The sequence below is a fragment of the Triturus cristatus genome, chromosome 5_1 (assembly GCF_964204655.1).
Source record: "Triturus cristatus chromosome 5_1, aTriCri1.1, whole genome shotgun sequence".
Taxonomy (NCBI): domain Eukaryota; kingdom Metazoa; phylum Chordata; class Amphibia; order Caudata; family Salamandridae; genus Triturus; species Triturus cristatus.
Window position 1 is genome coordinate 16,890,959 of NC_140587.1, and position 72,089 is coordinate 16,963,047.

The following is a 72,089-nucleotide window of genomic DNA, read 5'->3' on the forward strand; positions in this document are numbered from 1 at the left end:
ATCTACTGGCGGTCGCCAGTGGATAGTTATAGTTAGGACCTATTTTCCATAGGAAATCTGCAACATTCTATTGGGAATATCTTTGGCGCTGGTTGACGAATCTTCGCGAAATTCTCCAAACTTTTGGCCAGCTCCGCTCCGCTCTTACCCTGAAAGTTTTGTTGTGATTCATCAAGCGGGGGCCGAGAAAAAAGGGGGGTCCCAAAACACGTTTTCCCCTTGCAATTTCCCATAGGATCTGTTGTCGCAGCTACAGCCCGAACTGCTGAACGGAATTACACCAAATTTGGCACAGAGGTCGTCCTCAGTTCAGACTCGTGCCTTTTGCATAAATGGTGTAAATCTGTTCAGTAGTTCCTGAGAAAATTAGGGTAAAAAAGTTAGTGATATCTATAGGATCCGCGGACCCTTCAAGCACCGTAAGCGCACCCTCCCCGAACCGAGCCCGCACCCTCCAGATCGTGCGCTGAATGCTAATTGGCTGTCGAGCGAGTCTCTACATTCGAAACCATGAACTGTTGGTGGCCATTTTCTGCCTCGGTAGAAGCGAGGCTGAAGAAGCAAGGGGAATAAGTGTATAAAACATATAAAGGGGTCAGAGTGGAAATGCTCTGACCCTCTAGAGGGGCTTAGGGGATCCCAGAAGGACCCCCTGGGGCCCCCTTTTTAAAAAAAAAAAACGGCGATCCTATCGCGTTGGGTGCACGGATTCTCACGCGTTGGTTGCGCAGATCCACTGAATTTTTTTTAAAAAAAACAAGAAATCATTGGTTGTATGACTACTTTGTACACTGAAAGGTAGGGTGTATATTTTTGTTTTTTAAAGGTATGATTCTTATTGGTTAACAAATACAGATTGTAAGGAACATTATGGGGCCGATTCCGATCCTGGAAAAACCGGGTACAAACCGTCGGTCGGAGCGTTTTCTCCGTCCGACTCGTACCTGGGAAAAAAACCCTACAAACTTGCAAGTACGATTCGTACGGAAACACCATTTCCGTACGAATCGGAAAAAGACAGACCGACAGAAAAATACATACAAATGTGATCCGGGACACCGCGGACGTGACGTCCGGTCGGAGTTAGGCATGTTTTTACGTACCAGCAAGTACGATTCGTACCGACTGCAGTCTGGATGGGAATATTTTTACGGCACCCAAAAAGTGCCGGAAAAGCTAAGTACGCGGCGATGCGAGTTAATTAGGGGGCCCGGTACGTGCCGTACCCCCCCGCCCCTGTATATACAGAGCGTACCCCCCAGCCCCCTGTATGTACGGAGCGTACCACCCAGCACCCTGTATGTATGGAGCGTACCCCCCAGCACCCCGTATGTACGGAGCGTACCCCCCAGCACCCCGTATGTACGGAGCGTACCCCCCAGCCCCCCGTATGTACGGAGCGTACCCCCCAGCACCCCGTATGTACGGAGCATACCCCCCGCCCCCGTATGTACGGAGCATACCCCCCAGCACCCCGTATGTACGGAGCGTACCCCCCAGCCCCTGTATGTATGGAGCGTACCCCCCAGCCCCCCATATGTACGGAGCATACCCCCCAGCACCCCGTATGTACGGAGCGTACCCCCCAGCCCCCGTATGTACAGAGCGTACCCCCCAGCCCCTGTATGTATGGAGCGTACCCCCAGCACCCCATATGTACAGAGCATACCCCCACCCCCGTATGTACGGTGCGGCCCCCCAGCGTGTACGGGGGGGCTGGGGGGGTGTTCGGCGCGTACTGGCCACCTGTTTGGACATCTCCATGGTTGCTATGGGAGTTCGCTCCGGACGGTCTTTTTTCCATACAGTTGTACAATCGGACAGATGGGACGGATCGTACTTGCGCATTAGGACTTCAGTTTTCCCATTTGTACGTAAAAATGTCCGGGGACGTGTCGGAGACTTTTCCCGACCCGAGGACGTGTGGGGGAATTTTCCCAATGCGATTCGTATGGACTTTTTCCCATACGAATTGTACTTGCCAGTTTGTACGGGACTTGTACGATTCGGTCGGAAAAAAATCCAGAAACGATTCGTACGGGGAATATTTTTCCAGGATCGAAATTTGCCCCTATATATGATTAGCTGATATGTTGAAAAGTGAAGCACACTTCCTCTCTTGTGTAGGAACATTGTGTGCTGAACTTCTGACCTGTGTGCTCTGTGCAGTGTTCCATGACCTGTTTCTATGGTAACAGGCAGAAGGCAGATTGGGGGAAGGGTTGAAATGTATTTCAGTTGGGGATCTCTGACATATTATCGAAAGTCACATTATCAAACTACAAAAATTTCGCTACAAATATATCGACATCACAATTATCGAAATTGTATACTTAATTAAAAAACTACACTAATATCGACACAACAATATCGTAATACAACTATATCGATCACACAAAAATCGCACACATCAATATCGTAATATGTTATGCCTAGCAATGCTTGTTAGATGGGGTGAATGTTCTGTATGTAGTCATAATGTTCTGATGTCACGGGGTTCTGGAGAAGGACAGTTGGGACCTCGATGGCACTGGATGTGTGGAGCGGTGGCTCGTTGAACCTACAATTAAACTTGTTTTTTTTATAACAAGTCTTTGGACAATCCTATTATTCCAATAGGTTACAACATATTTTTTGCGACGAGCGGGCGAGCCATCGCAAGGGACAATACATCGTGAACTGTTTTTGGATCCGATCCGGTGTTCTGACACACGACAAGTCACGACGCGCTGCATGGTTGCAAGGCTGTGGTGTTATTGGACTAACGAATCAGAGTTGTCCTTCTCTAGAACAGCCGCGAAAAACTAACGCTGTCTTGAAGACACTCCAACGACACTGTTTCCAAAGTGGGGAGTTTTAACTCTTAGCGGGACAGTTGAGCGCAAGTAAGGACAACCGACGTGGCAGCTCCCGTGCCGGCGATTTCTAGAAAAAAGGAAGGAATACCTGGCTGTGAGGAGTTGACGCAGATCGGACAGTCAGAGAGCCGTTGGTGTGCCAGAGGTTGTTTCCCCGATGAGCGCTGAGGAGGAATGATGACGTACTAGATTTGTACGCAACGTATTGGTGGAAGCTTGGTGGGCAACAGCCTATCACGGGTGAAGACATTTCCGCAGCGACGTAGCAAACACGTCAGTTTCCTATGAGGAAGTCAAAGCATCTGTGAGGCGCCGAGTCCGCTTCTTTTTATTTCGTCTACGCCAAGACCGGATCAGCTGTCTAGGAGTATCGGCTGGTGACTGTGAACTCTTCCCTACTACACGCGAAGAGCGGATCACTCGTCTAGGAGGCAGTGGATGTCGTGCCTTCGAGGAGTTTGAAGGTCAAATGACTTTGGTACACTTCCGTTTTGGTCGTTCTTCACGAGTGTTTTGATCCATCCAGTTTTTTTACTTTGGTTTAATCTCTGGACTCCGTTTTGATTATTGACAAGTCTACTTGGCATGAACTGTTGAGCTGAATTCGCTAGGGGTACAGTGTATTTTCGTGACATTTTGTTTGGTGGGTTGGCTTTTCTTTTTGATTTGTGCACTACGTTGACGAGGAGTAGTTTTGAGTGGGTTGTCCAGTTTATTATAACTAGGATTGCAAGGGAGGAAGTTTGTGGATAGCACGATGCAAGCTGTAAATCCACCTCCCCCGTTCCTAGAAAGTCCGGGTGCGCCACCAATACAGTGGAGGCAATGGTTTGATGCGTTTGAGACTTATGTGGGGGCCATTGGAGCTTCGCGTTACAGAGCGGAAAGGAAAAAGTTTCTGCTATTAAATTCATTAGGTTTTGAGGGAAGAGAAGTTTACAAACATCTTAGTGTGTTGGTATTAGCTGAAGGTGAGGTTCTTGATGAATATCAAGAAGCTGTTAAGAAGCTAATTATTAAGTTTGACGTTGAGCCAAGTCTGGTTGTGTTAAGACACAAATTCTTTAAAAGAGCACAAGTACAAGGAGAAAATGTAGATACCTATTTAAGTGCGCTGAGAAAGTTGTGTGCTGAGTGTGATTTTGGTGAATACAAAGACCAGTTGGTAAGAGATCAATTCATCGCGCACTGTGCAGATAAACAGATACAACAAAAATTACTCACTATGGGGAACCCTAGTCTGGAGGAAATTATAAAAGTGGCAAAAAGTTTGGAGTTGGCACAAAACTCTATTAAAGAGTTGAGTAGTGGGTTGGTCACAAAAGATACTGTCAGAAGCTGTGTCGGAATTCCCACGGAGGCAGAACGCTGCTAGCTCCCAATGCCCACCTCCCGGAACGCACCGTAGAATACAATGGCTCCAGGCAGGGGGAAAGGGGAATGGGACAAGAAGAGACACTCAAGCTTTTCTGGACTCCTTTTTTTATTCTTGATATTGTTGTCTGGAGTACCTAATGCACAGAGGGAGAAATCACTTAACTCTTATTTACTCTAAATACCTGACTGCTTCGGTTCTCTCTTGTTGTTACCTTCCCTACCCAGGTTTGCTGGAGTTTGAGCTCCTCTTTGGATTCAGCTGACTACTTCTGGCATGTGTTTCTATCAACCTAATGCACAAAGAGATATTATTCAGTCAGGTGATTACCTATTCTCTCCTCAGGTCTCTTTACTCCTTCGCCTCCCCTTCTATTCTCTTACCTTGTGTAGTCTGACTGAATGATTATCAAGTGGGTTCTACTGCTAGCGAGGACTGCACTGCTCTTGGTGAATGGTGGGATGACCACTGAGTCTTAATGGACTATAGTTCTGCTTCTGGTGATGTGATCCACAGGCAATTCTTGGCTTTCAACGGGAAGCGCGCAAAAAGGTAAGTAAAAGGAAAGTTAGGAAGGAGAGAATAGGGAAGAACGCAAGCGGGGAGATTCGAAGGGGGGGAATACGCCAGGCAGCGTGGTCTCTTTACATTCAGCAAATGAGTACAAGAAGTTCTAGTCTTTAACGGTTGATCTTACTTGTTTCTGGAAGTCTGGACACGAATTCTTAAGCTCCCTAAAACTCGACGATTTCCCACCGGAGCAGGAAGGCTGCTAAGTTCTTCTTGGAGTATTACTGCTCCTATCACTCCTGGAAATTATTTATCTCTTCTCTCACTGAAGGCTCTCAGACGGACTGTGAAGGAATATTCCCATAATACTAGAACTCGGAATTTCACTCTTCACAATCCCTCTTCCTCAGCTTACGGAAGAATTCGCCACCGCATGTGACGCACACTTGAATTACTCAAATTCTACGGAGTGCACCCAAAACACAACTTCTCTCACAAAGCACAAAATTGAAGTGCGCATTAGAACGCTCTTCGCTGACGCACGAAACCTCGTATCTCGCGAGATCCCGTGCGTCAAACAGTACTTAGATAGTTCTGATGAGTCAAGCGGCCATCTTGAAATGGTGCGCTTAATCTCTAATAGGCATTTGTCCAAACGTTACAGCAGGAGGGTTTAACCGTCACTCGAGATCTTTTCTGATGCAAATTGAGGGTAGCGACGGTTTTTGCTTCCCTGACAGTACCCCCTCTCAAAGACCGATTTATCGGTCCTGGCTTTAGTGGGTAACGCAAATGAAATTGTTTGATTAGTCTTGGGGCATGCACATCTTCAGCAGGTACCCAGGTTCAATCTTCTGGCCCATAACCCTTCCAGTCAATTAAGTAGACTAACTTGCCTCTTTCCCTCTTAGAGTCTAATACCCCCTTTACCTCATATTCCAGGTGTTCTTTGATCTGCAAAGGGGGTGGTGGTCTGTCTACTCTGAGATTAGGAGCTGTCTTTTTTAAGAGGGACACATGAAAAACTGGGTGAATCCGCAACTGCTTGGGTAGCTTGAGTTTCAGGTAACTGGACCCAAAACTTGTTCGATAGGAAATGGGCCTAAAAATCGAGGCTGAAATTTTCGATTTCCCTTCAATCCAAGATGTCGGGAAGATAACCATACAGAATCTCCCTTCTGATAATGTGGGGCTTTTCTGCGATGTCGATCGGCTTGTTTCTTGTAACTTTCTTTTGCTTTCAACAGATTAGATTCCGCAGCCTTACGAGCAGAAGCCAAATCCATTAACAAGTTACTAACTGCTGGAACTTCAAAATCTCCCTGATTACAAAAGGGGTTTGGATGTCTCCCAAAATTTAAAAAGAATGGTGAGTAACCTGTTGAAACGTTCTTGGCATTGTTGTGTGCAAATTCCGCCATCCACAAAAAATCTGACCATTCACCACCCCGATCCAGAAGAAACAGACGCAGATACTGTTCTAGCTCTTGGTTTACTCTTTCAGTCTGGCCATCTGTCTCTGGGTGGTAGCTGGTAGAATGTCGGACTTCTACACCCAACCCTTGCATAAACGCCTTCCAAAAGTGGGATACAAATTGAGGGCCACGGTCTGAAATCAGGATCTTTGGAACCCCATGAATCTTTACAACATTTTCCCTGAAAAGCTTAGCCAACTCAGGGGCCGACGGAACTCCTTTGACTGGAATAAAGTGGCTCATCTTGGTGAAAGTGTCTACCACTACTAATACGGTATCATAACCCTTACTCTGAGGAAGATCTACAATCAGGTCTAACGTGACCGTATGCCAGGGATGTCTTGCTGTGGGTAACGGTTGCAAGAACCCCTGAGGAGCCTGTCTACTGGATTTCCCTCTGGCACAGAGCCCACAAGACTCCACATATCTCCTGATCCGAGACCTCATGTCTGGCCACCAAAAATAGCGCTGGATTAAATCAATTGTCTTTAGAGTTCCTTTATGGCCAGCTAAAGGTTGATCGTGACAGTCTCTTAAAACTTGTTCCTGAAGCTCTTCAGTGGGCAAATACAGAGCTCCCTGACGATAAGGCAAGGAATCCTTGATGACTCTTCCTTCCTCTTGACTTGCCCATTCGGCCATTTCCTCTGCGGACATCTGTCTGCTGATCTCTTCCTTATAGTTCGCAAAAGATAGTGTGCACACAATCTTAGTGTCTGGAATGATGGGTTGGGGAGTTACCACATGTTCTGTTCCTTCTGTCTGGATTCTGGACAAAGCATCCGCCTTCCCATTCCTACTCCCTGGGCGGTATGTGATCACAAAGTCAAAATCTGCGAAATAAAGGGACCGGCGCAACTGACGTGGAGTTAGTGTTTTTGCAGACTTAAGAAATTGAAGGTTCTTGTGGTCCGTGAACACTGTTATAGTGTGTCGAGCCCCGAGTAAATGGTGTCTCCACTCCGTGAACGCATCCTTCACTGCCAACAGCTCTTTTTCTGCGATGGTGTAATTAATTTCAGCTGGATTTAATTTCCGGGAATGATACGCCACGGGGTGCAGTTGTCCAGTGGATTTGTGCCGCTGAGACAGGACTCCACCTATTGCTTGATCGGAGGCATCTGCTTCCACAAAAAAGGGTTCACTAGGATCTGCATGCAGCAAGATGGGTGCCGAGGTAAAGCTGGTCTTCAGATATTCGAAGGCTTGTTCTGCCTCTGTGGTCCAACTGAACTTCACTCCTTTCTTGAGTAGTTTGGTGATGGGGATGATCTTTTGCGAGAATCCCTGGATAAACGGACGATAGAAGTTAGCAAATCCTAAGAATCGCTGAATCTCTTTGACATCTTTTGGCGATGGCCAGTCCACCACCGCTTGAACCTTCTTAGCATCCATCAAGATTCCTCCTGGGGATAAAACGAATCCCAAGAACTCCACCGTCTGCACACTAAAAGCACACTTCTCTAGTTTGACATAGAGCTGATGCTGACAAAGCCTTTCTAGAACCGCCTTGACGTGCCCAGGATGTTCTTAGGTATTCTTGGAATATATCAAGATGTCATCAAGATATATTACTGCCACCTTATCCACCAGATCTCCCATAATGTCATTAATAAAGTGCTGAAAAGCTGCCGGGGCATTGCATAGGCCAAAGGGCATTACCTGATATTCAAATAGCCCGTATTTGGTCCTAAAAGCGGTTTTCCATTTGTGCCCTTCCTTCATGCAAATTAAATGGTATGCCCCTCGAAGACCCAACTTAGTGAATATTTGAGCATCTTTAATCTGGTCGAGGAGAACGGAAATCAGTGGCAGCGGGTAACGGTTCTTGACAGTGACCCGATTGATAGCACGATAATCGATGCATGTCCTCAAGGAGCCTTCCTTCTTCGGAATGAAAAAGAGCGGAGAGGATACTGGAGACTGTGACGGTCTAATGAATCTGTTGGCTAAATAGCGATCTAGGTACTCCTTGAGATAGCCATTCTCTGCTTCTGTCAACGCATAGATTCGACTGCAGGGCAGCGCAGCTCCTGGTTCCAACTCAATGGTGCAGTCGTAAGAACGATGTGGCGGAAGTCGTTCCGCTTCCTTTTCACTGAAAACTTCTTGGAATTCTGCATATTCAGATGGAATGTCTAATGTGTCTATGACCCCAATTGATTCTCCACCAAACGATAACAAGGTGGCCATGGATGGTTCTGGAATCTTGGATGGGGAGTCGAAACAATGTTCAGAGCAGAAGATTGAATCCATATTGACTGTCCGATCTTCCCAATCTATCGTTGGATTATGTAATGTGAGCCAAGGAAGACCCAAAATTATCTGGAACTGAGGGGCATCAATCAAATTAAATTGAAGGATCTCATGATGACCATTTACCTGGATCAGTTCCACCAACTCAGTGTGATGCGTGATTGGGCCTGAAGATAGATCGGTCCCGTCTACAGCACGAACAGACTCCTTTTGTTCCTTGCGCACAGCCAAAATTCACATCCTTTTCGCATATTTGATGTCACAAAAATTGCCGGTAGCCCCTGAATCAATCATAATGGCCACACCACCAAATTCTTGATCTCGAAACTTCAAAGTCATTTGCAGAATTAAATGTGGCATCAGGGTCTGAAGGGTATTCATGACTTGATGAACTCCTGGAGTCTTATCTTCCATTTGCACCACCTGAGCGACTCCGCCTACAGATGGTTTTGAGAGTTTCCCTGATTCACTGTCTTCGGTCTTTTCGGACACTCTTTCACAAAGTGTCCAGGACCCCCGCAATACATGCATAATTTCTTTTGTCTTCTTAGTTCCTTTTCTTCCTTGCTTAAAGGCCCGCGAACAGATCCTATCTGCATGGGTTCACTTTCTGCAGCTCCTCCCGAACCCTTACTCGTATCCGACTTTGCTCTGTCAAACCGGGGAAGGTTCCAGCGAAACTCTCTTGTTTTCCTTTCTCCTCTTCTTTCCGAACTTCGAAAGTCAATTTCCAGAACTAAATCTACCAACTCAGAGAATTCTGTGGGTCTATTAGGAATCTGTGCCAGAGTATCCTTAATCTCATCTCGTAAACCCCGATAGAATAGGGCTGATCTTTTCTCCTCGGGCCAATTGGTTTCCACCAATAATTTATTAAATTGAGTTAGGTAAGTAAGAAGATCTCTGTTCCCTTGACGCAATTCTAACAACTCATTATCAGTGGCCTGTGAAATTCTGCGCCTATCAAAAATCCTAAGGAATTCTGTCTTGAAACGTTCAAAATCATATAGGAAGGGGTCATCTCTGGAAACTAAAGGCATGGCCCAATTCGCTGCATTACCCCCCAAATAGGATAAAATGAAGGCTACCCGTGACTGAGCATCAGGGAAAAGGGTGGAGCGACACATGAAGTGTAAAGAACATTGGGTTAGAAAGAGTTGAGCCTTTTGAGGGTCTCCATGAAATCTTTCGGGAGGGGCCAATGGAATCAAGGGGGAAACCGAATGAATTACCTGAGCTACAGTGTGTGGGTCTTGAGCTGGTTGGGCACTACCAGAAAAGGTCGAGGTTGGAAGTGTTCCAGTGGAGATCTCACTAACTCTCTGGGACAATTGTGTGGTTTCCTGTCGGGAAATTAGCAGTTCCTGTCTTAAATTCTTATTTTCTTCATTTAGGGCTCCTAATTCCCGCTGAATTCCCTCTAACATTTCCCCTAATGCCTTCAAACTAAAACCTTCAGCCATTCTGCCCAAGTGGGGAAATTAAGGCACTTCAATCTGTCAGAAGCTGTGTCGGAATTCCCACGGAGGCAGAACGCTGCTTGCTCCCAATGCCCACCTCCCGGAACGCACCGTAGAATACAATGGCTCCAGGCAGGGGGAAAGGGGAATGGGACAAGAAGAGACACTCGAGCTTTTCTGGACTCCTTTTTCTATTCTTGATATTGTTGTCTGGAGTACCTAATGCACAGAGGGAGAAATCACTTAACTCTTATTTACTCTAAATACCTGACTGCTTCGGTTCTCTCTTGTTGTTACCTTCCCTACCCAGGTTTGCTGGAGTTTGAGCTCCTCTTCGGATTCAGCTGACTACTTCTGGCATGTGTTTCTATCAACCTAATGCACAAAGAGATATTATTCAGTCAGGTGATTACCTATTCTCTCCTCAGGTGTCTTTACTCCTTCGCCTCCCCTTCTATTCTCTTACCTTGTGTAGTCTGACTGAATGATTATCAAGGGGGTTCTACTGCTAGCGAGGACTGCACTGCTCTTGGTGAATGGTGGGATGACCACTGAGTCTTAATGGACTATAGTTCTGCTTCTGGTGATGTGATCCACAGGCAATTCTTGGCTTTCAACGGGAAGCGCGCAAAAAGGTAAGTAAAAGGAAAGTTAGGAAGGAGAGAATAGGGAAGAACGCAAGCGGGGAGATTCGAAGGGGGGGAATACGCCAGGCAGCGTGGTCTCTTTACATTCAGCAAATGAGTACAAGAAGTTCTAGTCTTTAACGGTTGATCTTACTTGTTTCTGGAAGTCTGGACACGAATTCTTAAGCTCCCTAAAACTCGACGATTTCCCACCGGAGCAGGAAGGCTGCTAAGTTCTTCTTGGAGTATTACTGCTCCTATCACTCCTGGAAATTATTTATCTCTTCTCTCACTGAAGGATCTCAGACGGACTGTGAAGGAATATTCCCATAATACTACAACTCGGAATTTCACTCTTCACAATCCCTCTTCCGCAGCTTACGGAAGAATTCGCCACCGCATGTGACGCACACTTGAATTACTCAAATTTTACGGAGTGCACCCAAAACACAACTTCTCTCACAAAGGACAAAATTGAAGTGCGCATTAGAACGCTCTTCGCTGACGCACGAAACCTCGTATCTCGCGAGATCCCGTGCGTCAAACAGTACTTAGATAGTTCGGATGTATGACGTTACAACGCACACTATTACAACGCATGCACTTACAACGCATTTTTTACAACGCATAATCCATTACAACGCATGACATTACAACGCATGACACTACAACGCATTTTTAAAAAATACCTTTACAACGCACTACCATTACAACGCATACTACCTTTACAACGCGTACCATTACAACGCATAATATTAAATTACATTTAAGGTAAGTATTAGATAGTATAGGGGTAAAAATTACTATTCTAACTCCAGGGGGTGCAACAGTAGGGTAAGTGTTGGATAGTGTAGGGGTAAAAATTACTATTCTAACTCCAGGGGGTGCAACAGTAGGGTAAGTGTTGGATAGTGTAGGGGTAAAAATTACTATTCTAACTCCAGGGGGTGCAACAGTAGGGTAAGTGTTGGATAGTGTAGGGGTAAAAATTACTATTCTAACTCCAGGGGGTGCAACAGTAGGGTAAGTGTTGGATAGTGTAGGGGTAAAAATTACTATTCTAACTCCAGGGGGTGCAACAGTAGGGAAAGTGTTGGATAGTATAGGGGTAAAAATTACTATTCTAACTCTAGGGGGTGCATCAGTAGGGAAAGTGTTGGATAGTATAGGGGTAAAAATTACTATTCTAACTCCAGGGGGTGCATCAGTAGGGAAAGTGTTGGATAGTATAGGGGTAAAAATTACTATTCTAACTCCAGGGGGTGCATCAGTAGGGTAAGTGTTGGATAGTATAGGGGTAAAAATTACTATTCTAACTCCAGGGGGTGCATCAGTAGGGAAAGTGTTGGATAGTATAGGGGTAAAAATTACTATTCTAACTCCAGGGGGTGCATCAGTAGGGTAAGTGTTGGATAGTATAGGGGTAAAAATTACTATTCTAACTCCAGGGGGTGCATCAGTAGGGAAAGTGTTGGATAGTATAGGGGTAAAAATTACTATTCTAACTCCAGGGGGTGCATCAGTAGGGTAAGTGTTGGATAGTATAGGGGTAAAAATTACTATTCCAACTCCAGGGGGTGCATCAGTAGGGTAAGTGTTGGATAGTATAGTGTAATATTATGCGTTGTAATGGTATGCGTTGTAATGGTAGTATGCGTTGTAATGGAATGCGTTGTAATGGTAGTTTTTAAAAATGCGTTGTAGTGTCATGCGTTGTAATATCATGCGTTGTAATGGATTATGCGTTGTAAAAAATGCGTTGTAATGGTAGTACGTTGTAAAAGTTACGTTGTAAAGGTTGTTCCCCATATAGTTCTGATGAGTCAAGCGGCCATCTTGAAATGGTGCGCTTAATCTCTAATAGGCATTTGTCCAAACGTTACAGCAGGAGGGTTTAACCGTCACTCGAGATCTTTTCTGATGCAAATTGAGGGTAGCGACGGTTTTTGCTTCCCTGACAGATACAGTTAATGCGGTTGCAACCACTAGTGTTGTGGGGAACATGATTAGAAAGGATAAAAATCAATTCAAGGGCCCTTTCAAGAAAACCAATATGTGTTACCGTTGTGGGTATGCTCCGCATGGCAAGGACAATAGGTTTTGTCCCGGGAGAAATGCTAAGTGTCATAAGTGTGGCAGATTGGGACATCTCGCCAAGGTGTGTCAGTCAAACTTTCTGAAAAATGAGAAAGTGAAGAGTGTTGGCAAAGGCGAGAGTTTGGGTGAGAATGAGTTAGTCCAAGAGTTTCAGGATATGATTGTGACTGTAGTTGATGAGAGCGTTGTTTCTGGATAACCTGCAGCCTGTGTGGATCCATATGAGGAAATAAAGGTGGGTGATGTGACTTTGAACTTGTTGGTGGATTCGGGAGCACGTATCACTATGATTACCCATGATTTGTTTAAGAAGTCATGGGGTAACAGACCCTTGTTTCCACCAGATAGAGTGCCAGTCTCCTACGAAGGACGTAAGATAGATCTGGAGGGCTTTATAGAAGATGTGCTGGAGTTTAAGGGGCGCAAGATTCATGGTAAAATCTATGTGGCTGTGCGTGGTCTAAACATTCTAGGGTGGTTTCACCAAGGTTTGTTCGGCATGATATTGAGACCAGGGACGAGTGAACAGGTGTTGGTTGTGCAAGATTTTTTGGGTTCTGACAAGTTGGAAAGTGATTTTCCTGGTGTTTTTTCTGATTCTTTGGGAAAAATTAAAGGTTTCAGACACAAAATTAAGATTAAGGATAATGCCATCCCAGTTAAGCACAAGGTGAGGTCAGTGCCTTTTAGTCTTAGAGATGACCTTAAAGCAGAGTTGGACAGGCTAGAAAAATCAGGCATAATAGAGCCAATAGAATCTAGCTTATGGCTTAGTCCATTGGTGGTCGCACGTAAACGCAACGGCGAGATCTGTTTATGTGTAGATTTGAGGAGTCTCAACAAGGAAATTTGGGTGGACGCACATCCTCTACCTAAAATTGAGGATTTATTGGAGGAACTGAGAGGTGCTGAATGGTTTTCGAAAATTGATTTAGCGTCGGCATACCATCAGGTGTTGTTGGATGTGGACTCTCGACATTATACAGCTTTTAATTCACCTTTTGGGTCGTTCCAATTTTGTAGAATGCCTTTCGGGTTGGCGTCTGCAGCGTCTGTCTTCCAGAGAGTTATGCAATCTGTGTTACAAGAGGTGAAAGGGGTGGTGATCTTTCAGGATGCCGTTTTAATCTTCAGTAAGCATTTAGATGAACATGACAGAGTTCTTAGAGCTGTTTTAAGCATTTTTGAAGAAAAAGGGATTGTGGTTAAGAAAAGCAAATGTGAATTCTGGAAGAAGGAGATAGAGTTCTTAGGACACTTGGTCTCTGGTGTGGGTGTGAGTCCGAGGCCTGGATTGGTTAAGGCTGTTGTGGAGTGTCCCTGTCCCAAGAATAAAGACGAGCTGCGTTCCTTCTTGGGTTTATGTGAATTCTATTCGCGCTTTATCCCAGGGTATGCCGGTAAAATGAAAGCGCTTTCCAATATGTTGAGATCTAATGTCATGTTTGTGTGGGATGAGTTGTGTCAAGAAACCTTCGAGTTTGTCAAGGCTGAAATGACAAATGCGAAGTCTTTGAGGGCATACGATCCAATGATACCTTGTATCATTACGGTGGATGCCAGCAACTATGGTTTGGGGGCAGTTCTTACCCAAGTTGTGGGTAATGAGGAGGTCACCATCAGTTATGCGTCCAGGCTTTTGAGAGATGCTGAGGTCAATTATTCCGTTATTGAGAAGGAACTATTAGCATGTTTTTGGGCGTGTGAGAAGTTTAGAACGTATGTTTGGGGCAGGAAATTCCAGATTCACACTGACCATAAACCGTTGGTTTATATTTTAGGGGGTGAGCGAGTAAAGTACGCAACTCCCAGAATTGCGCGTTTGACCACAAAGTTGTTACAGTATAATTTTGTCACAAAGCATATACCTGGAAAACAGAATGTCAGGGCAGATATGTTGTCTAGACTGCCTTTGAGTGATGATGACCCGTTAGATCTGGAAGAGGATAAAGAGGATTGTTTTATTGCGGTGGTAGATGCAGTTGACAACAAGGCTTGTAGTGAGATGGAATGGAATGTGGCAGTGAAAGCTGATCAGTGTTTGGACAGGGTGAAAGAGTTCATTGTAAAGGGATGGCCACGTGAAAAATGTGTAAGTCAGGAAATTCAACCTTTTTGGAAGGTTTCTGAAGAGCTGTCTATTGAAGATGGTGTGATTATGAGGGATGGCAGGTGTGTTCCTCCTTCAGGTATTCGTTCCAAGCTCATAGATTGTGCGCATGATGGCCATCTGGGGGCAACCATGACGAAAAGGCGCCTTAGATTGCATTATTGGTGGCCTTCTATGGATAAAGATATTGAAGAGAGTGTGAAGTTGTGTGGTGTATGTAGTGGTGCGGAAAAGAAACTGAGAGTTGTTACACCTCCACTTCAACCTATTGATTTTCCCATGAGACCGTGGTCGAAAGTGGGGATAGATCTAGTTGGTCCTTTCAACTTCCTTCCGTACAATCTTCTTTTTGCCTTCGTGTTAATGGATTTCCATAGCAAATGGCCGGAGGTAAAGTTTTGTGCTACTCCCACTGCAAATAATGATATTTTGTTTCTCAAAGAAATTTTCATGAGAGAGGGTTTCCCGGAGGTCATTGTGTCTGACAATGGTGTGCAATTTGTAAGCCAGGACATGGAAGATTTTCTGAAGGAGTCAGGAGTAAAACATTTAAAGAGCTCAGTTGGGCATCCACAGACCAATGGATTGGTGGAGAGAATGAACAGGGTCGTAGGAGATTGTATCAAATGGGCAAAGCAGAACTGTCTTGATATTGAAGGTGCGGTGAGATCTATGTTGTGGTTCTATCGCACGACACCTCATTCTCTTACCAAAATTGCTCCTTTTGTGTCCTTAAAGGGGAGAATTCCTACTTCTGCCTTGTATCCTGCTTGGTTGTTGAGGACTGTGGCCAGCAAGGTGTCCTCTAATATTGATCAGGATGCTTTGGAGTTACGTGTGAAGGATGCTCAGAAGAAGATGGCTGACAGATATAATATTAAGAATTCTGTCAAGTTGGTTGGGATTAATCCTGGGGATCTGGTTCGAATTAAAAGCCCGAGGTTTGTCAGTAAGGGTGGAAAGAATTTTGGTGAACCGGTTTGTGTGGAGAGAGTGTGTGGAGGTGCAGTTATGGTTGAAGGGGGTCACTGGTGGAACTTGAGCAAAGTTGTCAAGCTTCAACCCGATGTTGGCGCTTCTCCTTCAATAGATTCTAGTCCTACTGGAGGAAGCAGTGTGTTGTGTAAGGGGCCCAGAAGGTCCACACGTGTTAAGCAACTGCCGTGGAAATTGCGGTAATGGGAACAATGATTTGTGGAATAGTTAATTCGTCATTTGTACGGTATTATTTTAATTCGTCATTTGTACGGTATTATTTTTGCTTTTTGATTTGTTTATTTGTTATTGTGTTTTGTGTGTTTTTGTTTTTGTTTGTTTCAAAAAGAGGTAATATGTTATGCCTAGCAATGCTTGTTAGATGGGGTGAATGTTCTGTATGTAGTCATAATGTTCTGATGTCACGGGGTTCTGGAGAAGGACAGTTGGGACCTCGATGGCACTGGATGTGTGGAGCGGTGGCTCGTTGAACCTACAATTAAACTTGTTTTTTTATAACAAGTCTTTGGACAATCCTATTATTCCAATAGGTTACAACACAATCCTAAATATCGACATAAATAAATAAATATAACACATGTAAGAAATATCGATAGCCAAAATATAGACATCAATAATATCGTTTTTTTACATACATCGTCTATTCTAATACAAGTAAAACCAATACTTAAAACAACATAAATACTATACTTTCCTAAAACATACATTTTCCAATTATATTCAACTTAAACATAAACATAAAATATATAACAATATAAATATTTACCAACATAATTAAAAAAATCCGAAATAATTATCAAATAAACATTTCAAACACATTCTAAATAATTAATACACAATATAAACAATCATTTTCTACATAATTAATTAAAACTCCTGTAAAACAAAATATACTCTTACTTCGCATTTTCCATTAAAGGAAACCAATTAAATAAAAAAAATTCAAAACATCCAATAGAAAGACCACATACAGAAAGCAACCAATCACCTTCAAGAAACTATTTAAAGTGCACTATATAAACCAATTAAAACAAGTCTTCTACTGTGCCTTAAACTAAAGCATTGAAAGAAGAAGAAACTCTGCTAAACAGAAGAAACCTAAATCCTACTACACTTCTAAAAACGTAAGTAAATTACCTTTTCTGACTAAACCACCAAATTAAACTAAAACACTAATTTCTCTTTACTCAAAAAACTAACTAACTTATATATTTCATCTCTTTATGTTTCTACTACAGATATTACTCTAAACAGCTAAAGAAAAGATTGAACATTGCCAAAAAAGACTCACAAAAAAAGTAAGTATACTATCTAAATACTTTCTCAAATATTAATTAAATCCAACTCAAACCCCAAAACATCCTAAACCACAAAACAAATCCATGTTCTCTTTTTTAAGTTTTTAATAACCTGTATAAATTAAAACCTATAGTCTATACCAAACAGCAATACCACCCCACTTAAAAAAATAAAACAACCAAAACAATATATTTTCTTTAACTTTCAGAGACTACATCCACTAAACAGCATTTTGTCTACAAAGAACATCTTCATTCAAATACAACAAAAAACACTTGGTAAGTATATATAAAAAAATTCTTTTTTTCTATTTTCATTTAAATATATAAAGTATATTGCATATATTTTCATATACATTTTTTCCAGATTTCTTACACATCACAATGACAGAAGAAGCCCAATTTATATCATCGCAGAAAGGAAAATTCCTATTGTGTTACATGGGTTACACATACACCCAAGAAAAGCAGACTGAACGAAAAGTGAACTGGAAGTGTTCAAAATATTATTCAAACAAATTCTATGGACGAGCAACAACAAGAGAAACAACTGTACTATATACTAGAGAGCATAATCATCCACCCAATCTCTCTGAAATAGAAGTAAGATCAACCCTTGAAAATATAAAAGAATTAAGCACTGGTTCACAAACTGCTACAAGTGTTATCCTAAAAGAAATATTACCTAGAGTGCCCAAAGAAGCAAGAGGCCAATTACCATCAATTGCTTCTATAAAAAGAACAATTGCTAGGACCAAAAAATCAACCACAACAACAATACCATCACCTAAAACTTTTCAAGATATCATCATTCCACCAGAATTAACTATCACCCACAATAATGAACCTTTTATTTTTTTTGATAACAAAAGTACAGAAAAAAGAATAATAATGTTTGCTACTGCAAACAATATAACTAAACTCCAAAAATGCCAAACATGGATGATGGATGGCACCTTTACAATATGCCCAAAACCATTCTACCAGCTTTACACAATACACGGTAAATATCACAACACTTGCATACCTTTAATCTATGCACTATTACCTAACAAACAAAACACAACATATAATGAAATGCTAGGAAAAATAAAACAAGAATCAAACAATTTTTCCCCTCAAAGAATTATCATAGACTTTGAGCAAGCCATGATAAATTCCATTCTAAAACTGTAACCCCATACATCTATCCAAGGATGTTACTTCCATCTAAACCAATGTCTATGGAGACATTTACAAAAATCTTCACTAAGTGTAGAATATGCCACAAACATAACTTTTGCACATCAAATAAAACTTCTAACAGCCCTAGCTTATGTACCAACCACAGATGTTGCAGAACATTACAATCTTTTATTAGAAAGTCAATTCTACAAGCAAAATGAACTAAAGTTATCTCCCCTCTTAGATTATTTTGAGGATACCTGGGTTGGGAGACTACACAGATCAGGCCATAGACGTCAGCCAAAGTTCCAAATACCTTGGTGGAATGTATATCTAAGTACACTCAACCAACAAGCCAAAACTAACAACGCAGTCGAGGGCTGGCATAATGCATTCCTAACTTCTACTGGAAGAACAACTCCAACACTAGAAAAACTACTAATTTCCATACAAAAGGAACAAAGAATCCAAGAATTAAGAATGCAACAATCTGTCCTACAATTAAAACCAAAACAATCTAGACAAACTACTCAAATGTATAATTACCTACAACAACAGGTACAGCTATACCCATCCACAAGAGGACTTGAGTACTTAAATATAATAGCTAAAACTCTCTTCTAAACCATTTGAAAAAAGTAACCCACAATTCTACTAAAACAACTATCACAACATAAAGAAATCACTTTATTATATCAAATAATTAATTATTTTGTGTAAAATATATAAATAATTTATATATACATATAATTAGACAACATAATTAAACAAAACAAGTACACAACAACAATAATAAAAATACAATATTTTCCCACCCACAATTAAAATATTTGAATCAACTTACCTGTCTAGTTGCTGCAATACAATAATGACATTTCTTCCAAATAAATCCATGTAGTTCAAAATCCATAGATATCAAAAATAAACAACTGTTTTTCGAAAAAATCGTCTCGGCCAAAAAACGACAATCCAATAACCATAAAAATCCCGAAAAATATTAAAAATATAAATAACCTCTCCTGGAAACCCGAACAATAAAGGAAGTGTAAAATAAATATTAGTAAACACAACTAATACACACTTCCTTTAAAAAAAAAATGTTGTTTCAAAGAGACGAAAATATCTTCTCCGTAAAACCTACAAAAGAGAAACAAACATTCCCACCCACACACAAACACACATAATGCATCTAAACACATCACTAAAAACATTATTCAAACACTTTAAAACTTTAACACACCTAAATAACAAAACACTAACAAAGCCACAAACACAGAACACAACGTAAATTATAAAACCGTATACTAACTATTACTAACACCCTAACTTCTAAAACATTACTCCATACACACTTATTACAACATGATTACTTCCAGAAAACACTTAAACTATTTAATAATAAAGAAAATAACTCTTACCTTCTCAAACGCGAAACAGCTCCAAACCGCGACCTGGATTCTACCAAAATAACCCACAACAACAGCGAGCGGTTACTAAATAAAAGCCCCAAACAAACATAACAACTAAAAAAAACCAAATAAATATCCAAACTATTTATTTAACATTACACATTACTTTAAAAATTATTAACAAAATTGAATAAAATACTAAAAAAGAATACCTATTTATTTTATATAGGTGAACATTCTTTCAAATTATTTACCTGATAATAATAAATATAATAAATTAATTATATTTACTAATATAATAATAAAAATGTATATATTACAAAAAAATGTTATAAACATGATATAATTAATATATTGTATCTAGAACATACCAGAACAAAAAATAAAATGAACTACTGTTATAACATGTAACAATGATCAATATTAATTATCTAATATTAATATTAATAATTAAAATATATTAATCATATATTTCAAAACATACAATTTCTTATAATTTCAAATAAAGTTTACAAATACTTACAGTATACAATATAAATCAAAAAATGTTAAACAGCTGTAAAAATAAAAAAAAGTCTTTTTATTTATTTTTCTGTTAATATATTAATGTCCAAAATATACATTACAAAAATAGATATCCATTATATTATATTTCTTACAATAATACAAATGTAAAATACTAATTATTTTATTACATGTTTATTTCAATGATTTAGGTGTCGATTCCGATCCTGTAAAACCCGTGTACGAATAGTCGGACGGAGCGTTTTTGCCGTCCGAATGGCACCCGGGAAAAACACCTTACAAACTCGCAAGTACGATTTGCACAGACACACCAATTCCGGGCGAGTCGGAAAAAACACCGACCGGCAAAAATCGTACATACGAATCACCGTCAGGACGGCACACATGTGACGTCCGGACGGAGTCAGGCAGCGTTTCACGGACCAGCAAGTACGATTCGTGCTGATGTCACTCCGCACGCAGCAGTGTTTACGGGAGCCAAAAACTGCCAGGAAAGTGAGGACGCCGCGAACAAGGAGCCCCGGCACGCCAGGGACAGCGATGGACCCCAACCAACGCGTCGTTCCGGCCCTCATAGCCTACCACCTCGTATACAGAAACCGACGCATACGCCGCAGAAGGTCAGAACAACCCCCATGGGCAAAGGGGGGGGGTGTGTGTGCAAGGGCCAGGAATCACAACCCACACCCCACAAATAACTACAACAGCATGCACAGCAATTGCCACCATGGACTTGTCACTTCGGGGGGCGTGTCCACCAATCTCACGTCCCGCCACAACGGAAGTGGACGTGGACGCGTACCCGTCACCACCACAATGGTGGCACGGCACATACCATGCCCACCCCTACGTCACACGAACTATGCCGGTACGGCCGCACCCACGTCCCAAAGGCATGTGAACGGGCCGCACCCCCAAAGTTGGGGCGCCCCAGGGGCACTGGTCCCACCCAGGCCAACAGTGCGTGGTGACGGCACAAACCACACCCACCCCTACGTCACACGAACTACGCTGGTACGGCCGCACCCACGTCCCAAAGGCATGTGAACGGGCCGCACCCCCAAAGTTGGGGTGCCCCAGGGGCACGGGCCCCACCCAGGCCATCAGCGCGTGGTGACGGCACATACCACGACAGTGGACAGATACACACGGGTGTGTGCCTATCACTCCCAGCTTTGCCCAGACAGAAGAGGGGTGGGTGCAGAGTCCCCCCAGCAGTGCCCAGACACAGGAGGGGTGGGTGCCTATCACTCCCAGCAGTGCCCAGACACAGGAGGGGTGGGTGCAGAGTCCCCCCAGCAGTGCCCAGACACAGGAGGGGTGGGTGCAGAGTCCCCCCAGCAGTGCCCAGACAGAGGAGGGGTGGGTGCAGAGTCCCCCCAGCAGTGCCCAGACACAGGAGGGGTGGGTGCAGAGTCCCCCCAGCAGTGCCCAGACAGAAGAGGGGTGGGTGCAGAGTCCCCCCAGCAGTGCCCAGACACAGGAGGGGTGGGTGCCTATCACTCCCAGCAGTGCCCTGACACAGGAGGGGTGGGTGCAGAGTCCCCCCAGCAGTGCCCAGACAGAGGAGGGGTGGGTGCAGAGTCCCCCCAGCAGTGCCCAGACAGAGGAGGGGTGGGTGCAGAGTCCTCCCAGCAGTGCCCAGACACAGGAGGGGTGGGTGCAGAGTCCCCCCAGCAGTGCCCAGACAGAGGAGGGGTGGGTGCAGAGTCCCCCCAGCAGTGCCCAGACAGAGGAGGGGTGGGTGCAGAGTCCCCCCAGCAGTGCCCAGACAGAGGAGGGGTGGGTGCAGAGTCCTCCCAGCAGTGCCCAGACAGAGGATTTACCACCAATTACCACAGCTCCATGGGTGAATGTACGTATCCCTAACTCAGGACAATGACGATAGTGCCATAACAACACATCACTGACAGCAGTGTCCCACTCCCAGGAGGATGGTCGGCCTACCCCCACTGCATGACACACCACATGTGGGTGTGAGGACAAATTACACATACATACCCACCCCTGGCTGAGGCAGCACAATACACACACTGAGATTGTGCCACAAGACTGCACCCTCATGTCAAACACCACTAAACAATGCGAGCCAAAGGGAACACACACTGTCACGCATAGTCCACGAATGAGAATAATGCACAGGTGCCGGGGCAGCCAACAAGCACATGCCCCTCATGGAAGTGAAAGGGTGGAGTACACACAGATACAATGCCCACAATTGTCAGGCAGGTGCCCAAATACTCTGCAGAACACGCAACACATGTGTGTGAGGCAGGGAGTACAGACATGCAAAGTGCGTAAAACGGAAAATGTCCACATGAAGTCATGTCAACATACGCAATACACAAGTACAGTGACCAGCAAGGATGCCACAAATGATGCAGGTGGAGACATTGCAGAGCATCCATGGCCAAAGTCGAAGGGATGTGTCACACACTGAGGCAATGTTGACACAGCTCAGCACAACAATTGGGATACACCATGCAGGGAAGATGACAGGTGCCACAGAGGAAGGAACACACCATGGGACAATGTCACAATGCAGTAAGAGCCAACATGACCGACGAATATATGCAGACACCATGTGATGGCATGCAGATACCAGGGTCCACCCCATGAGCAGGACACAACAACATTTACCAGACACTCAACATATCATCACCACCCCAACCCAGGGATCAGCAGCACCAGCAGCAACAGCAGAATAGAAATAGTGTGCAAACGAGAAAATAACAACCACATACAGCATCTCGAAGGAAAGTAGCCACAGTACACCATTCCACAAGCCCATAGGCCACACCAGATGCGAAGCACCGGGGGGGGACAAGTAGGGACGCGTCTCCCCAGGCTCGCCTGCACAATACACTGTACCATATTAGCCACAAAAGTGGGGGCATCATGTGGGGGGAAGAACCAGGCACCGCAGGGACAGGAGGGGCACGGGTAGGTGTCATGGCTGCAATGACGGACGACCCCACCACAGGTGGTGCGGTGCCTGGCACGAAGGAGACATGTTTGGCGTACCACAAACTCCCCTCAGAACCCAGAACCCCACATCCGACTAGCTAAGTGTCCCATTCGATATCCGAGGTTGGGCCCGGCAGTCCCAATGTATAGACAAGGCCGAACTAGCGACTTACAACATCCCCATGAATGGTGTGAATCATACATAGCTGTGCATCAGATCAGTCCACAACAGAATAGACACAGACAAGGTAAAGTTTAATGAGTGGAAACAATGAACCTCGCATCCTAAGATGCAGGACTGTGGCCAACATAAGCATACAAATGGTCAAGGCCAGAAACATCTGCATAGTTGCAATATCATAGACATTGAAAGGAGCAATCTTAAGAAACTGACAGTGGAAACAGCAATCTTCCTGTTGTCAGTAAACTAATAGTAGTATCATTCGACTAATAGCAGGTCTCTAAGCTAGAACGGGGGACCCCCCACCGTACAGATCAGCTCAGTGGTATCACATCACAGGATCATCTAGTCCCATCTCCTGCAAAAGCCTCCATCCATTAGGGGCGCTCATTCGAGAACGCAGAGTTCAAGTTTGATAGAACGGAACGAAGGGCATGAACTGGAAGTCCATAGAAGGGAAGCGAAAAAGTCTGAAAAGAAATGTCAAACCTGAACGATGTTGCAGGGAAAACAACCATGTGAAAGGGGAGGAAAATATCACATTGACCGATGCACTATGAAATGAGCAGGGCTACAGTTCATCCATCAAGGCATGGGCACTATAAGTTGCAACAGCTTCCAAGAGGAAATCATCTGCACGTTCCGAAAAATTGTCTGCCATCCAGTTAAGCAGGGTGAAAGAACACACGTGTTCCTCAACAATCGGCCCGTCCAGCATAACTTGTGGACAACAGGTGGGGACATCAAGATAACTCCTGCTTAAGAACTCATTTGCTGCTGTTCGGATGTCCCAATTCCCCAGGACTCCATGTGCAGCAGCACAGGCCATGACACTGACGCCAGAACAGTCCAACTCATGAGCCACTAAGGGGCACATCAGTCCATCCAAATCCGGGTCAGGAGGCACCGAGTTACACAGGCACACATCCAGAGCCCATTCGAATGGACAGTCTAGGCAATGAAAGACAGGTTGCACGCAGGGAAAGAAGGGAAACCGGAAGGACAATCCATAGGCACTGCTTAAGGTTGGCAGAGGTAGAGTGCCGTATAATTCAAGCATCATGTTCCGAAGATGGAGCAGCCGGTGCATGCTGTCTTGTAACGTAAGAGGTGAAGCCACAGCGTAGTACGCTGAGCTATTATGGCACCCCAGCTACGAGGGCGACAAGCAAAGGGACACCTCCGAAGACGGTAGACAAAAGCGAATGATGAAATGCGAGGAGCACACCAAACAGAGTTTGAAAGGAGGTCACGAGGCCGGAGACCACAATGTTAAAAAAACAGCCAGGCCACCTGTTGACGAGGCATGAAAGATAGTCTGAATCCGAGTACAAAATATGTAGTGGGAGATCAGTGTTAATAAGCCTCTTGCACCTCTGTGGGCGTGTGATCTCCGTGAAGGCCAAATGTTTCTCGGGAAGAAGTCAACACGACTTGTGTTTGAGACAATGGAGCCCTTATACTGCTCATCTTGTTGCACTCCGCGTTCAAGGTTGCAATGGGAGGCCAGATGGATACATCCAGCCGGACATGAGGGGGTGGGAAAAGCCGAAATGACAGAAAACCACTCGTAGTGATACAGTCACGATCTCAGGAATTGCCGGAAGCATCCCACAGCAAGCTACTGCATTGAATAGCACATAGTTGCCGTTAGCAAGCAGCGCACAAGATGGGGTCATGACTGGCACACGCATCCACTTCAGTATACGAGCTACGTCATGAGCGTGCATGTAAGAAGCACCATGCACTTGCGAGACAAGGACTATTCTGCATAGTCTCAATGTATGTGTCATCATACCTGACATGTCCTCCTTCCTGCCAAGGTGTGTGGACTGTCCTGTTTCAAGGACATGCGACCTGTGCCTCTAGTGTCCCGCAACCGGTCTGTGTGATAATACATCCTTTTAATGCACATATGTGGATGTCTGTCACCCCTGTCATGCGTCAGCCTCTTCACTTACACTGGCCCACAGCTAGTTCCATGTCATGTCATGTTGACCTTGCGCACCCACGTGTGTAGCTGACTGTTGTTAGGGGTGTTACCTGGCTGGCGTACGAGTCCTGGATGCATTGCACAGTACAGACTCTGTATGTAGCATATGTGCATTAGCTGTTGAACATGTGCTCAGTTCACTGACAGTGGTGTACTGCTGTACTCAATCTTCGTTATTCCTTCCAAATTTCTGCAGGGCACCGCCTCTCCCCCGACCAATGCCAGACTTGGCTGCCATGAGAGAACGTGACTGTATACGCCGCTACCGCTTCACCCAACCGTTGATTGACGACTTGACCACAAGGCTCGAGCAACACCTCCAACCGCGACACAGGTATCCTACTGCACTGCCACCCAAGATGAAGGTGATGGCAGCCCTACATTTCTTTGCCACTGGTACGTTTCAATTGACTATAGCTGATGTAGGTGGCATGTCCCAGACCATGTTCAGCCGTGTCCTGCATGATGTGTTAGAGGCCATGTTGGTACACCTTGATGAATTCATTGCGTTTCCAACTTGTGAGCAGTTGACAGGTGTCAAGGGTGAGTTCTATGCCCTGGGAGGGATGCCCCATGTCATTGGGGCCATTGATGGGACACATGTGGCTTTGGTGCCATCACACGCACAGGAGGTAGCCTTCCGTAACCGCAAGCATTACCACTCCATCAATGCCCTTGTGGTATGTCTTGCCAACATGATGATATCCCATGTCTGTTCACGTTTTCCAGGATCAGCACACGATGCATACATCATGAGGCGTAGCAGGGTGCCCGAAATGATGCTGCAGCTGCGCAACGAACGTGCATGTCTTGTTGGTGGGTATGATCTGTTAGTCCTGTATTTAGCCGTTTCTTCATGTCTTACTGCTTCACCTGACCCACTTCTGTCCATGATGTTTCCATGTAGGGGACGCTGGCTATCCCAACATGCCATGGCTGATGATGCCTCTCCGCAACCCCAGAACAGCCGCCGAACACCGGTACAACGACATCCATGGGCAGACGAGGCGCGTGATTGAAAGGACGTTTGGACTCCTGAAGAGCAGATTCAGGTGCCTCCACAAGACCGGCGGCGCCCTCCCGTATGCCCCGGCGAAGGTCTGCAAAATCTTCCTTGTGTGCTGCATGATGCACAACATGGCAGTGGAGAAGGCCGTGCCACTCATCCTGGATCCTGATGAGCAAGATCATCCACCCGTGGAGGATGAAGGGCTTGGGCACGGGGCAAGTGAGGATGAGGATGAGGATGAGGACATCCGGAGTCAGCTGATCCGCAACTTCTTCTCATAATGGTGAGTTCCCGTGTCTGAGTGTGCACGCCTAGTGCCTTGTGTGGCATGTGTTGCAATGTGTGTGTCGAGCTGACTGTGTGCCAAGTTACTTTGAGGTGTGTCCTGATGTGTCATACAAGTGCAAATGTCATTCCCCATATTTGTGCAGGTGCACTAAATTCATGATTCCCATGGTGACAACATCAATCCTGTAGGGTGCATGTACATGTGTGCGGATTACTAGCTTCTCGCTGACTTGTTGTGTGTCTGTCCTCCCCAGGTTCCTGCGGCTGTCGTCTGCTCATGTCATGATTGCACTCCTGCTATTCCTCATGATTTTTCCAACGTGTGCTGGATCAGAGTTACATGCACAGAGATTTTGAGAAGTCTTATTTGGTAAGGAGTGCAGCAAGGCCTTTTGTGGGTGGTAAGAGTATGTGATATGTGGGTACTGCTCCTGTGCATGTTGTGTTACCATGCATACATGTCGACTCACCATGGGCCACGTGACGTGTTGCATGGCCCCCATTACTTGATTGTCAACCTTCCTGACAGTCATCTGTCATGGATTGTGGATTCTGATGAAGGCATCAATGTGTGTCTAACGTCCCTCAGGTACATACGGGATGGGCATGCTGGACATGGTGTGGGACATGCCCATATGAGGCTCAATGTAGAATTGTAGACTCGCCGTGTGCAGCAAGGGGTGTGAGGTCAACCCCTTCACTTGTGTGCCAGCTCAGTAGGAATTACCACATCTGTGTGTTGCAGGGGGTGTCCAGTGTGGGTCACACATGTTCAGCCGAATGACCTGTGATTCTGTTCCAATGGATGCAACTCCATTAGTGTGAGGCTGAGTAATAAAGGTGTTTGTCATACTCCAAGGTGCCTCGTCTCTGTCAATGCTGGTCTCTTTCCACTTGGCATGCGGCATCTCTGGCACACTTGCTGTAGATAATGCATAGGAGTCCTTGTGTAGTTTAGCGACTTGCATGCAGTTGCTCATGGATTTGGCTCCCTATTGGGCATGTAGTACATGGTCGTTTATGTTTTTTAGCGAGGTCAACCACACAATGGGCCATCACCAGTTGCTGAGGGTGTGTCTCCAGTGCGCAGGTCGAGCTTCAGTTTCCTGATCCTGTGTAATGGTTATTTGGGGATTGGGCATGCATTGTCTCTGGGTGTGCCATGTGACACCAGACACTCCTCATTTTACACACGCACCTGTTGCAGTTGCCCTTCTGACATCCTAGTGTTTGTGTGCAAGATGGGCCATTTGGCAGGGGGATGGCGCCTGCTGCTGCAGGCCCTGCACAGGCACACAGTGGCCACACTCACAAGATGATGTGCATCATGTTTTGCTCACTCACATTTGCCATGCTAGTCCACAGCATCTGTACCTCATGCACATGATCCTCAGATAGATCCACTCCAAGTTACGACAGGCCATCCCCCAGGTCCATGACGACATCCTTACTCATATACTGCCCTGCCCTCTACGGAGCAGGTACATCCACACTCCTAGGACACTGGTCCACTTCCAGGGAGCATCTGCACACCTCAGCTTCTACGCCCTGCGCCCCACCCACCTTACCGTCCACCATAGCTGGCTGCAATGGATCACTGTCTGCTGCAGGATGTCCTCCGCACACCCCACCCACACTCAGGAGGCAGTCCACAAACCCGACCCCACACCAACCTTGTACGTCTGTCATCCTAGATCCCGTTGGGCCATATCCGTACAGCCAACCTTTCCCTGGCCCCCGTTCTTCTCATCCACCGTACTCCAGCATACAGGACATAGTTCTCCCACCTGGCAACACATACCTGGGACTCCCTCCCTGGGTACCTCCACATGGGCCATGGCCTCTATGCCTTGATGATGATCTCCCAAATAGTTCTGTCCGCACAGTTTAGCAAGCACCCCCTCAGCAGCCAGGGGCCATCACAGGTGAGTGTGGTGCTCCATGCCTACATTGACTGATACATGTGACCCATGTGTGTCCTGTACCAGACTCTGTTCCCAGGGGATGGATGGCTGGAGTTGGTTCAACACTCACGCATGGTTAGACATTTCCAGACACATATGTCGTAGAATGATGCAAAATGACAGCAACATCCCATGTGCAGAACAATGTGACTTTATTTTTGGTGGGGTGAGTCTTTTGGTGGATGTGCTAAGGTGCACTACCGGGGGAATAGAATCCAAAGTTCACTTGGGGAGATGGCATCCTTGGCATCGGAAGTCATCAGAGTCCAGACCACAGTGTTGGTCATCATTGGTCAGACTGGGACCAGCAAGTCCATGTGGCAGAGAATGTCATTGGGTGAGGTGCTGCTGTTGCGCCCGAGGGCAAGGTGCCAGGCCAGGTGACCTGGGAGATGGGGATGGTCCGCTGACTCTCACGGTCTCTTACGTGGACGACCCACTTTCCTCCGGGGACCCTCAGATGCAGGCCTTGACGATGCTAGGGATGCTCCGTCAGATGAATCCTCCTCCTCCTCCCTCCCTGTCTCTGGTGCTGGTCTACGCCTGGTGGCACAGGGACGGTTTGCCAGACTTTGGGCGATCTGACGGAGTGATTGTCCCACGTCCCTGTGCACCGCCAGGAGCTCAGCCAGTCTTGCCTCCATCCGTCCGTGTTGTTGTTGGTGACTGGCATGATGCTCGACCTGCAGGTTCTTAATGTCATCGAGGGTCCCCTGCATCCCGGAAAGTATGACCACCACCTGGTTGATGCCTCTGGTGTCACGCCGGTATGAGTCCAGGATATTGCGTAGGTGGGCCATACCGGACTCCTGAGCTGCTGGTCAGCTTCACGCCTCCGCCTACCTCCGCCTACCTCCACTCCCACCAACCCTGCCCACACGTGCCTGGCCTGCCGTTGTGGGCACATCGGGTCTACGGGACCCCTGAGGGATGGCATCGGCAGGGTTGTCTGCCTCCTCCTGGGTGCCCGCAGAACGTTGTGCCTCCCGATCAGACTGGCTGTGTTGTTCAGTGCGAGCAGGGATCCTGGGTGTGTCCTGGAACGTGGCGGGAATGGGGGTGGTGGTTGGCGCAGATGTACCTGACGCAGGTGCTGCAGGAGGTTGTACACCAGAGGGGCCAGGTTGGTCGGGGTCATCCACGGAGTGGTGAGAGTCGTCGCTGCCGGTGGGATCGTCGTCAAGCGGTGCCTGGGACTGTGAATCTTCTCCCCCAGTGTTGGGGGGAGATCGTCGACGTCGCCCTGTGTGTGAGTGAGGGACAATGTTAATGCTGTTTCATGCCACATCCATGTTTCATACATATTCAAGTTGACACAGTTCCCCCAGGTATTTGGATGTCCCTGGCATTCCTCTCAGTGTCCACTTGGGGATGGGTATGTTGCGGGGGACAGATTGGGATGTTCTCCTGAGTGTGTGGCCTGTAGATAGTTGGCTCTGATCAGGCACGCAACACCCATTGGGCTAACCGGGCTTGTGCCCCCCCGTCATGTGTGTCAGCCCGGCTGAGACAGCCTCGCGGGCTGGCGTCCGTCTACTTGCATCCGGACCCGAGAACTTCACAGGTGTATGGTAGACTATTTACTCGAACATTCGGCTTTTGTTGTGTTTTCACCCATTCCTACAGCCACTCTGCCTAGGGCTGGTTGGTTTCCCCCACCCCCAATCTTTTACTGCCCCCCCGGAAGTTGGCTGTAGTTGCCCGCCTGGCTCTGATGCTTACTTGGCTCCGGATTCGTCTTGTTGTGTCACATGTCCATTGTGGGAGTGGGTGTATCCATTGCCTGCCCTGGGGGTGTGTGCTTGTGGGGGGGGGTGACCTTGCGTGCTGTGGTGTGTTGTGTGAGTCGGCATTGGGTCTACCAGGTGATGTGTGTGTCCCCTCATGGTGTTTGCTGGCATGACAGTGTGTGTGGGTTCCTGTGCTGGATGCCTGTGCTTGTGGATTTGGTGTTTGAGTGTACAGTGGTCACAGGAGGGCCTTGTGCTGCATACAGCAGGACCCAGTGTCAGCGGACTTATTCGTAGTTTGCCAGTCCCTGTGCATTGTGCATGGGTATGTCCCTATGCCATATGGGCTGGGACATTGATGTCTGCGTCTCATTTTCACGATGTGTTGTGTGGGGCCCACCCTCCCAGCCTCCCGGACATCCTGTCTTGTGTTTGTGGTTATTGTGGCCTTGGACATGGCCTTGCCTTGATTTGTGAAGGGTGAATGGTGACGTTCGTGGCATGGCCATGGTTATTGAGTGTGGTTGTGTGCGGTGAGTGCTTGGGGGTGGGTGCGTGCATTTGTTGCTGTTGGCAGGCGCGCAACACCCATTGGACTCACAGGGCTTCAGCCCCACCCCCGTTGTGTGTGGCAGCTCGGGATGAGACAGCTTCCCGGTGAACTCACAGCCGCACCCGACCACTTCACAGGTCTTTCAGAGGCCATTTGCGTGTTAATGAGGCCTCGCGGTTGTTTCACCCCTTTGACAGCCCCTGCAGCTCCACTCTGCCTATGGCTTACAAGATTCACCCCCCCCCGGCATTTTGTCTTAGCCTCCCCCGAAATGTAGCTATAGTTGCGCCTCTGGTGGTTGGGGTGTGGATGCCATTCCCCCAAGTTACATGAGTTGTTTGTGTACTCACCATGCTCTGCGACTCCGTCCACTCCGTGTACTCCCACCGTCGGTAGCATGGCCATCACCCTCTCCTCCCAGGGATGGTACTGTACGCATCTGCGGGGCGGCCCACCTCCAGTGATGTTGGCCTGGGCATGTTCTTCATTCATTTTGCGCTTGACCGCCCTGCGCAGATCGTACCACCTGGCTTGGCATTCATGCCTGGTCCTTCGAACGGGCGCAACAGCATTCACCTTGTCGACGATCCTCTGCCACATGGCGGATTTTTCAGATATGCTGCTCTGTCTGACCATTGTTCCAAACAGCTGTGGCTCGACTCTGATGACTTCGTCGACGAGGAGCTCCAGCTCCGCCGTAGTGAACTTTGGATTCTTGTCTGTGGGCATGGTGTGGGGTGTGGGCGGTTGTGGGTGTGTGGGTGTGAATGTGTGTGTGTGTGACTGTGAAGAGGGGGATGTTTGTGGGGGAGGTTGTGTGAAGGTGTGTGAGTGGCGGGGTAGCAATGGTATGAGTTCTGTGGGGTGGTTTGTGTGTGAGCTCTCTCCGCAGTAGGTCTGTTGCAAGGGCTCATGGTTTGTGTGTGTGGGCCCTTTTTATTGTTCCATTGTTGGGTGTGGCTGTGTTTGAATTTTGGTGGGTGTGTTATAAGAGGTGGTTGTGTTTGGGGCCTCTGTTGGCCAGTTTGGATGTTGCAGGTCAGTCATTGAGTTGTGTTTTTTAGTGTGCACGTGTTTTGTGTGTTTGTGCAAGTCGCTTTGGACCTCCTTGTGCTGTTTTCCAATGTCCTGGTTCTGTATGTGTGATTTTCGTGGAGGTAGGCGCCGTGCATTTGCGGTGGTGTGTGAGGGAGCTGGGGTTCGGTGTTTGTGTACGGCAAGTTAATGCGGTGGGGGCTGGGGGTAGAGTGCTGACAGGGTGGTGTATGGTGCAGACGTATTGGGGGGGCTGTGCGGCTGGTACACGGGCATGTATTTACCCGTGTACTTGTGTGCTTCAGCGTTGGCTCCGTACGGGCCTTTTTCCGTGCGATTGGGTTTTCGGACGGGCGGTCGGGATTGTACTTGCGGGCTCGGACTTGTGTTTTACGATTTGTAGGTGGAACTGTCCGGATCACTTTCGTACACTTTTCCAGACGATATTCGGACGTGGTCTCTTTCCGACGCACGCTCGTAGACTTTTCCCACCACTATTCGTAGTTATTTTTCACGTCCCAATCGTTGGTACTTGCCAGTTTGTACGGTACTTGTGCGACTCGTACATAAAAAAATACGGATGCGAGTCATACGGTATTTTTTTTTTACCGGATCGGAATCGACACCTTAATTGTTAAAATATACCTAATAATAAACACTATTTTCCCTGTAATCAATATACCTTCCAACAACTATAAAAAAGTCATATTTTCCTTTGCACTATTTAATACAAAATATTTCACTTTGCATTCTGATGTGACTTCTATGTTTTATCCAATAAAAACTACAATCTACAGAATTATTTTAATTAAAACAAACTAATTTAACTGTTCCTATTCAACTCTATATTTAATGATAATAACTGCTGTTTAACAAACCTAATTAATATACTACTCCCACTACACACTTAACTTAATTAATTTACTATTCCCACTCCAGTCTATATTTAATTAAGATAAGTGCTGGACACTGAACTTAATTAAATTACTATTCTCACTCCAATCTATATTGAATTAGGGTAGCTGCTGGACACTGAACTTAATTAATTTACTAATCCCACTCCAAAATATATTTAATTAGGGTAGGTGCTGGACACTGAACTTAATTAATTTACTATTCCCACTCCAGTCTATATTTAATTAAAATAAGTGCTAAACACTAAAGTTAATTAATTTACTATTCTCACTCCAATCTATATCTAATTAGGGTAGGTGCTGGACCCTGAACTTAATTAATTTACTATTCCCACTCCAAAATATATTTAATTAGGGTAGGTGCTGGACACAGAACTTAATTAATTTACTGTTCCTACTCCACTCTATATTTAATTAAGATAAGTGCTGGACACTGAACTTAATTAATTTACTATTCCCACTCCAATCTATATTTAATTATGGTAGGATCTGGAGACTGAACTTAATTAATTTACTATTCCCACTCCAAAATATATTTAATTAGGGTAGCTGCTGGACACTGAACTTAATTAATTTACTATTCCCACTCCAGTCTATATTTAATTTACATAAGTGCTAGACACTGAACTTAATTAATTTACTATTCTCACTCCAATCTATATTTAATTAGGGTAGGTGCTGGACACTGAACTTAATTAATTTACTATTCCCACCCCAGTCTATATTAAATTAACATAAGTGATACACACTGAACTTAATTAATTGACTATTCTCACTCCAATCTATATTTAGTTATGGTAGGTGCTGGACACTGAACTTAATTAATTTACTATTCCCACTCCAAAATATATTTAATTAGGGTAGGTGCTTGACACTGAACTTAATCAATTTACTATTCCCAATGCAGTCTATATTTAATGAAGATAAGTGCTGGACACTGAACTTAATTAATTTACTATTCCCACTCCAGTCTATATTAAATTTAGATGAATGCTGGACACTGAACTTAATTAATTTACTATTCTCACTCCAATCTATATCTAATTAGGGTAGGTGCTGGACCCTGAACTTAATTAATTTACTATTCCCACTCCAAAATATATTTAATTAGGGTAGGTGCTGGACACAGAACTTAATTAATTTACTATTCCCACTCCACTATATATTTAATTAAGATAAGTGCTGGACACTGAACTTAATTAATTTACTATTCCCACTCCAATCTATATTTAATTATGGTAGAATCTGGACACTGAACTTAATTAATTTACTATTCCCACTCCAAAATATATTTAATTAGGGTAGCTGCTGGACACTGAACTTAATTAATGTACTATTCCCACTCCAAAATATATTTAATTAAGATAAGTGCTGGACACTGAACTTAATTAATTTACTATTCCCACTCCAATCCATATTTAATTATGGTAGGAGCTGGACACTGAACTTAATTAATTTACTATTCCCACTCCAAAATATATTTAATTAGGGTAGGTGCTGGACACTGAACTTAATTAATTTACTATTCCCACTCCAGTCTATATTTAATTTACATAGGTGCTAGACACTGAACTTAATTAATTTACTATTCTCACTCCAATCTATATTTAATTAGAGTAGGTGCTGGACACTAAACTTAACTAATATACTATTCTCACTCCAATCTATATTTAATTAGGGTAGGTGGTGTCCACTGAACTTAAATAATATACTATTCTCACTCCATTCTATATTTAATACCTGTAGGTGCTGGACACTAAACTTAATAATTTACTATTCCCACTACAATCTATATGTAATTAAGATAAGTGCAGGACACTGAACTTAATTAATTTACTATTCTCACTCCAATCTATATTTAATTAGGGTAGGTGCTGGACACTGAACTTAATTAATGTACTATTCCCACTCCTAAATATATTTAATTAGACTAGATCATGTACACTGATCTTAATTAATTTACTATTCCCACTCCAATATGTATTTAATTAGGGAAGGTGCTATATAAATATATAAATATAAATATATAAAATATTTGGATTTTTTTTAATCATTATTCAAAAATTTTCATAAAACAATACCCACCCTTATCATCTACAAATCCAACTCCCCATCAGAAATTTATAACAATATTTCAAATTTGATTATATTTTTATAAATAATAAATTACTCAATATTACTAATTTAAAATACTTTTTTAAAACACTCCCCACCCTTATCCCCCATAACCCAACATACAACTTCTAATTATAAATATAATATTCAAAATGTAATTAAAAATTTCGAAATAAATTTTAGAAAACATTCCAATGTAATAAAACATTTTTAAAACACTCCCCAACCTTATCCCCTATAATCCAACATTCCGGTCCTAAAATTAAATATAAATTTAAAAATAACATTCAAAATGTCTAAATAAATTTTATAAAATATTCCTAAAATTATAAACATTTTTAAAACACTCCCCACCCTTATCCCCATAACCCAACATCCCACTCCTAAAATTACATTTAAAATTCTAAATTTAATTCTAAATAGTTTTTAAAAATTACTCCTAAATTAATAAACTTTTTTAAAACACTCGCCACCCTCATCCCCTATAACCCAACATCCCACTCCTAAAATAAAATTTAAAAAACACATTTTAATTCCAAATTTCTAAATTAATTTTATTAAATATTCCAAAATAAAAACTAAATTTTAAAATACTTCCCACCCTTATCCCCTGTAAACCAACATCCCGCTCCTAAAATTAAATATAAAATTCTAAATTACATTAAAAAATTCTAAATACATTTTATAAAATATTCCAAAATAAATAAACATTTTTAAAATACTTCCCACCCTTATCCCCTGTAACCCAACATCCCGCTCCTAAAATTAAATATGCATTTCTAAATTTAATTCAATGTTTCTAATTAAATTTGACTAAATATTACAAAATAATTAAACATTTTTAAAAAACTCCCCACCCTTATCCCCTATAACCCAACATCCCGCTCCTAAAATTAAACATGATATTAATTTTTTTTTTCTAAATTTCTAATAAAATTTTTCAAAATATTACAAAATTAATAAATATTTTTAAAACACTCCCCACCCTTATCCCCTATAACCCAAGACCCGCCCCTAAAACAATATAAATATTTTTCATATTATATACATTTCAACAATTTTTACAAACAAACAACTTACAAATATTCACTAAACATTTTACATATCGATATTCTTACTAACAATATCACTTACATCGACATATAATAAAAAAAAAAAACAATAATTTTTACATCGATATTATCTATTTCGATATTTTTAACATTAGGGGGCCGATTCCGAGCCTGGAAAAACCTGGTACAAACCTTTGGTCGGAGCATTTTCTCCGTCCGACTCGTACCCGGGAAAAAACCCTACAAACTTGCAAGTACGATTCGTACGGAAACACCATTTCCGTACCAATCGGAAAAAAGACCGACCGACAGAAAAATACATACAAATGTGAGTTAGGCATGTTTTTACGTACCAGCAAGTACGATTCGTACCAACTGCAGTCCGGATGGGAATATTTTTACGGCACCCAAAAAGTGCCGGAAAAGCTAAGTACGCGGCGATGCGAGCTGATTAGGGGGCCAGGTACGGGCCGTACCCCCCCCCGCCCCCTGTATGTGCGTGCTGTACCCCCCAGCCCCCCCGTATGGATGTGCCGTACCCCCCAGCCCCCCGTATGTACGGAGCGTACCCCCCAGCCCCCCGTATGTACGGAGCGTACCCCCACCCCCGTATGTACGGAGCGTACCCCCACTCCCTTATGTACGGTGCGGACCCCCAGCGCGTAGCACTGGGGATCCACACGTACATACGGGGGTGGGGGTACGCTCCGTACATACGGGGGGCTGGGGGTCCGCACCGTACCTACGGGGGGCTGGGGATACGCTCCGTACATACAGGGGGTGGGGGTACGCTCCGTACATACGGGGGGCTGGGGGTATGCTCCGTACATACAGGGGGCTGGGGGTACAGCGCGTACACACGGGGGGGGGCTGGGGGGGTGTTCGGCGCATTCGGACTTCAGTTTTCCCATTTGTACATAAAAATGTCCGGGGACGTGTCGGAGACTTTTCCTGACCCGAGGACATGTGGGGGAATTTTCCCAATGCGATTCGTATGGACTTTTTCCCATACGAATCGTACTTGCCAGTTTGTACGGGACTTGTGCGATTCGGTCGGAATAAACTCCAGATACGATTCGTACGGGGAATATTTTTCCAGGATCGGAATCGGCCCCTAGATATTTTTAACTCGATATTTAGGTCCCTCGGTATTAAAAAGTCGATATTTAGACTGCTCACCTTCAGTTGGAAAGGGTTGAAATGTTTGACCAATAGAAATGTGTGTTTGCTTTTGAGTTTATGTGTGAAGGATTGTGATTTGATGTTTACATGTATATGTGTGGAAAATGAACGGGGAAACTTTTCCATTCTTTGCTTTTGCTGAGAGGTGCACAGTGCAGAGATTCTGTAAAAGAAAATATGGTGAGTGACTGATATAGTTCTTAATCTACAAAAGAACTTGAAAGATGAGTTATTTAATTGTGAGGGGATGTATGTAGACTATTTTGATTTTTATCAGTCTAATGTATTTCTCGTGCTAAAGTGTAGGGAGTACTTTTTTTCTCTACAATCTTATTGACAGTGTGTGTGCATGTAGAAACCATTTTGTGATAAGCATTTGTGTTTTTCATGTGTTTGCAGACAGATAACTATGCAGTTTTTATATTTTGGTAGAATTAGAAACCAGTCATTGTTTATGAATTTGTGAAATGAGTTATGTTTCTGCAGTAAAATGTAGTACTCCTTGTAGATGAAGAAATGTGTTTTGGTATAGTGGAAGGGATAGTGTTGTTTGTCTAGAATCACACAGAGAGCCTGTGTGCATTTGGGAACCACTGTGAGAGAAGCATTTGGTAACATTGTGTATTTTTTAGCAGATAACTCTTTTAAAACCTGTCATGTTGTCAGGTTTTAGTAGCATTAGAAGCCATTTTTTGCTTATGTGTTAATTAAATGAGTCAGGCTTTGATACAAAAGTGCACTATTGAAAAATGCACATAGTGTGCAGTTCCCTTACCACTTTCATAGTAGTAAATAAGGTTTGGTAAACTCGTAGGGATAGTGGTTGTTGTCTAGAATCACACTGTGAGTCTGTGTGCATTTGGGAACCAATGTGAGAGAAGCATATGGTAAAATTGTGTATTTGCTGAGAGATAACTATTCTAAATCCTGTCATGTTGTCAAGTTTTAGTAGCATTAAAAGCTAGTCATTGCTTATGCTTTCATTAAATGAGTCAGGCTTTGACACAAAAGTGCAGTCCTGAAATTTAAACATTGTGTGCAGTTCCACTTCCACTGTAGTGAATGAGTTTTGGTAAACTCCTAGGGATAGTGGTGCTTGTCTAGAATCACACTGTGAGTCTGTGTGCATTTGGGAAGCACTGTGAGAGAAGCGTTTGGTAACATCGTGTATTTGCTTACAGATAACTGTTTTAAAACCTGTCATGTTGTCAAGTTTTAGTAGGATTAGAAGCCAGTCTTTGCTTATGCGTTGATTAAATGAGTCAGGCTTTGACACTAAAGTGCAATTGTGAAATATGTAGATTGTGTGCAGTTCTGTTATCTCTTCCACTGTAGTGAATGAGTTTTGGTGAACTCCTAGGGATAGTGGTGCTTGTCTAGAATCATACTGTGAGTCTGTGTACATTTGGGAACCACTGTGAGAGAAGCATTTGGTAACATTGTGTATTTGCTGCCAGACAACTGTTTTAACCTGTCATGTTGTGACGTTTTAGTAGTATTAGAAGACAGTTATGGCTTATGATTTGATTAAATAAGTCAGGCTTTGACAGAAAAGTGCAGTCTTGAAATATGTAGATTGTGTGCAGTTCCCTTACCACTTGCACTGTAGTGAATGAGTTTTGGTAAACTCTTGGAGATAGTGGTGCTTGTCTAGAATCACAGTGTGAGTTAGTGTGTATTTGGGATCACTGTGAAAGAAGCATTTGGTGACATCATGTATTTGCTGACAGATAACTTTTTTAAAACCTGTCATGTTGTGAAGTTTTAGTAGCATTAGAATCCAGTCTTTGCTTATGCGTTGATTAAATGAGTCATGCCATGATACTGATGTGCTGTATTTAAATATGTAGATTGTGTGCAGTACCATTAACTCTTCTAGACTAGTGAATGAGTTTTGGTAAACTCCTAGGATAGTGTTGATTGTCTAAAATCACACTGTGAGTCTGTGTGCATTTGGGTAAGGATTGTGAGAGAAGCATTTGGTAATATCGTGTATTTGCTGGCAGATAACTGTTTTAAAACCGGTCATGTTAAGTTTTAGTAGCATTAGAAGCCAGTCTTTGGTTATGTGTTGATTAAATGAGTCAGGCATTGACACTAAAGTGCAGTTGTGAAATATGTAGATTGTGTGCAGTACCATTAACACTTCTAGACTAGTGAATGAGTTTTGGTAAACTCCTAGGGATAGTGTTGATTGTCTAAAATCACGCTGTGAGTCTGTGTGCATTTGGGTAAGGATTGTGAGAGAAGCGTTTGGTAATATCGTGTATTTGCTGACAGATAACTCTTTTAAAACCGGTCATGTTGTCAAGTTTTAGTAGCATTAGAAGCCAGTCTTTGTTTATGAATTGATAAAATAAGTCAGACTTTGACACTAAAGTGCAGTACTTAAATATGTAGATTGTGTGCAGTACTCTTACCCCTTCTACACTAGTCAATGAGTTTTGGTAAACTCCTAGAATAGTGGTTGTTGTCTAGAATCACACCGTGAGTCTGTGTGCATTTGGGAACCACTGTGAGAGAAGCATTTGGTAACATCGTGTATTTTTTAGCAGATAACTGTTTTAAAACCTGTCATGTTGTCAAGTTTTAGTAGCATTAGAAGCTAGTCTTTGCTCATGCATTGATAACATGAGTCAGGGTTTGACACTAAGGTGCAGTACCATGTACTATTTTCTTCACTGTGGCAGAACTGAAAATTTAAAGGTTTTACCCAAGCACTGTCCTAGAAGTAGTCTGATGATTTAGTCAGTTTCTAAGTACCAAATAGACTGCTTGAAATGTCTATGCAGTATGCATGTAGTGTTCTAACATACTATAAACTTGTCTTTTACACCTTCAATTCCCCAGTCAGTAGCCATACACTTCCAGGAAACACACTGTCACTTCCTTTGCAGTCCTCTAGAGACCCATTCAACAGCATGTACTAATCCATTCACTGTGCCAAAAACCAAACACTTATAAATTCACCAAGACACTCTCTTTCCAGTATTCTAATGATTCAGTCAGTGCCCAAGTCTACATCCAGTGACCCACGCCTTAGTGTATGGACTGTTTAAAACCACTATCCACTATGCATGCAGTCCTCTAACCACCTATACAATTGACTTTCACACCTTCAATTCTCTAGTCAGTATCCATACACTTCCAGGAAACACACTGTCACTCGCTTTGCAGTCTTCTAGTGACCCTTTCAGCATTATGTACTAATCCATTCACTGTGCCAAAACTCTAACACTTATAAATTCACCAAGACACTCTCTTTCCAGTATTCTAATGATTCAGTCAGTGCCCAAGTATTCATGCACTGAGCCAGGCCTTAGCACATGGACTGCTTCAAACACCTATCCACTATGCATGCAGTCCTCTAACCACCTAGACACTTGTCTTTCACACTTTCAATTTCGTAGTCAGTATCCATACAGTCCAGCAAATATCTTGTCACTGCCTTTGTACTCCTCTAGAGACCCATTCAGTACCAAGTACTAATCCATTCCCTGTGCGAAAAGCCTAGCACTTATAAATTCACCTAGGCACTCTCCTTGCTGTACTCTAATCATTCAGTGAGTACCCAAGTAGTCATGCAGTGAGCCAGGCCTTAGCACATGGACTGCTTTAAATGCCTGTGCAGTATGGATGCAGTCCTCTAATCACCGACACAGTTGTGTTTCACACCTTCAATTCTCCAGTTAGTATTCATACTCTTCTAGCAAACACCCTGTCACTCACCCAGTGTGTCTCCTTATAGTACTGTAATCATTTAGTCAGTTAGCATGTAGAGTTTTAGTGAGGTAGGCTTTAGGGCATGAACTGCTTCAAAGTAGTATGCACTATGCATGTAGTGTTTTAACCATCGTCACACTTGTGGTTCAGGGACATAGTTTATTAGTCAGTATTTATATAAAATGTGTTTGTACAGTAATGGAATGGTATCATTTTGTAAGTTATTAATATACATTTATTTGTGATTCTTTTTTACAGATACAGAACAGGAGTGTTTCTCATCTGTTTGTACTCTTCTCGTGCAAGATTGTTCGGATGAAGGGTCCTTAGGTGTTTCTTCATACTTGCCGTACGAGTATTTCTTGTTAGGATCCCCTCGTGACAGAACTCTTTTGCAAATCTTGCACGTGACCAAGGTGGCAATGGTCTTTTTTTGCGCCTTGGGAAAAGTAAAAAATGTCCTCACCAATGAAGAAAAACGTTGTGGGCGTGGTGCCTTCTGCATAACATTTTCCTCAGATTCGGTAAATATTTTAAAGCGGCAACATTTACAGTTTTTGGAAGTTAAACTTATAACATTTTGTTAGCTGTATGCATTTTATATATCTGTGATTTGTTTCTTGTGGTTTTTTGTTGAGAATAGCATTTTTTTTTTTTTTTAACAATCTTTCTGATTTTCCAGGTCTGTCGTCGACATCCATGGTCCCTATAGGAGTGATCCACCTTGTTGTTTTGTATTATTTCTGATACATTTTGTTTATTAGCTTATCGTTCATATATATGTTAATAAAAAAATTAAGTTTGAAAATAGTTTATCGTTTGCATATTTATGATTATAAAAAATAAAGTTTGGAAAAAAAATTCATAACGTTTTTGGTTGTTCTCTTAACTGCTGTGTGACTCTTTATTGTTCTTATTACTGTTATTTGATGGAGTCCACCATGGTGTTACATTTTGAGGCACTTATCGCTGGAATACTGGCGATATCTGCAGTTTGCACCAACTTCTGAATAGTGTGTTAGATTTATCTCAACTTTACTTCCGTTAAAGTGCTGATAATGAAATGGAGACTAGCCGTTGCCGTGCAAAAAGACAAGAGATGCACCTTTCCGATTTATTCTAAATACTAAAATCCTGTATTGAATTGCACTGAGGTATAGGCTGCACTTAAAGTGTACACACAAAATCTATTAAGAAATCTCATTGTATTTATATTGATTGGGAATAGTGTGTCAGGTGCTGGATCTTGACGAGATACACTGCTCAGTTCGTATATTGTTCTGCACACGAAAAAAATCACATCACAACTTTCACACCAATTGCAATGCGAAACAAATTCCGGCGATAAGACACGTTAGCACCAGGGATTTTACACCTGCTTTCTGCTGGTGTTAAGCAGGACAACTACCTGCTCCATGAAAGGGAACACAGACAAGAGCCACACCAAAACACCCATAGGTGCCGTAGAGTCAATGAGCATGATACAGGGATACCCATGAGGGCCAGAAGACTCATTTCAACAACTCCAGGACCGCCAATGCCCCCCAAACCCGCACCTGAGCAAGTGTGTTCCTGTGATCATTGTCTTAGCATGATAGGCACGAGCCCTGCAACATCACAGTGTGCTGTCAACTCAGCGTTGGCAGTGAGCCTGGACATGTAGGTGCGCATGCATCCTCCTGCATGCACAACTGGCGTGTGCTGGTCTGGGGTTCACAGGTCAGTGCAGGGGTGTGCCTATCCGGCAAGGGGAAGGGGTGTTTCGGACATGTCCGTGTACAGGAAGTGTGGTAAGTGTGTCTTTGTGTTCTGGTGTGGCCTGCTACAAGAGCCGCAGCAGTCGATGTTGTAAAGTGGCATGCACCACCTCCAAACGGCACTGTGATGGTGTAGTTGGAATGTAGCAGGACATGCGCAAATAGGCATTACAATGGTGTGCCATACGAGTGCACGAGATACAACAGCGCACTGTACAAAAGTGCGGGGGCTCGTGGGAGGGAGGAGCAGCCGTTTGGCAACATAACACACAGTGAACTCGACCATGTGCCACATGCTGGGCATCTCATCCATGATGCCCACCGTTGCAGACATCCCACAACACCAACGACTGGCCTTTGTACACATCCTGTATGAATGCAGCATGGTTTTCACTTTTATGCTCGTTCAGTGGTGTGATGTTGTCGGGTTGTGTGACTTGTGCTCCTTGTTGGTGTGTTTCATTTTGGAAATTGTTAGTCTATATGTGTGTTGTACTTAATTGTGCATGTGTGCCATTCTGCCCATCTCCCCCCCTCCCCCCACTCCCTGCTTCTTCCTCTTCCTGGTGCTGTTATGTCTATAATGTTGTTGCTCCACACATAAATACATGTAAAGATTAAATTAGAATAGTTCCTTTATTATTTTGGGTTTCAAAACTTCTCTCTATTGGTTTCTTTTTAATTTTCCATATAAACCGTTTTTTTTAATATTCAACAACACATAGTAGTCAGAAGTGCAACGTATTCTATCAACACACTTTCTAGAACATTCTACAACACGTGCAGGTTAAAAGTTCATAAATTTTTTAAAACTTAATGATATTTTTTTGCAACGTTTTCTTGAACATGTAACAACACGTGCAGGTTAAAAGTTCAAAATTGTTTTAAGTTTGAACAGTGCCTTCCAAATGCAAGTAGCAGGTGTGGTTGAGCTGAGCAAATTTTATCCTATATTATGTACTCCACGTTGAAACTGCTTTTTCTTAACCAATCACAAAGATGCTTTTCCACAAAACTAATGTGCACCCTACTTTTAAAAAAGAATGCTTTTCATGATATCTTTAGAGATAAGTTATAGATAGGAATTAGCATTTAAAAAACCTTTGAAATTCACTGATAAAAACATAGGTTTCATGCACGTTATAGTTAGGAATTGGCATTTATAAAACCTTTGAAATTCACTGAAAAAAACATAGGTTTCAGGCACGTTATAGTTAGGAATTAGCATTTAAAAAACTTTAGAAATTCACCGAAAAAACCATAGGTTTCAGGGGCGTTATTATTTCCCTCGTACAAAACCCTAGAAATTCCCCTGTTATAGTTTGTTCAGCTAACTATAACTCGCGCCCCCGCAATGCACTGATGAGTTTTGGTAAACTCCTAGGGATAGTGGTGCTTGTCTAGAATCACAGTGTGAGTTAGTGTGTATTTGGGATCACTGTGAGAGAAGCATTTGGTGACATCATGTATTTGCTGGCAGATAACTTTTTTAAAACCTGTCGTGAAGTTTTAGTAGCATAGAATCCAGTCTTTGCTTATGCATTGATTAAATGAGTCATGCTTTGACACTGATGTGCTGTACATAAATATGTAGATTGTGTGCAGTACCATTAACTCTTCTAGACTAGTGAATGAGATTTGGTAAACTCTTAGGATAGTGTTGATTGTGTAAAATGACCCTGTGAGTCCATGTGCATTTGGGTAAGGTTTGTGAGAGAAGCATTTGGTAATATCGTGTATTTGCTGACAGATAACTGTTTTAAAACCGGTCATGTTGTCAAGTTTTAGTAGCATGAGAAGCCAGTGTTTGTTTATGCTTTGAATAAATGAGTCAGGCTTTGACACAAAAGTGCAGTCCTGAAATATGAAGATTGTGTGCAGTTCTCTTACCACTTCCATAATAGTGAATGATTGTTGGTAAACTCCTTGGTATAGTGGTTGTTGTCTAGAATCACACTGTGAGTATGTGTGCATTTGGGAACCACTGTGAGAGAAGTATTTGGTAACATTGTGTATTTTTTTAGCAGATAACTCATTTAAAACCTGTCATATTGTCAAGTTATAGTAGCATTAGAAGCTAGTCTTTGCTTATGCATTGATAAAATGAGTCAGGGTTTGACACTAAGGTGCAGTACCATGTACTATTCTCTTCACTGTGGCAGAACTGAAAATTTAAAAGTTTTACCTAAGCACTGGCCTAGAAGTAGTCTGATTATTTAGTCAGTTTCTAAGTACCAAATAGATTGCTTCAAATGTCTATGCAGTATGCATGTAGTGTTCTAACATACTATACACTTGTCTTTTACACCTTCAATTCCCTAGTCAGTATCCATACACTTCCAGGAAACACCCTGTCACTCCCTTTGCAGTCCTCTAGTGACCCATTCAACACCATGTACTAATCCATTCACTGTGCCAAAACCCAAACACTTATAAATTCACTAAGACACTCTCTTTCCAATATTCTAATGATTCAGTCACTGCCTAAGTATTCATGCACTGAGCAAGGCCTTAGCACATGGACTTCTTCAAATCCCTATCCACTATACATGCAGTCCTCTAACCACCTACACACTTGTCTTTCACACCTTCAATTCCCCAGTAAGTATCCATACACTTCCAGCAAACACCCTGTCACTCCCCTTGCACTCCTCTAGTGACCTTATTAAGCATCATGTACTAATCCATTCACTGCACCAAACCCTAATAAATTCACCAGGCACTCTCCTTGCAGTACTCTAATCATTCAGTCAGTACCCAAGTACTCATCCAGTGACCCAGGCCTTAGTATATGGACTGCTTCAAACCCCAATCCACTATGTATGCAGTCCTCTAACCACCTACACAATTGTCTTTCACACCTTCAATTCCTTAGTCAGTATCCATACACTTCCAGGAAGCACCCTGTCACTCCCTTTGCAGTCTTCTAGTGACCAATTCAGCATCATGTACTAATCCATTCACTGTGCCAAAACCCAAACACTTATAAATTCACCAAGGCACTCTCCTTGCAGTACTCTAATCATTCAGTCAGTGCCCAAGTATTCATGCACTGAGCCAGGCCTTGGCACATGGACTGCTTCAAACACCTATCCACTATGCATGCAGTCCTCTAACCACCTAGACACTTGTCTTTCACACTTTCAATTTCCTAGTCAGTATCCATACAGTCCAGCAAACATCTTGTCACTGCCTTTGCACTCCTCTAGAGACCCATTCAGTACCAAGTACTAATCCATCCCCTGTGCGAAAAGCCTAGCACTTATAAATTCACCTAGGCACTCTCCTTGCTGTACTCTAATCATTCAGTCAGTACCCAAGTAGTCATGCAGTGAGCCAGGCCTTAGCACATGGACTGCTTTAAATGCCTATGCAGTATGGATGCAGTCCTCTAATCATCTACACCGTTGTGTTTCACACCTTCAATTCCCTAGTTAGTATTCCTACTCTTCTAGAAAACACCCTGTCACTCACCCAGTGTGTCTCCTTATAGTACTGTAATCATTTAGTCATTTAGCATGTAGCGTTTTAGTGAGGTAGGCTTTAGGGCATGAACTGCTTCAAAGTAGTATGCACTATGCATGTAGTGTTTTTTAACCATGGTCACACTTGTGGTTCAGGGACATAGTTTATTAGTCAGTATTTATATAAAATGTGTTTGTACAGTAATGGAATAGTATAATTTTGAAAATTATTAATATAAATTTATTTGTGATTCTTTTTTACAGATACAGAATAGGAGTGTTTCTCATCTGTTTGCACTCTTCTCGTGCAACATTGTTCGGATGAAGGGTCCTTAGGTGTTTCATCATACTTGCCGTGCCGTACGAGTATTTCTTGTTAGGATCCCCTCGTGACAGAACTCTTTTGCAAATCTTGCACATGACCAAGGTGACATTGGTCTTTTTTTGCGCCTTGGGAAAAGTAAAAAATTTCTTCACCACTGAAGAAAAACGTTGTGGGCGTGGTGCCTTCTGCAAAACATTTTCCTCAGATTCGGTAAATATTTTAAAGCAGCAACATTTACAGTTTTTGGAAGTTAAACTTATAACATTTTGTCAGCTGTATGCATTTTATATATCTGTGACTTGTTTCTTGTGGTTTTTTGTTGAGAATAGCATTTTTTTTTTTTTTTAACAATCTTTCTGATTTTCCAGGTCTGTCGTCGACATCCATGGTCCCCACAGGAGTGTTCCGCCTTGTTGTTTTGTATTATTTTTGGTACATTTTGTTTATTAGTTTATCGTTCATATATATGTTAATAAAAAAATAAAGTTTGAAAATAGTTTATCGTTTACATATTTATGATTATAAAAAACTAAAGTTTGAAATAAAAATTAATAACGTTTTTGGTTGTTCTCTTAACTGCTATGTGACTCTTTCTTGTTCTTATTACTGTTATTTGATGGAGTCCACCATGGTGTTAAATTTTGGGGCACTTATCGCTGGAATACTGGTGATATCTGCAGTTTGCACCAACTTCTGAATAGTGTGTTAGATTTATCTCAACTTTACTTCCGTTAAAGTGCTGATAATGAAATGGAGACTAGCCGTTGCCGTGCAAAAAGACACGAGATGCACCTTTCCGATTTATTCTAAATACTAAAATCCTGTATTGAATTGCACTGAGGTATTGGCTGCACATTCTGGTGCCAATTACGATCCGGTAAAAAAATGGCCCGTCCGACTCGTATCCGGTCTTTTTACCGTACGAATCGTACAAGTGCCGTACAAACTGCCAATTACGATTCGCATGGGAAAAGACCATACGAATCGCATTGGGAATAACTCCCCACACGCCCTCGGGTCCGAAAACGTGTCCGACACGTCCCCGGACGATTTACCGTACAAATGTGAAAAGTGAAGTCCGACCGCGGAATCACGATCCATCCCGTGCGTCCGATGTTACAACCGCATGGAAAAAATACCGTCCGCACTGAATTCCCATAGCAACCATGCCGACATGTGCCCGCATACGTGCCCAACACCCCCCCAGCCCCCGTACATTCGAGTCCTACCCCCACCCGTGTATGTACACCCGTGTACATGTCGAACCCCCCGTGTATGTACACCTGTGTACGTTCGAGTCGTACCCCCCGTGTATGTACACCCGTGTACGTTCGAGTCGCACCCCCACCCGTGTATGTACACCCGTGTACGTGTCGTACCCCCACCTGTGTATGTACACCCGTGTACGTGTCGTACCCCCACCCGTGTATGTACACCCGTGTTCGAGTCGTACCCCCACCCGTGTGTGTACACCCGTGTACGTGTCGCACCCCCACCCGTGTATGTACACCCGTGTACATTCGAGTCGTACCCCCACCCGTGTATGTACACCCGTGTACGTGTCGCACCCCCACCCATGTATGTACACCCGTGTACGTGTCGTACCCCCACCCGTGTATGTACACCCGTGTACGTGTCGTACCCCCACCCGTGTATGTACACCCGTGCACTTGTCGAACCCCCGTGTATGTACACCCGTGTACGTTCGAGGCGTACCCCCACCCGTGTATGTACACCTGTGTACGTGTCGTACCCCCCGTGTATGTACGAACCGTACCCTCACCCGTGGACGTATGGAGCGTACCCCAGGCCCCAACACCAGCACCTTCACACAACATCGCGCATGTACGAGTCGTACCAAGCCAGACACAAGGACAGCACTGTACAACAAAATGCCCGAAGTACACACCGTACACACGTTAAAAACGCACGTACACAACCAGGACAAAGCAAAACAACACAAGAATACACCATTGGAATGGCACAAAGAATGAATGAATGAATGAAGCGGAACTTGTAACGCGCAAACTTAGCCCAATGGGCGTCAAGGCGCCTAACATAAAAGCTGACTGGAAGAACACATGAGAACTTACTGATATGCCTTTATAAAGAACCAAGTTTTAAGCGCTTTTCTAAACAAGGCCAAAGAGGGAAGAGCCTTAATCTCTAGAGGAAGGCCATTCCAGAGTAGAGGCGCAACGGTAGAAAAAGCTCTGCTCCCCCATCTGGATTTTTTAGAGCGGGGGACCACAAGCTTGTTAGCGGCTGCAGAACGCAAAGACCGGCCAGGGACATATCGAGTAAGTAGAGACCCCAACGCATTTGAGGGGCCGGCCTGCACGGCCCTGTAAGTGAGACAGAGAAGTTTGAAAGAAATTCTGAATCTGATAGGGAGCCAATGCAGGTTCCTCCTGGCCATCGTCGCCGAAGAGTCCCTGGGGAGTGCTAGAACAAATCTAGCGGCAGCGTTCTGTACTACCTGCAGACGTTGTATCAGATATTTATTAGACTCCGCGTATAGTGCATTGCAGTAATCTAATCTGGAGCCCACGAGGGCCGTGACTGTCTGTTGCCGTGCCTGCGGGGACAGATAGTGAATAATGCGTTTTAGAATTTTAATAATTCCCCAGCAAGTAGCCACGGTTCTATTAGTCTGGCTATTCATGGCAAGTGAGGTGTCAAAAATGACCCCAAGGTTCCTAGCCGTAGAGGAGGGAGTAGGGCAGGTTCCTAGGGAAGGAGGCCACCACTCATTGGACCAGATGTTTTGATCTTTGCCGAACACAAGGACCTCCGTTTTGTCGGCATTGAGTTTTAAGGAGTTTGTTAGAGTCGGGGATCTCTGGTTGGCGCAAGGTTGCCCTTGTGTCAAGCAGGAACCCTCTCCTCCACGTCAGGGCGCAGGATAACCCCTCGCGAATGACCCTTGCTCACCCTCTAGGTGCGTGGCGTGAGCAGCCAAGGCGATTCCTCAGGCGTTGTTGGTTAAGCACTTACAATCATACACACAGTAAATACATCAATCCCCCCAGAAACGGACACCAGACTTGGATATATATAAAAATACGATTCTTTATGTAAAAATAAGGTATATATATCTCAGCAGACTTATCACAAGACCAATAACGTTTTCGCTATGCCACCAGGTTATACAGCAGGCAAATGTTCTTGGTTCGTCGTTTCAAATGGATAGTTCGTAGTCTCTTTACTTGTAGCTCCAGTACTCACAGAGATCGGCTCCTGCGAACGGGGAAATAAGGCGTTGCGGGCCCCGAGCCCGATACTGGACTTCTTCCGTGATTAGGAGAGTCGGCACAGGTCGGTGCGACTCTCAGCTTGGGACGTGTTCTTGGGTCCTCAATCAGCAGGTGTGGGCAAGTAGGCAGGCGCGGCCCGCGACCCTTTAGCACGGCGGTGCAGGAGGGTCTCCACAGCGGGGGCGGCGCGGCCTGAGATGTCCGGGGATAGCGAAGCGGGGTCGCAGGGCACGGTTAGTGCAGCTGGGTGACCCGGCGTAGATCACAGTCGTCGGACGGCTTCCGGCAGGAGGGGTGATAGCGCGTTCAGCGCACTCCAATGGCAGGCGGTGACAGGGATGCAGGCGGCCTGGCCCGGGGACAGAGAGCGGCTCGGGACGGAGCGGGGCTCTCACGGGTTTGAGGCAGGCGAGCTTCTGGGTGTCACGGCCCTAGGAGGGGCGATGAGGGGCGCAGTCTCTTTTCCAGCGGGATGCACACACGGCTCGAATTGGAGGACGAGCAAGAAGCACAGAGAACCCACTGTTCCTGGGGTTCAGTTCAGGGGGCAAGCTCAGATCAAGCCCTTGGAGAATGTTCAAGCACAAAGTAGCAAAGTCTTTTCAGTAAGTCTCTTCCTCTCCTCTCTCAGCAAGGCAAGCAGCAGGCCAGCTCCTCCGGCGTCTTCTTCTCCTTCTAGTCGGGCAGAGGTTCTTTGTGGTAAACAGGATTCTGATTTCTTAGGAGCCAGGCTCCTACTTTTATACACCAATTCTTTTGTTCTTTAGCGCCAGGGGGCCTAGGCCTGGCTCAGTCCAGTTCTGGAGCACTTTGTTATGGTGACTCTGCTCTTTCCTTTCAGCAGCAGGGCAGAGACATCAGCCGCCCCACAGGGGGTGGCGCCGGCTTTGTGGTGGCAGAGCACAGGTCTATTCAAGAGTCAAGGTGTACTCCTCCCACCCATCCAGGTGTAATCTCTCTACCCACCACCTGGCAGCCAACCTGTCTCTGGGGATTCCCCAACCCTGCTCCTTACTGTTGCTGGGCAGAACACACACACATACAGCAGAGGCGGACTGAGATGGTCAGGTCAGTAAATACTAACTTTCTAAAAGTAGTATTTACAAACCCAGGATATTAAAATAAACTTGACTACAAGAAGTATTTTATCATCCTGAGTTCAGGCATACTAAACTTGACACTTCTACCATGCTCTCTGAGTCCACTGGGGTCACAGCGTTGGCGTGATCCCGGCAGCCCATTCTGGCCTATGGAGAGCAGGTAGCCTTCAATAGTGAAAAACGACAAGGGCTGTAATTCACTACTAAGACATGCCACCCACATCAGGGCATGTCCTACCTTATGCCTACAATGCACCCTGCCCTTGGGCCTACCAGAGGGGTGGCTGATATGTAGGTAAGGGAAGGTTTAGGGACTGGCAAGTGGGGGCACTTGCGCAGTCAGCGCGACGGTCCCGGACCGCGCACAGGGTCTGCGGTGGCAGACCCTAGACACATTTTACAAGGCCGCTTCCGTGGGTGGCGCAACCAGCGCTGCAAGCCCACCAGCAGCATTGGCAGTCACAAGCCCTGGCACCCCTGGTGCACTTTACTGGGGACTGACAGTGAATCCAATAAACCAATCATGGACATCAATTACAGGTACACTTTACTTAGGGAGCACTTGCACTGCGGCACGGATTAGCCGTGGCGCAGTGCCCTGAGCGGACAACACCAGCAAAACAATCGAGGCACACCATCAAAAAGTGGAAGGGAATCTCACGCCAAGGTGCCAGGTCTAACACGTGTCCCCTCCAGCTGAAATGTGGGGAGAACTACCCTTGCCCAGGGGGTTCCTCGTCACTAAGGCGGAAATACCTGGACAGACCGTCAGCGTTGGCGTGATCTGTACCAGGACGGTGTTCCACCGTAAAGTCCATACCCTGTAGGGAGATGGACCACCTCAACAGCTTCGGGTTTTCACCCCTCATTTGCATCAACCATCGGAGGGGCCTGTGGTCCGTCTGAACCCGGAAGTGAGACCCAAACAAGTAGGGTCTTAGCTTCTTCAGCGCCCAGACCACAGCAAATGCTTCTCGCTCAATTGCACTCCACCTACTTTCCCGGGGAAGTAACCTCCTACTGATGAAGGCTACGGGTTGGTCCCAGCCCTCCTCAGTCATCTGTGAGAGAACAGCCCCTACACCATGCTCTGAAGCGTCTGTCTGGACTAGGAATTCCTTGGAGAAGTCAGGGGCCAAGAGCACGGGCGCCGTGCACATGGCAGTCTTCAGGGTGTCGAAAGCTTTCTGACAGGTGTCAGTCCAAATCACGTTCCTGGGCTGCTTCTTCGAAGTCAGCTCTGTCAAGGGGGCAACGATCGTTCCATAGCCCTTGACAAACCTCCTGTAGTACCCAGTGAGCCCCAGGAAGGCCCTCACTGCGGTCTGCGTCTTGGGGGGTTCCCAAGCCAGGATGGTTTCAATTTTGGGTTGCAAGGGTGCCACCTTGCCGCTCCCCACTTGGTGTCCCAAGTACACCACGGAACCCTGCCCGATCTGGCACTTGCTTGCCTTGATCGTGAGGCCTGCTCGGCGCAGCGCCATCAACACTTCCCAGAGGTGGCGCAGGTGTTCAGGCCAGGTGGCACTGAACACTGCGATGTCATCCAGGTAGGCGGCACTGAACGCATCCAGCCCAACCAGTACCTGGTTGACCAACCTCTGAAAGGTGGCAGGGGCATTCTTCATCCCAAATGGCATGACTCGGAACTGGAAGTGCCCATCTGGTGTAGAGAATGCTGACCTCTCTTTGGCCCCATCGGTCAAGGCGATCTGCCAGTACCCAGACGTTAAATCAAACGTGCTGAGGAACCGGGCAGCCCCCAGCCGATCAATGAGCTCATCAGCTCTGGGGATGGGGTGCGCGTCAGTCTTCGTGACTGAATTGAGTCCTCTGTAGTCCACACAGAACCGGAGTTCAGGTGTGGCTCCCGGCGCAGCAGCTTTGGGGACCAAGACCACGGGGCTGGACCAAGGACTGCTGGAGGACTCAACCACCCCTAGCGCAAGCATTTTGGAGACCTCCTCCTTAATGCAAGCTCTGACCCTGTCAGTTACCCTGTAAGCCTTGTGCTTCACAGGTAAGCTGTCTCCTGTGTCCACATCATGGACGCACCAATCTGTGACACCAGGAACCAGGGAGAATCGGTCGGAAAACTGTCCCAGCAAGTGGCGGCAATCCTCCTGTTGTTCGGGCGTCAGGGTGGGTGAGAGGTTAACTCCATCCACTGACCCATCTTTCTCAGAGGCCACTAAGAGGTCAGGAAGAGGCTCGGTCTCCTCTTCCATTCCATCATCAGTGGCCAGCAGCATGCCCACTTCGGTCCTCTCTAAGTGGGGCTTAAGGCGGTTAACATGTAGGACCCTCAAAGGGTTCCTGGGAGTCTGCATGTCCACCAAGTAGGTGATAGGACTTTTGCGCTCCACAACCTCAAATGGACCTGTCCACTTATCCTGAAGTGCACACGGCTCCACTGGGGCCAAGACCCACACCTTTTGTCCAGGTTGAAGCTCTACCAGAGTGGCATTCCGGTCGTACCACCGCTTCATCTCCTCCTGGCTGGCTTCCAGATTTGCCTCAGCAAGTTGCCTGAAACGCCGAGTCTGGTTTCGGAAGGCCAGCATGTAACTATATACATTCTGGGGAGGTTTCCTGGGAGATTGCTCCCAGCCTTCCTTTACCAAACTCAGAGGTCCTCTTACCGGGTGACCATACAGAAGCTCAAAGGGGCTGAACCCTAGAGACTTCTGTGGCACCTCTCGGTAAGCGAAGAGCAGGCATGGCAAGAGGACGTCCCACTTACGCCTCATTGGACCGTCCAGGCCCATGATCATGCCTTTGAGGGTTCGGTTGAATCTCTCAACCAACCCATTTCCTTGGGGATGGTAAGGAGTGGTGAACTTGTACGTTACCCCACACTCCTTCCACAGGGATTTCATATATGTGGATATGAAATTGGTCCCCCTGTCGCTCACCACCTCTAGAGGGAACCCCACTCGGGAGAAAATCCCCATCAGTGCCCGTCCCACCACGGGGGCCGTCACTGTCCTCAGAGGGATGGCTTCAGGGTACCGGGTGGCATGGTCCACCAAGACCAGGATGAACCTGTTGCCCAGGGCTGTCTTGGGGTCCAGAGGCCCCACAATATCAATACCCACTCGTTGGAATGGCGTACCGACCACAGGGAAAGGTTGCAGAGGAGCCTTATGCTTCCCTCCGCTCTTACCACTTGCCTGGCAAGTCTGACAGGTTCTGCAGTAGGAATCTGAATTCTTATGCATTTGGGGCCAGTAAAAGTGGGTGACAAGCCTGTCATAGGTCTTGTCCATCCCCAAATGTCCTGCTAACGGCACATCATGAGCCAGCCCCAGTAGGAAGGTTCTGAACTTCTGGGGTACCACCAGCACACGGGCTGACCCAGGTTCAGCAGCCTTAGGCTCGGAATACAGGAGGTCACTCTCCCAGTACACGTAGTGTGTTTTGGCCTGAACACCATTGGCCTGGTCTGCAGCCTGTTGCCGCATACCCACGAGAGAAGGGCATTCTTTCTGCTCCCTGCAGAATTCCTCCCTGGAGTGACCTCCTTCTTGCTGCCAATGGGTCAGCTCAGGCAGATCTCCCAGTTCGGCGATCTGTTCCCCGGTAGGCTCCAGAGCATCCCCCTCAGGGTCTGCTTCCTCCTGGGCCGTGGGAACTTCGGGGGCCGGTTTCCCGCGCCTCCTGCGCCTTCTCCCTAAGGCCGGTTCCTGGACCTCTCCCTCAGGCTCCAGGACCCTCTCAACACCCCTACTGGCTGCCATGGACCGGGTGGTCACGCACGCCCAGTCGGGTAGACCCACCATCCTCAGATGCGTGGTCTTCTCCACCTTTTCCCAAGGGGAACTCTCCAGGTCGTTCCCTAGCAGACAGTCTACAGGCATGTCAGTTCTCACAGCGACTTGTAGAGTACCAGAGACCTCCCCCCACTCAAAGGGAACTTGAGCCATTGGACAACGACTCTCTACGTTGTCAGCATTGACAACCCTACAGTAGGCATTGGGTACAATTTGCTCTTGAGACACCAGGTGTTGCCTCACCGAGGTCACGCTGGCTCCTGTATCTCTAAGAGCCTCAACCTTCTTTCCATTGAGGGTCACCACCTGCCCATATTTCTTAGTGTTAGAGGGCAGGTAGGTTACAGGGACCATCTCACTGTCTCCTAGCGAGACTAGGGTCATCTGCCCGGGACCCCCACCCTCCTGGACTGCTACTTCCTCCCCAAAGTTAACACTAGCTACTTGCCGGGGGGGAGCACCAGTGGGTGCGGTCTTACCAAACAGGCGACACTTAGGATCAGATGCAATGTGACCCGGGTCACCACACTTATAACAATTGAAGGGCCCCTTTGGAACAGGTCTACCTGTCGGGGCCCCGTTCTGCTGCGGGGGTGGGGGAGGCTGAGAACCCTTCTGCTGGTTCCCTTGGGAATTACTTTGGGGGCCTGTTTGGAACCCCTTCTGTTTACCCTTGTCCCCCCCACTCTTCTGCTGGGGACCCTGCCCACCTTTGGCGGAGTCTCCCACTTGACCCTTGTGGACCCTGGTGCTGAGCCAGCGGTCCGCCTCCTCAGCAAGCTTCCTCGGGTTGGACAGCTTGCTATCAATCAGGTGCTGGCGTAGCTCAGGAAAACATTGACTGGACAAGTGCTCCCATGCAATTAAATCAAGTAGCCCTTGATAATCATTCACTTTGCTACCCTTCACCCAACCATCCAGCGCTCTGCAGAAAAAGGTCACATACTCCACATACGTACTCTCAGGGATCTTCTTGGTCTCCCTGAACCTCTGTCTATATAGCTCAGGAGTTAACCCATACCTGGTCATTAAAGCTTCCTTCATATGGGGGTACGAGGTCTGGACTTCTAAGGGCAAATCTAACAGTGTGTCCCGCCCTTCCGCAAGGAACCTTCCCCACAACCCCGCTCCCCAGTCTTTCTCAGGGACCCGGTGTGAGGACATGGCCACCTCGTAGGCTCTAAACCACTGCCCTATGTCATCCTTTCTAAAATACTCCTTTACTACATCTTTGGGGATGTACACCTTGGACTCTACCTGCGCTGGTGGAGTGCTGCCACCAGAAGGAGCGGTGTCCAAACTTTTTGCCTTCAGCTCCAACTCCTTCAATCTGATATCATGATCCATTTGGCGTTGTTGTGCCTCCAGGGCCAACTTCTGCTTTTCCATTTCCATTTGTCCGGCCAACTTTGCCATCTCCATTGCATGCGCCCTGTCTGCTGCCCTGTCTGCCAGCTCCTCTGGCGACCGGACTCTGCTGGGCTCCTCAAGGTTGTCGGGTGGAACGATGTCCCCCGCATTCCGTAGGTCTCGTGACTCCTTCCAGGCTCTCAACGCCTTGGTGTACTGGGGCTTCCTCTTGCATCCAGCATGGGGGACTCTGAATTTTACACTGTAGCCTTTCAATTGCTCCATCGTGTAGCCTTCCAGTCTCTCCCAATCCACCTCATCTATTCCAGAAATCACAGAGAGTGCTCTTCCAGCGGAGTGCGAGCCAGGCATGGTTGCAGTAATGGCAGATGTCTCAACAAAGTTCAACAATTACAAACCTGTGGCTGCGTTATTTGGTCTGCTCTTACTATCTGGCGATTAATAATTCACTGTATGCAAATTACAAGTGCAAATCCGCAATCCCAACCGCTGCCAACAATGTTAGAGTCGGGGATCTCTGGTTGGCGCAAGGTTGCCCTTGTGTCAAGCAGGAACCCTCTCCTCCACGTCAGGGCGCAGGATAACCCCTCGCGAATGACCCTTGCTCACCCTCTAGGTGCGTGGCGTGAGCAGCCAAGGCGATTCCTCAGGCGTTGTTGGTTAAGCACTTACAATCATACACACAGTAAATACATCAATCCCCCCAGAAACGGACACCAGACTTGGATATATATAAAAATACGATTCTTTATGTAAAAATAAGGTATATATATCTCAGCAGACTTATCACAAGACCAATAACGTTTTCGCTATGCCACCAGGTTATACAGCAGGCAAATGTTCTTGGTTCGTCGTTTCAAATGGATAGTTCGTAGTCTCTTTACTTGTAGCTCCAGTACTCACAGAGATCGGCTCCTGCGAACGGGGAAATAAGGCGTTGCGGGCCCCGAGCCCGATACTGGACTTCTTCCGTGATTAGGAGAGTCGGCACAGGTCGGTGCGACTCTCAGCTTGGGACGTGTTCTTGGGTCCTCAATCAGCAGGTGTGGGCAAGTAGGCAGGCGCGGCCCGCGACCCTTTAGCACGGCGGTGCAGGAGGGTCTCCACAGCGGGGGCGGCGCGGCCTGAGATGTCCGGGGATAGCGAAGCGGGGTCGCAGGGCACGGTTAGTGCAGCTGGGTGACCCGGCGTAGATCACAGTCGTCGGACGGCTTCCGGCAGGAGGGGTGATAGCGCGTTCAGCGCACTCCAATGGCAGGCGGTGACAGGGATGCAGGCGGCCTGGCCCGGGGACAGAGAGCGGCTCGGGACGGAGCGGGGCTCTCACGGGTTTGAGGCAGGCGAGCTTCTGGGTGTCACGGCCCTAGGAGGGGCGATGAGGGGCGCAGTCTCTTTTCCAGCGGGATGCACACACGGCTCGAATTGGAGGACGAGCAAGAAGCACAGAGAACCCACTGTTCCTGGGGTTCAGTTCAGGGGGCAAGCTCAGATCAAGCCCTTGGAGAATGTTCAAGCACAAAGTAGCAAAGTCTTTTCAGTAAGTCTCTTCCTCTCCTCTCTCAGCAAGGCAAGCAGCAGGCCAGCTCCTCCGGCGTCTTCTTCTCCTTCTAGTCGGGCAGAGGTTCTTTGTGGTAAACAGGATTCTGATTTCTTAGGAGCCAGGCTCCTACTTTTATACACCAATTCTTTTGTTCTTTAGCGCCAGGGGGCCTAGGCCTGGCTCAGTCCAGTTCTGGAGCACTTTGTTATGGTGACTCTGCTCTTTCCTTTCAGCAGCAGGGCAGAGACATCAGCCGCCCCACAGGGGGTGGCGCCGGCTTTGTGGTGGCAGAGCACAGGTCTATTCAAGAGTCAAGGTGTACTCCTCCCACCCATCCAGGTGTAATCTCTCTACCCACCACCTGGCAGCCAACCTGTCTCTGGGGATTCCCCAACCCTGCTCCTTACTGTTGCTGGGCAGAACACACACACATACAGCAGAGGCGGACTGAGATGGTCAGGTCAGTAAATACTAACTTTCTAAAAGTAGTATTTACAAACCCAGGATATTAAAATAAACTTGACTACAAGAAGTATTTTATCATCCTGAGTTCAGGCATACTAAACTTGACACTTCTACCATGCTCTCTGAGTCCACTGGGGTCACAGCGTTGGCGTGATCCCGGCAGCCCATTCTGGCCTATGGAGAGCAGGTAGCCTTCAATAGTGAAAAACGACAAGGGCTGTAATTCACTACTAAGACATGCCACCCACATCAGGGCATGTCCTACCTTATGCCTACAATGCACCCTGCCCTTGGGCCTACCAGAGGGGTGGCTGATATGTAGGTAAGGGAAGGTTTAGGGACTGGCAAGTGGGGGCACTTGCGCAGTCGGCGCGACGGTCCCGGACCGCGCACAGGGTCTGCGGTGGCAGACCCTAGACACATTTTACAAGGCCGCTTCCGTGGGTGGCGCAACCAGCGCTGCAAGCCCACCAGCAGCATTGGCAGTCACAAGCCCTGGCACCCCTGGTGCACTTTACTGGGGACTGACAGTGAATCCAATAAACCAATCATGGACATCAATTACAGGTACACTTTACTTAGGGAGCACTTGCACTGCGGCACGGATTAGCCGTGGCGCAGTGCCCTGAGCGGACAACACCAGCAAAACAATCGAGGCACACCATCAAAAAGTGGAAGGGAATCTCACGCCAAGGTGCCAGGTCTAACAGAGTTAAGCACCATCCACTCAGCCACCATCTGCATGCAGGCCCTAAAGTTCGCGGCAGAGACACTCAGAGAATGGTTAAGAGACACCATAATCTGAGTGTCATCCGCATAGGATACCACCTCCATCCCCTGCGATCTTACTAATCTTGCAAGGGGGGCCACGTACAGATTAAATAGGGTAGGGCTCAAAGCCGAGCCCTGGGGCACTCCACATTGCAAAGATTTGGCAGGGGAGAGGTAATCCCCCAGCAGAACTCTTTGCTCTCTCTGGTGCAAGAAGGAGTCCAAAAGGCTGAGAGCCTGTCCTGCGACCCCTGCCTCCCTCAGCCGAGATGTAAGGGTGGAGGGAGACAGGGTATCGAATGCTGCAGTCAGATCCAACAAAACAAGAATCGTAGACTGACCCAGATCAACTTTACGCCGGATGTTATCCACTACCATAGTCAAAGCAGATTCGGTACTATGAAATTTCCTGAAACCATGCTGTGAACTATCTAAGAACCCAGAGGAATCAAGGAAAGTGGAAAGGTGAGAGTTTAAATGGGCTTCAAGCATTTTTGCAGGTGCAGGCAAGAGGGAGATGGGCCTAAAATTCTTCATCACTCCCGGATCCAAGGAGGATTTCTTTAGGAGGGGTTTCACTATGGCCTTTTTCCAGACCGTTGGAAAGCTGCCCTGAGTCAAGGCCGCGTTCATGACTGCCAGTAGTGGAGGCAGAAGTGATTCCCGGCAGTCCTTAAGAACTTTCAACGGGCAAGGATCGGCCGGGGAGGCTGACTTAGTCCGATCCAACAATAAGTTGAGATCCTCGAGAGAGAGAGGCGGAAAGTAGGAAAGAGAGATGAGTGGATCTCTCCCCCAGAATTCCGAGACCTTAATGTTATTCAGAGAATGCTCATTCAGCAACTTCTTCTGACTGTCAAGGGCCAAGTGGATATCCGAAATTTTATTATAGAAAAAGTCGGAGAGATTGTTGCAAAGCTCCTGCGAAGCCACCACAGGATCAGGGGTCTGAAGCGAGCACAGTGAGCCCACAATCTTAAAAAGCTCCTTAGATGAGGGAAGCGCCGTTGTCAACTTGGAAAAATATTCCTGCTTCTCCTTGATAACTCGAGATTTATATTCGCGCAGTGTCCGTTTGTGATCCTCTCTGTCAGAAGGAGCCCATGACTTACGCCATTTCCGCTCCTTAGTCCTGCAGGATTGTCTTAAGAGTCTAAGTGGCTCCGTAAACCAGGGTGCAGAGGGTCTCCGCCGCGCGACATAACGTAGGGAGGCGGGAGCTAGCGTATCAACCGCAATGGTGATAGAGTTGACCAGCTCCTGAGCGGCCCCATCCGCATCTCTTGAACCGGAAATACCACAGTCTTTTAGGAAAGGAACGAGGGCATGATTATTAATATTCCTATAACCTCTTTTCAAAGCTTTGTTGCGAGGCGCGGCAGCGAGAGGATCCTTAGTGGCGCATGAAAGACCTAGGGGTACCGCAAAGTGGTCCGACCAGACCAAGGGGAGGGGGGAGCCAACAGAGAGTCTAGGATCGTTGGTAAACACCCCGTCCAGGGTGTGGCCAGCCCTGTGCGTCGGATGCTTTACACACTGAATAAACTCACAGGCTTCCAACGCATCAATGAGCTGGGCAGAATCCCTGGAAACCACATCATCTAAATGAAAGTTGAAGTCCCCCAGAATAGAAAAATGAGGTTTGTCAAAGTATGGTTCCAGGATACGGAACAACTCAGAGCAGAAGCTGGTTCTGGGGCCCGGTGGTCTATAGACCAGAATACCCGTAAAGGACTCTGTCGGAGAGCAAGTTATGCAAAAGTATAGGGCCTCGAAAGCGTCCGCAGGGTCAGACAGTGTTTTAGTGGAGCACAGGAGTGGGGCCCTACAGATAATGGCCAAGCCCCCCCCTCTCCGAACCAGTCTATCCAGTCTATATAAGGTATAGCCCTCTGGTATTGCCAACCCCAGATCATGGCCCGACGAGGCAGATGCCCAAGTTTCAGTTACAAATACCCAGTCGGGTTGCCTGTCATTGACAAACTCGTGGAAGGCGATGTTGTTTTTTATGAGCGACCGAGCATTAATCAGAAAGCCGGTTCTAGGGGGTAAGGCAATCAGAGGTGACGGGAATTTAACACGTACCTTACCTCTAGAAGCCAAGGGACAGAGCACCACATGACACCGTGAACAATAAGAGAAGCGTGTTAGCTCATCCGGCGACCAGCTATGATGACAGCGTCGAGGCGGAGGTCTCAGAGCTAAGAGCTCATGTATTGAGTAACACCTCCTCATTAATGTGGAAGGCACGGAAATACTAGCGTCCAGCCCAGCCTGCAGCCACTAAACATGTCCAACAAGCTCAAAAACAACAAGATCACTGACCTGCAACTGCCAAAATCCAAAACAGAGGCCCAAAACACAACCACTCCTTATAACACACCCACCCAAACTTCAAACACAGCCACACCCACCAATGGACCAATAAAAAGGGACCACACACACAAACCATGAGCCTTTGCAACAGACTCACTGCTGCCAGACCCCACAGACAACCTACAGCACCATACTAGAAGCTTTACCACACCTTACACTTGCACACCTTCACACACACCCCCACATCACGTTCACACACACACCTGCACAACCACACCCACACACCCACAACCATCCACACCCCCCCATCCACACCCACACCCCTCACCATGCCCACTAACAAGAATCCAAAGTTCACTAGCCAAGAGTTGGAGGTCCTTGTCGATGAAATCCTCAGAGTTGAGCCACACCTCTTTGGAACATTGGTCAGACAGACCAGCATTTCTGAAAAAACAGCCATGTGGCAGACCATCGTCGATGCTGTGAATGCTGTTGCGGACACCAGAAGGACCAGGCATGAATGCCAAGCCAGGTGGTACGATCTGCGGAGGAGGGTCCGAGCCAAAATGACCGACGACCACAACCAGGCCAACGTCACTGGAGGAGGGCCGCCCCGCAGACGCGTAGAATACCATCCCTGGGAGGAGAGGGTGATGGCCATACTGCCGGTGGTGGCAGTCGACGGATTAGAAGGACTCCGAGACCCGGGTGAGTACACAAACAACTCACCTCACATGGGGGAACGTCATCCACAACCAAACTCACAAACAGGCACGCAACCACCCCAAGCTATCGCATGACTCAACCACACTCCATGAACACGCACATGCCACTGGCGCCACCTTGCCCCATGCACCCAGCTGGACAATGTCAAGTCCCAGGCCACAGAAAACACCAACACATGACACGGTAAGCCAGATGGCGGGAGTGTGGGCCCAAAAAATCACATAGTGCAAATCAGAAGCACACAACAATGCCCTCTGCCCATGTGGCCTAGGTCACAGCCAGACAAACAGTGTGTCCCCACACAGGAAAGACTCGCCAGCAAATGGCGGACGCCTTGCATCAACACATGGGGGTGACGGCACGTTCTTGCACATGACAGCAGCTAATGAACAGCCAACACTGTGAAAGAGTGGCAGCACACACCACCACAGCAGCAGTGCAGACACACACACTACACCCAATGGGTGCCTGGAGATCAGAAACAAACTCACATCAACAATCCAAGGGCCATTCAAAGATCTGTTAACAGTGTGTGCCCAGGAAGCTGGGCTGAGGTGACAGAGGGTGACACACAGAGGGAGGGAGAGGGGGACAGAGAGGGAGGGAGACAGAGGTGGACACAGGGAGACAGACAGAGGCAGGGAGGAGGGTGACAGAGGGAGGGAGAAAGGGAGACAGAGGGAGACGGACAGAGGGAGGAGGCTGACACACGGAGGGAGGGAGAGGGGGACATAGAGGGAGGGAGACAGAGGGAGACGGACAGAGGGAGGAGGCTGACACACAGAGGGAGGGAGAGGGGGACAGAGAGGGAGCGAGAAAGGGACACACAGGGAGAGCAAATCAGCCTTGTGGGGTGTGGGAATGTCTGCTAATCAGCAGGTAGACTGCGTGCATGTAGACAAGGGTGGCCAGTGCCAGAACCCCCCCTCTTCTCCATGGCAAAACACAGGGCCATGTCACAACCTGTGCACAAGCACAACAACAGCTATCTGCATTATCCAAGTGTGTGGAACCACTCCATGTGCCCACGTACAGTGCAACAGGGAAGGCGCCAATGCATGGCTCGCCACACCTGCCCACTCCACTGCTGACTGCAGTCACAATTGACGCAGCAAGTAACACTGTGCCACACATAGGTAAAGTCGGAAAAGCTGTGGCCAAGGGACCTACCCATGTACAAGTGCACTGTGAGTGGAATGCAAGACATATCCAAATTCCCAGAGGAAATGTGCCAACTTAGAAACCAATGAAACATGGATGTTGCATGGAACAAAATTAACATTGTCTCTCTCACACACAGGTCAACGTCGTGGATCACCCCCCAACAATGGGGGGGAAGACTCACAGGACCCGGCTCGGCGGGATGACGGAGCCACCGCCAGCGACGACTCTCACCACTCTGTGGACGAACCCGACCCCGACCAACCTGGCCCCTCTGGTGTCCAACGACCTGCAGCACCTGCATCAGGTACATCTGGGCCAACCACCACCCCCACTCCTGCCACATCCCAGGAGACACCCAGGATCCCTGCCCCACTACCACAATGGAGCCAGGCTGGCCAGGTGGGACACGGTGTCCCGGGCACCCAGAAGGAGGCAGGCGGCAAATGCCACCCCTCAGGGGTCCCGGAGACCCGATGTGCCCACAACGGCAGGCCAGGTGCAAGTGGGCAGGGGTGGCAGGAGTGGAGGATGGCAGAGGCGCGAGCCTGACCTGTTGGCTGGGGAACCGGTATATTCCCATGTCCGAAACATCCTGGACACATACCGGCAGGACACCACGGGCATAGCCCAGGTTGTGTCCACCCTCAATGAGATGAAGGGGACCCTCGATGAGATCAAGACCCAGCAGGCCCAGCAACATGCGGAGCAACATGCTTGTCTACTGCAACACCAACGGAGGATGGAGGACAGACAGGCTGAGCTCGTGACGGTGTTCACGGGAATTCACAGTACACTCCGTCGGATGGCCGCCAACATGGGCAACCCTCCCTGTGCCAGCAGGCGTAGAACATCACCACCCACAGGGAGGGATGAGGAGGAGGAGGAGACATCCGATGGAGCATCCTAAACATCGTCACGGCCTGCTTCTGAGGGTCCCCGCAGGAGGGCGGGTCGTCCACAGAAAAGACCGTGAGGGTCGGCGCAACAGCACCATCTCCCAGGATACCTGGCCTGGCACCTGGCCCACTGGAGCAACAGCAGCACAGCAGCAAAAGACATTCTCTGCCACATGGACTTGCTGGTCACTGTCTGACCAATGTTGACAAAGACTGTGGCATGGGCTCCGAGGATTCACAATGGCAAGGACACCAACTCCCCTAGTAAACTTTGGATTCCACACACCCGGAAAGCCCCTCATGTCAAACCCCCCCCCCTACCCCAACCAAAATAAAAAGTCACACCTTAAAGAGAAGATGCCTACTGAGTGCATTATTACCTTACATGTGTCTTGTCAAGTCTAACTATGCCTGAGTTCTCATTTGACTTCAACCATCCACACCCTGGGGCCTGAGTCTGGCACAGGACACACATGCGTCACATTGTATTAGGCAAGACAGACAAGGAGCACCATACACACCCGTGATGGGCCCAACCAGCTGATGGGGTGGCCGCACAACCGTGCCGACAGACATATTGAGTACAGTGACAGCCATGCGCAGAGGTCAGGGATCATGTGGAGTGTCCTGGGGGCACCCAGGTATGTGTGGACAGGTGGCAGAACCATGTCCTGCAAGCTTGAGTCAGGTGGATGCAGAGAATGGGGGCCTGGCCAACGTTGGATGCATGGGGATGGCACATGTCACAATACCCACACAGTCATTGACTACATGCAAAATACACAGTCTAATCCCACACAAACAGCTTGCATCTTGCTACTTGACACATAGACACATAGCCACTATCACGGAAAACCATGCCAGACATGCCGGATGCACCGTGGCAACACACCAGCATTGACTGAGAAGAGGCACCTTGGAGGCATAGGGACACCTTTATTAGTCATGTATTCGGGATTGCAGAGGCAACTCGGAGTACACATGAAGGGGTCATGTGGAGTAACATGTGGGTCCAACACTGGAACCCCCCTTCTGCAGCACAAATGCGTGATAGCCATGGAACTGGCACACAAGTGTCGGCTAACAGCTAAACACCCCCTGCTGCTCACGGAGAGACTGCCATACACCATTGATCCGCTGATGTGGAAGTCCCACAGCATGTCAAGCCAAGGCAAACCATATGTGTCCGAGGGCAGTGTAACACACATTGATGCCATCATCACATTACACAATCCCATCACTGATGACTGTCAACAAGTCTGACCATCTATTCAGGTGTACCCAGCTGCATGTAATGTGTTCCATTGTGATGCGACATGTCTGCAGAGGAACCAAACATCTACAGGGGCAGTGTGCATACATCGTGAACAACTGCCACACCCAATACACCCCTGATGCATCCCTTACCCTAAGGAGACTTCCAAACTTGTCCGTGCGTGTAACGCTGAGTCAGCACACAATGACGTGTCCATGAGGAATAGCAGTGCCACAACAATGCAACCAGCAGACGGCATGCGCAAGTACCTGGGGATGAGAGACACACAAGAAGTCAGCCACAAAAAGCACCGCCACTTGCATGTGCATGTACTCGACACATGTAAGGATGACAACATGCCAGGTCACAATTATTACTGGGGAAATACACATCACTGCCACCATCACTCCAGTGACACATCCACACACACCTCTGACTCACGTGGCATACATGCAGATGGACACACACATCGCAACACTTGCCACACGGGGACCAATGCGTGCACACACAGACACTGGTACTCACCACTAAGCAAAGAAGTCGCGTATGAGCCGAGTCCGGATGTCCTCTTGCGGAACCACGTCCTCCACATCACTAGCCCCATTGCCAAGCCCTTCGTCCTCCACGGGTGGATGGTCCTGATCATCTTGATCCAGGATGAGTGGCACAGCTTTCTCAACTGCCATGTTGTGCAGCATGCAGCAGACCATGAAGATTTTGCAGACCTTCGCCGGGGCATATGGGAGCGCGCCGCCGGTCTTGTGGAGGCATCTGAATCGGCTCTTCAGGAGGCCAAACGTCCTCTCTATCACTCGCCTTGTCCGGCCATGGGCGGTGTTGTAGCGGAGCTGGGCCGGTGTGATGGGGTTGCGGAGAGGTGTGATCAGCCATGGCATGTTGGGATAGCCAGCGTCCCCTACATGGAAAACACATGGACATAAGTAGGACAGGAGAAGCAGTCGTGCTGGAAGTCTACGCAAAATACAGGACAGACAGACTGTATCCACCAACAACACATGCTCGTTCATTGCGCAGCTGCGTCATCATTTCAGGCTTCCTGCTACGCCTCATGATGTAGGCATTGTGTGCTGATCCTGGAAAACGAGCACAGACATGTGAAATCACCATGTTGGACAGACACACCACAAGGGCATTGATGGAGTGGTAGTGTTTGCGATTCCTGTACTCTACCTCCTGTGCCTGTGGTGGTACCAAAGCCACATGTGTCCCATCTATGGACCCAATGACATGGGGCATCCCTCCCAGGGCATAGAATCCACGCTTGACCCCAGTCAACATTGCAGGGGTTGGGAAATGGATGAAGTCATCCAGGTGAATCAACATGGCCTCTAAGAAATCATGCAGCACACGGCAGAACATGCTCTGGGACATGCCACCAACATGAGCTATGGTATTTTGAAAGGTACCCGTGGCAAGAAAATGTAGGGCTGCCATTACCTTCAGCTTGGGTGTCAGTGCCGTAGGATACCTGTGCAGCGGTTGCAGGTGTGGTGCCAGTTTCGCCGTCAACTCCAGAATCAACCGTTGGGGGAAGCGGTAGCACCGGATACTGTCATTCTCCCGCATGGCAGCCAAGTCCGGAATTGGTCGGGCAAGAGGCGGCGCTCTGCAGTAATTTGGAAGTGACAAGGAAGAGTGAGTGCACCACAACAGCAATTTATTTGTACTGAGCACATGTTAATCTGTCAATACACATATGCTACATACGGAGTCAGGTATGTGCCACATGCCCTGGACACGTATGGCTGCCAGGTGACACCCCTACCAAGACCCAGCTACACACGGAGAGTGTGAACCTCCACATGCCATGGCATGGGATTAGCTGTGTCCCAGTGTAAGTGAACAGCCAGACGCCACACAGGAGTGACATACATCCACACATCAGCAGAAGTAGGATGTCGATTGCAGAGACTGGTAGTGGAACACTAGAGCCACAGGTCACATGACATTACTCTAGGACAGCCCACACACCTTGCCATGAAGGTGTACATGTGATGACTCACCACACATTCATGGACAGGATGCAGACATGTCCTTGTTAGGCTACTCCGTGTCCCATGCATACATACGCACCTCACATCCAATACCACATGTGGCATGGTGTGCGGAACAGTGTGCCATGTCAATCTACACACAACACATGTTGGTTGCTGCAACAGCTGCTGCTTCTGAGGGAGCTCCAACATCAACCTAATGTGAACCCCCCACACATACATGACATAGTCACATCGTGCACCGTGGGTAGTGACATGTCAGGTGTGGTAACCCCTGTACCGGGCCTCAGGGGACACTTGTGTGTGTTGTTGTCCTTGCCATGCCAGTGACGCTCAACCCAAGTGTGCAGTACGACATGCACACATGTCAAAGGAGTCAAGGGCATGCCTGGCACACATTGCACCGTCACACATTACATGTGTACACATCTCATCATACATCTGGTGCCTTCTCGACTCAGGAGTAATGTGCCACATCACAGCCTTTCACACCTGTGCCCCACACATGTAGTACTGCCCAGACAATGCCTTGATGTCCATCCATGGACAAGTATGTCAGCCCTATTCCTTCCTGTGTGCTGCCTGTCACCACTGTGATGTGTGAAAAGCACCGTACTTTTGCAAAAAGGGCCTGTGTACGTTCCCGTATCACTATGGGAGTGCTGCCGTATGTGTACCCCTAGGGATAGTGAGCGTACGCACGCGTGTACGCTCCGTACCACTATGGTTGTTCTCGCGTATGCGTACTCATGGTGGTACGGACCGTACTCACGCCTGTACGCTCACTATCACTATGAGTACGCATACGCGAGAACACCCATAGTGATAGTGAGCGTACAGGCGTGTGTACAGTCCGTACCACTATGGGTGTTCTCGCGTATGCGTACTCATAGTGATAGTGAGCGTACAGGGGTGTGTACGGTCCGTACCACCATGAGTACGCATACGCAAGAACACCCATAGTGAGACGGGCCGTACAGGCGTGTGTACGCTCCGTACCACTATGGGTGTTCTCGCGTATGCGTACTCATAGTGATAGTGAGCGTACAGGGGTGTGTACGGTCCATACCACCATGAGTACACATACGCGAGAACACCCATAGTGAGACGGGCCGTACATGCGTGTGTACGGTCCGTACCACTATGGGTGTTCTCGCGTATGCGTACTCATAGTGATAGTGAGCGTACAGGCATGTGTACAGTCCGTACCACCATGAGTACTCATAGGCGAGAACACCCATAGTGAGACGGAGCATACACACGCCTGTACGGGCCATTGCTATGCATTTGGGGTGCCCTAGGGCCCCGGAACGCACCGTACCTGTGTGTGAAGCTCAAAATTACATAGGGGACACATGAGGGACACGTATAAAGGCCTACATGCATGCTGGTTGTCATGGAAACCAAGTTTGAATGTAGAATTTTTTCAGGAAGGTGCACAGCAGAAGTCAGTTGGAATGAATCTACTTTGTTGGAATGTGGTTCTGGAGTTGACATCATGCTCAAGAAAAAAACACATTAAGAACCCACTGACTGCTAGGTTTGAAGGGATTGGAGGAAACATAGGATGCAAATGTGAGTGACCAATCACTCTGTACTCCTGTGCATGAAATAGGCCAGCAAGGCAGACATAAGGCAGCCAGGTCCCATGAGGGAGCACTTGCCTGCACATCTCTGTATTCCACGACCCAGATGCTGCTACTGATTCCCTGGAACCATGTCAAGGGCTGTGGAGAGGTCACAGCCATTCACCCTGGAGGAGAACCTGGCTTTGCTGGATGTGATCCTCCCACAGTACCCCCTGCTGTATGGCCGACCAGGGTATCAGGTGAGTGCAGAGTCTACTAGCACAGACTGTGTCCCTTTTTTGTGACTGTGACTTCTGCCATTGTGTCCAGGTGTAACACACATGCCATGTACTGTAGGGGGAGTCCCAGGGGGGGAATGCCTGATGTCTCCCAGCAGTGCCCAGAGACAGGAGGGGTGTGTGCAGAGTCCTCCCAGCAGTGCCCAGACATGAGAGGGGTGTGTGCAGAGTCCTCCCAGCAGTGCCCAGACGCAGGAGGGGTGGGTGCAGAGTCCTCCCAGCAGTGCCCAGACATGAGAGGGGTGTGTGCAGAGTCCTCCCAGCAGTGCCCAGAGACAGGAGGGGTGGGTGCCTAACACTCCCAGCAGTGCCCAGAGACAGGAGGGGTGTGTGCAGAGTCCTCCCAGCAGTGCCCAGAGACAGGAGGGGTGTGTGCAGAGTCCTCCCAGCAGTGCCCTGACATGAGAGGGGTGTGTGCAGAGTCCTCCCAGCAGTGCCCAGAGACAGGAGGGGTGGGTGCCTAACACTCCCAGCAGTGCCCAGAGACAGGAGGGGTGTGTGCAGAGTCCTCCCAACAGTGCCCAGAGACAGGAGGGGTGTGTGCAGAGTCCTCCCAGCAGTGCCCAGAGACAGGAGGGGTGGGTGCAGAGTCCTCCCAGCAGTGCCCACAGACAGGAGGGGTGTGTGCAGAGTCCTCTCAGCAGTGCCCAGAGACAGGAGGGGTGGGTGCAGGGTCATCCCAGCAGTGCCCAGACGCAGGAGGGGTGGGTGTGATGCACAGTGTGAGCCTTGATCATTGATTGTGTCTTTGCCCTCATTCCACCTGTGTACTTTCACTGGCATGTACTGCTTTTGCCCTTCCCCAGAGGAGAATGTCCCTATGGCAAAGGTGCAATGCGTTGGCTGCATGACATGCCTTGTTGTAACCAGCTAATTTCTTCTCATATCTGTCTCTGTGACATGTTGCAGGTGTTTTGATGTAGTGTCACTTGTTCATCCTTACAGGTAGGCGCCTCTGCCAAGGAGCAGATATGGCTGACCGCCGTCAGCGCGTGAGGAGTGCGAATGGTTGGAAGCGGCGCCTGTCCCAGGTGAGGAAACGCTGGCAGGATATCCGGTGCTGGACGCGGAGGATCGCACGGGTCCTGCTGGGGGACTCACCTGAGAGCCATAAGAACTGCGGGTGCCGCCGTCTCTCCCACATCCACAAGCGTGTGCTGGCGGTGGTATTTCCAGACTTGGACAGGCGCTTACAGGAGATGCAGCAGCAGGAAGGGGGTAGGTACATGTGTGTTTGTTGTGTTTCACCAGCATTTGTAAGTGCACCGTTCCATGGATACACTGCCAGGGTTTAATGGGGCTGTGCAGATCCTGTTACCCACAGTATTGCAGTGCTCTCCTGCCTCCCTTCCCCTCCTTGCAATGTGTTCCCTGGTCTGTGTGTAGTCACTCCGTCACAAGGTTATGTAGCCTGGCACCTTCTCCACGTGTACAATGCCTGCAGCATCATGTGTGGGGGTGGTGTGTAACAGGTTTTGGGACCTTGCCTGTGCCCTGTCCAGTTCTGAACTTGTGGGTTCCATGTCAGTTGGCACTAATGCTGAGTCCAGACATGGGAGTTAGTCTCTCAAGTGTGAGGCCTTACAGCATGCATGTCCTATGTGGTGGCCTGTGACATGATGTGCATGAGTGTGCGGTACGCATAGTGCAGGGATGGTAGCGTGTGTTGCAGTCATTCCCATTCAGGAGCATGGAGTTGTGTGGCCACTACTGTCCCCAGGGGCATATTTTCCTAGGTATCATGTGTGTAATCCGAAAATGTGGACACACTCAGTGTCTACAGCATAGGTTGTGCTCTGTGCCATTGTCCCCTGGCCCAATGTATATTGACGTGAAATGTAGTACAAGTGTCCACTGTACAGCCTGACCTAATTTTCCTTGTTCAAACTCACGGTGGCCATTGCCTGTGTGTCTTGTTACAATCATCTGATGATGCCCATTTGTACATGATTATTTGGACAGGCGCACCTTGGGTATTTTGTGTGCATTATTGAATTTTTGCATCCCATGTGTATTTCACCCAGACTAAGAGATGTAAGTGCTTCCTGTGTCTCCAAAGAATTGTCTCATGTAGGGGGTGGGTGGTGCGGGCATGGCCTACATGTCAAAACTGGAAATCTCCTTGCTAGGACTGGCCAGTGTGTGATGTTTGTCTGGACATACACTCAAGGTGCAGTGAGCCAGTCAGGGTGGGCATGTTTTCAGTATTACCTATGCTGCATGTGCCTCTAGTTCCTGGCTATGGTCCCTGCTCATCCCTATTTCCTGCCACGCTGTGTGGTGCAGATGCAGTGCTGGATTGTCCCCAGGGCATTGCTCCTCAGTCAAAATTCCATTTCATCTCATTTGCTATTGTGTCATGCTCTCCATAGTTTTTCAGTGGCATGATGGGTCACACAACTGTGTCTTGCATGCCCTACATATGTACCTTTTTTGTAGATGTAACTCTTCTTTTGTTTCAGGCTATGCACTGTAACCTATGTAGATTGGACTCATGTGACATATGTATACAGGTGTATGATTAATTGCTGTCTCTTCACCCTGCCCACAGCATCGTCGGGGACACGGAGGGAGACATGGGCACAGACGGAGCAGAGGGACCGAGCACCAGTGCCAGCGGTGACTTCGTGGCTGGCACATCGAGTGGGACTGAGGCGGAGGAGAGTGAAGCCGGGGACCTGTCGACTGGCACAACAGAGTATGAAGCTGACGGGTCCGAGGATGATCTCTCCGAGTGGGCGGAGGCTGCACCTCCATCTGACAGCGGCACAACATCTCGCCCCGCCCCCTCCATTGCCATCAGCTGCCTCCCACTTGCTCGTGTCCCTTTCCAGCGTGCCCAGTCACCGCATGTCTCCTTCCTGCCAGGCACCGCACCCCCTGCCCCTGTCTCCACTGCTGCCGCCAATGCCGAGTCTGTGGACATCCAGCGGCAGTTGCAGATTGGTCAGGCTGCGATCCTTAATGTCCTCCATGGCCACAGCCAGGTCCTCAACAACATGGAGGCATACTTGGAGGGCATTCACTCATCGCAGGCTGACCAACGCAGCTTGCTGAGGTCGATAGACTCGACACTGACTGCACCAGTGGGTCTCCTGCAGCGCTTCATCCAACCCCCTACCCCTGCCCCATCCACACTTCCCACTCCCATGCCTGTCCCAC